The following is a 72,089-nucleotide window of genomic DNA, read 5'->3' as shown; positions in this document are numbered from 1 at the left end:
GTGTGTGTGTGTGTGTGTGTGTGTGTGTGTGTGTGTGTGTGTGTGTGTTGTTTTGTTTGGTTTGGTCTCATAATGCTTTGTATGGATTTGTTTTAACCTTGTAAGTCTTTTGCTTGTATATTATGGTTTCCTGTTTTGTGTATTTATGGAATTTTTGTGTCTGAGTCCACATGTGTTTCTGTGCTGTTTCTTAGGTTCTTTTTTCCATTTGTTTGTTTTATCCACTTCTGCTTGGTTTTTATCTTATTTTATTAATTTTTAGATGTCTGTTTTCTAATGAGAGAAAGGAAGGATGTGGATTTCAGTGAGTCAGGAGATGGGGAGGAGGTGAGAGGATTTGGAGAAGGGGAAATTAATTAATTAAGAATTTAAAAAGATAAGCCATTCATAGTTAGCCTGTACTAGGCACTTGTGGCATATTCCTTTAATCTTAACATTCAGGAGGTAGAGGCAGGGAATCTCTGAGTTCGAGACCAGCCTGGTCTACAGAGCAAGTTCCAAAGCAGCCAGGGCAATGCAGAGAAACCTTGCCTCAAATAAACAAGAAAGTTAGCCAATCACTAGGAACAGTGGTCTACACCTGTCATCCCAGGTACCAGTGAGGCTGAGGCAGGAGGACCAAATTCCAAAGCCTGCCTAGCTTATGAAGTAAGTCCAAACCTAGCCTGGGCAACTCAGAGAAACTCTGCCCCAAACTGAAAATTGCTATAAAGAACTGGAAATGTAGATCAACAAGAAGAGTGACTGTCTATCCTCGGGAAGGTGCTGGGTTCAATTGTCAAATCATAAATAAAATTTGTCAAAAAATATAAATAAATAAATAGATAGATAGATAGATAGATAGATAGATACATACATACATACATACATACATACATACATACAGGGCTGGAGAGATGGCTCAGTTGTTAGGAGCACTGCCTGCTCTTCCGAGGTCCTAAGTTCAATTCCCAGCAACCACATGGTGGCTCACAACCATCTGGAAAGGGATCTGATGCCCTCTTCTGGTGTGTCTGAAGAGAGTGACAGTGTCCTCACATACATAAAATAGTGACTACATCTTTAAAAATAAATCAAAAGAAAGAAACAAGAATTTTGAAAGTTATAAAGGTCTAAGGGACCTCATCAAAGGGGAACATGTTCATTCTGGAAATATCCAAGGACGGATAGGAAAGGGAGAAAACTCCAATTTAAAAACTAATGGCTAAGAAGATGCTATCTAGCATTTAAAGCAGTTCTGGTTAGTTTTATATTTAAAATCATATTTTATTTGTTTGTATATGGGGGGCATGTGCAGAAGTCAAAGAACAACCTGTAGGAGTTAGTTATCTCCTCCCAGGATGTGATTGCTGGGTATTAAACCAGGTGGTCAGGCTTCTTAGGAAGCCCCTTTACCTGCTGAGACATTGCTGGACCATGATTGTTAGTTTTTCATGATTGACTAAATACAATGTAGAATTAACTGGGAATCAAGTCATAGTGAAAGATCATCTAGATTTAAGCTGGTATAAGGGAATGTTGATGGGAGATTATCGTAACTATTTGCCTACTGTGGGAGGCACCATTCCCTAGGCAGGCCATCTTGAAACTGTGTAAGAGTGGGAAATGTGAACTGAGCACTCACATGGGTGTACACACTACACTTTGTTACTGATTATAGATGTAATAGGATCAACCTTCTCAGTATCTTGCTGCTGCGACTTTCCTGCTTCAAGGTACTGGAATCTGGAACTGTGTACTAAAATAAGCCTTTGCTCCCTGAATTACTATCAGGGTATTTTATTACAGTAACTTGAAAAGAAAATAAGAAAAAAATTTGAGAGAAATTCTGACATGCAGGAACTTGGGTGAATCAGGAGAATGTCTGCTGAATGAGACAATGACAGAGGCCAAGTTCTAGCAGTCCTGTATGATTCATTAATATGGAATATATAATATAAACAATCACCCAAGTACAGAGCTGGAGGGTACAAGGTAAGAGGTTGCTGTTGAAACAGAATAACTCTTCGGTTTCGTAAGATGGCTGATTCACAGTGCGTTATGCTTGCAATAGTCTTACAGAGGGCAGGATTAAGCTTAATTTCCCTATCGTCACAAAATAATGAAAAGAAATGAGAGCAAACACATGAACTTTGAGTTCTCATCAACAATCATACTTAAACTACCCTTGACTCTTCACAGAAAGGCTCTTTCCTCCAACATGGGAAAGCCCAGAACATAATCAAGAGTGGAATTAGACTATAATTTGGTAACCCTTTTCAGAATCCTGGGAATTTTTAAAGCATTGAATAGATTTATTACACAGAACTTAAAAATGATTTCTGTCATAGTCGCCGTAGCATGTCCATTGAGCTGGTTCACAAGGTCATCGACGAGAGGTCGTCTGCTCCTCTCTGAAACACATACTGCTGGAGGCTGGGGATACCCACAACCTGCTTCCTGCCTCTGCAAGCCACTGTGAACCCTGACTGGCTGTCCCCGATCCCGGGCTCCATGCTGTACTTACACAATAGCTGCAGAATCGCGTTTAAGAAGCAAGCACGGGCTAATGCCGTTACGAGAGAGGAGCGGTGTGGATATGAATATCTATCCTGTAAATGTGCACAGCTGGAACTCAACCTGAAGAGATCCTTTATTTCCAAAATAAAGGAGGACTTTTCTTTATCGCGAAGTGTCTATTAAAGTTATGGCCAAGTATAAGAATGAGCAAGCTAGAGTATGTCATTTCCCTCTTACATGTATATGGTTACAATAACACAGAATAAATATCCTATGGACCAAATATATATATATATATATGTATATGTATATATATGTATATATATATATACACACACACATACACACACATACACACACACATACACACATACACACACAGACACACACACACAGACACACACATACACACACACACATACACACACACATACACACACACATACACACACATACACACACATACACACACACATACACACACATACACACATATACACACACACATACACACACACATACACACACACATACACACACATACACACACACATACACACACATACACACACACATACACACACATACACACACACATACACACACATACACACACACATACACACACACACATACACACACACACACACACATTCAATGTGATGTGATAGGGCAAAATTTTCAATGTGTTATCATTTAAATAGGATAACAAACGTTTTCTTCTCCAAAGGCAAACTAGTAAGACCTTATAACTTAAATGTCCACAGCTTGCAGCTAATACCATATCTCGTTTTTTATTAATGGTTCTAGCTAATCTTTAAGGGCTGATTTTTCTGCCTGAACCATAGTAAAGAACTTAAAACATATACCAAGTTTTTCCAACCCAGTGGTAAACATGTGGTGATTTATTAAGTAGAGTGTTCTTAAAATGTTTACTTTTGAACGATTACAGATACACAGGATTTGCAGGGGTGGCTCAGATAGGGCCCTTATGTCTCTCAGCTTAGCTCCCTCCTTCAGTGATTATAGTTCAATATCAAAAGAAGGAAACTGGCATGGGTATCCCACAGATTCACAAAAGTCACCCACATATGAAACTAATATGTTACCACAAAGATTTTCCTGTAGCTGCTGTGTTGTGACCCACGTCTGCTTCCTTGCCCTAGCAGTCTTAGTTCTGGCAAACTCCAGCATCGATATAGCCTTGTCATCTTGAGAACCTCATGTAAACGCAGTCTTGCCCTCAGAGATGCACTTTCAATATGCTCGATGTCGAATAAGACGTGTGTATTAGTAACCTGCTCCCTTCCATTGGGAAGCACATGCCATGGGTCTATTAGTCAGGTTTCTAATAAACACCAGACATAACCTGGAGAGAAATGGTTCATTTTTCCAGGTAGTTTCAAACACTTTAGTCTGTGAGTAACTGGTCCTGCCACCTTGGGCCTGTGGCTAAACAATACAACACACCAAGAAGCACATGATAAAACTATTCCTAAAACTCTCCTTCACTTCCCAAGAGAGCCAACCTAGTGAGGGTTAAGCCCTTTAACACATGAGCCTTTGGGGGAACATTTAAATGTTAAACTATGGCAATATACTGAACACAAGTTGTTTATATAGTCACCTATTTTTTAAGACAGTTTATTTGGGGTCTACAAACAGTCCTGAAAAGCTCTAGAGGAGGCCTATTATTTCCGTTCTCTGAAACAAATGCTGGGAAGAAGATTTCTTGATCATCTAGTGTATTTGTTATCTTAAGAACCAGCCATGCCTCCGTCCACCGTGTCCCCTATGTTCCTACAAGTAATGTACAAGAGACCTGGTTTCAGGGCACCCCCCCCCGTCAGTATTTGTTATTTCAGTATCTATTATTTGCTTCTTTTTCTGTTACATATTGAGGTTGCGATTGTTGTGATTAATTTGTTTTTCAAGGGGAAGGAAGGAAGATGCCAAACTCCACGGTGAGCTGAGGTGAAGTAGCTTACATTGAAATCACACAGATCAACCTACCAATCAATCAATCAATCAATCATCAAGGATAAGTCTGGCTCTCTTGAAGCCTGGCCAGAGCACTGGCCTAAGCTAAACTTGGCCAAGATCACCCACCACGAAGCCACTTTTATAAACTCATGTGATTTACTAGATATAGTATGCACAGTACAGAGTGTCCACTGTTTTATGCTCGTTAGGCTAGCAGAGTTGCAGCTCACTGCTGGTGCTCACTGTGGGGCAAGCATAGCACACCGTGTACAAGTAGCCCCAGAGGAATTAAAAGTAAGCTTTCAAATGAAGGTAACTAGTTTGGGCATGGCCCGTAAAACAAAAAAACAAATCTTTACCTCAGAAGTTTAACACAGCGGGAAAGCATTTGTCTCCACACGTGAGGTTGATCAATTCATGCATCTCGAGTGGGGACCCCCTGGAGTGGTGCAGCTTTTCTGTTATTTTGTTTGCCTGGCACATGGTAGACAGTCTGCATGGTAGCTGAAAGGCTCCTTTCAGCTAAACTGCTAATCTATCTGTAAGGGTCGTGTACAGGCAACTGAGGAAAGCCGGAAGTAGAAGAGATGCTCTCCCCCAGGGAAGTGATAAACAGTGAGCCCTGAAAACATACAAGTACCAGTATATAGACTGAAGTGGTTATATTTAGGAAAATGTATTATACATATATACATAAGATTAACAGTAAAAAGAAGGCCATGGATTTGAAGGAGGGTGAGAAGGGGTGTAAGGGAGGTTTGGAGGGAGGAAAGGAAAGGGAGAAATGGTATAACTATATTATAATCTCAAAAAAGGTTAAAAATGATAAGAGAGTCATTCGTACTGTTTCTTTATTGTCCTTTACAGCAGGGTTACTTATTTAGTTTTTGAGTCATATTTGTCTTCCTTTTCAGCCTTACTGGTACCTTGCCAATTTTTATTTATCTTTATTTTAAAAATGGATTTTTATGGCATTGATTTTCTGTGGCCTGTGTTTTCAGCCTCATTGATTTCTCCCCTTGTCTTCATTATCTGTTTTCTTCTGCCGGTGGAGACCGCCATGCATTCTGCGGTCATGCCCGTAACTAGCTGGGAAAGGAAAACCAATTGTGTTGGACTATCTCAGTCTTTTCTGCTTTCTTTAAACTACGGCTGACCTGAGGCTCTGTTGTTTGCCTTTGCCAACTCAAGAATTTACAGCCACACGTGTCTCTCGTGATGTGACTCTTGAACAATACCACTTGTTCTTATATAATTTCATTTAGTTTCTTTCTGTCAAATGTATTTTGAAATTTCCCTCTAAAGTTTCTCCTTAGGTTACACTTTATTGCGTGCACCCGTGCATACGTGCACAGGCGAACACACATACATCAGCTTCTGTGTGCACATGTGTGCATGCTCGCCTGTGTGTGTGTGTGTGTGTGTGTGTGTGTGTGTGTGTGTTATCCACATGTAGGGGTTTCCTATAATCTCCCCCTTGTTTCTTTTTTGTTATTGGGGCTGTTGTTTGTTTGTTTGTTTGTTTTAGTCTTGCTCAGTAGCTCAGGATAACCTCAAACTTGCAGCGATACCCCTCTCCTCTGGAGCTGCCGGGGTTACAGGCTGAGACCCCAAAGCCTCCCACTGATGTTCAACTTGTTCTCTCAGTGATAGAGAGATGGGTGCTGCAGTTTTTTTTTTTTTTTTTTTTTTATGGAAACTGTAGCTCTGCCTTTCAGGTCTATCAGTGACTGCTGTGGGTCTCCTGGTATGCCTTACGACGTGTTCATTTGGCATGAATCTTCTTGGTGTGTCGATTTCTTTTTACCCTTGCCTAATGTTTCCCGTCTCCGGTAATTTTCTTCCCCTGACATCCAGTCCATGTAACATCAATGCAGCCTTTCCGGCTTCCTTTCAGGTTAAGTCTTTTGTGTGACTTGTAACTCCAGGCCTTTGCTCTCAGCTTCTCATAAGCAGATAGTCGGGTACTTGTGTATCTCCAATGTCTGTTATCGATGTGGAAGTTACTGAGATTTGTAGTACTATTAATATTAGTAAAGCCCCAAACTGCTAGCTTGTCTCGCGTCTTCCATTTCTTCTCGCCGTTACTGCTTTCCCCTGTATCCCAGGGGTAACTAGAGCATCGTCTAGAGTTTTCATTGATAATTTTGTTTGGCATTCTTATTACTGTCTCCCCCACACCCTCTTTTATCTCACCCCATACCCCAATCCCAAACACTAATCGTTTCATTGAATCAGTAATGATTTGCCACAGGCCTTTAAACAGCTGTCTTAATGGGCACTCTAAGGGTTTTGTAGATCATTACACAATGTCACATGGTTCAGATTTACTACTGTTGACATTTTACCAGCTGAATGAATTATGGGAATTCTGCCTTCTTTATGTCCTTTTTTATTCCACTGGTATAAACACTGTCTCCTTTACACTTATATTACATTGACAAGCAGTGCAGTTCTGTAGTTTGGGCTTTTCCAGTCCAGCACAACAGAAACATCAAAATGCTGGTTTTATCTGCCCTCATGCACTGTTGTTCCAAAATTCCTCATTACTCCTTTTCTATTCACAGGACTTTCTTTGATATTTTTCCAGGTTAGCCTACCAATGTCAAAGGTGCTCAGTTGTCCCTCGTTAAATTTCAGTTGTTTTTCCTGTGAAGCTGGAGACTTTAGACGGTAGGCAAGTGGCCCACCACTGAGCTTCATCCCTGCTGTTCTCCACTTAAAAGGTCCTGATGGTCATTACATTGCTTAAGGATCATTTTGGACATACAGAATTCTGATAGGTAGCATCAGCCTGATTGTAACATTGTGTTACTTCTGCGAGTATGTCATGATTTCTTAACACAAATCTGCCGTTGTTCAACTTGTCCTTTCCGGTGTAGATACCAGAGAACATCTGTCAGTCATTGTCTTTGTGCTAAAGACATGGCTCAGTGGTGGACAGTGCCTGCTGCTCTTCTGCAAGACGGGAGTTCCGGTCTCACATGCCTGAGACAGCTCACACGCATGTGCAACTCTGGCTCTAGGGAATTCAATGTCCTCTTCTAGCCTCTGCAGAACATGCGTGCACATGCATATACAGGCTACATACATAAAATATTTGAAAGATTATGTTGTTTGATTGACTTTGATAACCATGTATGCTGCTGTAAATTTCACTTATTGTTTGAGGTTTCCTCAGTTTTGTGACTATGTCAGTATACACCATTGCCAAATCTGTTCAATTTACAGTGTTAAAAGTTTGCCTTAGTTCTGATTTGGGGAACAGGGTCTCCCTGGTAGTCGAGACTGGCTTCAAACTCAGTCTTCTACTCCACCCTCCTGACAGCTGGATTGGTCATATGCCTCAACAACCAGTTCGAGACTCTATCTTAGTAGTAACATTTGATTAAAGCGAGAATCATTTACTTTTTGTTTTCTGAGGCCTAACACTATCAGCTGCAATTACCAAGAATACAGTAAAAACATGGCTGTTCTGTCTACAAGTTGACCACAAGCCATTAGTCTTAAAAGCAATCACAAAATACAATTGCTCTCTTCTGTAAATTGGCCTCACATTGTAGGGAAGACAAACACTTACTTTGTTAGCTATTAGCCATGGTACTTTCATGAAGATGGGAATCAAATATAACATGTAATCTACTAATCTAGTGCCTTGCTTAAATAACGTATCTTTTCCTGGGATTATTAAATTCATCAATCTGCCCTATTTGAGATCTCTTTTTATAACATTAGACATTTTCATAGAGGTTTTTTCCAAATATTTAGTTTTTTAAAACCCAAATCATTTTGCAACCATTTTTTGCTGAATCAGTCTAAATTGGTAACAAGAAGCTGAAAGGAAATTACCCAGGAAAACAAGCAAACTAATCTGCATACCAGTTTCATTTTAAATGCTCTATAAAAAACACAAATCATGGTCATAGCTGTAATTTAAACTTTCAAAACATATTTTAGTGTTTTGAAAATTGCTTTCTGGCTGACTTTCAATTTAATGTTAAAACAGACTCAGCTAAGACTTTTTCGTGTGTTGGGCTTGAGGACAATACTTTATTTAACAAAACCTAAGTTTTGGTTAACGCACACACAGGAATAAAAACCAGTGGTTTCTCTGGCCTGGACACCACCTTTAAACTTAAAAAAAAAAAAAAAAAAAAAAAAAAAAAAAAAAAAAAAACTGGGTAGCAGTGTCACAGGCCTTTAATTCCAGCACTCAGAATGCAGAGGCAGATGGCTCTCTATGGGTTTGAGGATAGCCTGGTATACTAAGGAGTTCCAGGACAGCCAGAGAAATCCTGTCTCAAAAAAGAAAGAATGCAGAAAGAGAAAGACGAAAAAGAGAAAGGGAAGACTTGCGCCCAAGCGGTGGCTTAGTGGCCAGGACTGCTCACTGTTCCCGGGGAGATTAGAACTCAGTCTTCAGCACCCACACAGACAGCTCACCACTCCCTGACCTCCAGCTCCAAGAAATCCTATGGCCTCTTCTGGCCCCCACAGGCCCCACACGAACACACAACATACAAAAGGAAAGAACTCTTTTCAAAATGAAAAACTTGAAAATACATTTCCTAATACTTAAAGCTTTAACCCACAGGGTACATTTTATTTAGCTTAATTGTACATTAAATCTTTACGCAACATGGATATTTCTCCGGTGTTCCTATATTAATGCTTTTGTGCTATTTACATAATACAGAAAGTCAGGGGTAAGAATCTAAACACACATGTAAAAGAAACACAACCTTAAAAAATATAATCAATGGTCCTTGACTTACATAGAACTAAACGTTTGTGCTTAAATATCTCTTTTAAAAGGTAGAAAGGATAAGCAGCTATTCTTTTTGCAGCATTAAATAGCATTATCATTAATTGTATATGCAAGAAATGTAGTATCTTCATGATTATCAAATAAACTTTAGAAAAATAATTTGCGATAATGTTCTGAAATAAAATTATATAAGTAATTCTTCTTGAAAATCCCTTAAACACGACAGACAAAATATATATTTTATATATATGCAATTATATATGTGAATATATGCAATATATATGCAATTTAATCATCACACACACACAAACACACACACACACACCTACTACACAATGAATCAGAAGATACACAACTCCAAGGAGCTGGCCAGTTCATCCACGCAGCTGCAAAAGCAGAATGTTCTTCGACGGCTTCTCTTATGTCCTGTGCATTGAAATCCCGAATGCCAGCAAAACCTGTCATCCAAAGACACTTAAAAGTCATAAAACTTTAAGCTGAGCAAATGATGTCATTATAGGTACTTCGCCGTGGTGGCTCGCACCTGATGTTTACTGAAAACACTGATTTCTCTGCATTACCTGCAGTCAGCTATTTCCATGAGAGTTCATTTTTGTCAGTCGCTCCAGCTCGCTGCCGCATTGGGATAGCACCCACAGAGCAGCCAGCTCCTCCCCCCGGGCTAAATGTGAGACCAGAGACCCCGCTTTCCACGTGTCAGTGAAGTTAAATACAGCGTCTCCTTTCATTTTCAGTGTGTGGATCATAAATGTTATAGTCATTCTCACTACTGACAAATCAAGCCAGAAAAAAAAAAAAAACCTTCCTAAATTATGTGTTGATTCCCCAGCACTGGCGTGAGGACACAGGAACGGTGAGGCGTGGGTCTCCCCAACTACAGTAAGATTATGGATCTTGTGCTATGACTGACCACCTAAAAGAATCAAACTAAAAGGAAAAGGATAATGGGTAATATTCTCATTTCCTAGGAAGTATCCGTTTAGCAGTTCAGAGCAGCTGAACAAGGTAGGTCACGTCAGCTGGGGCTGAATGTGGATTTCAGTTCTGACCATGTGCATCAGGGCAGCATGGACAGTTTTAATGTCTTTAAGCCAGTTTGTACATTGATAAAAAAGAGAGAACTGTCTTTATGACCTGAGATAAACTGAGAATTAAACAAAACATGTCAAAGCATGTTTTACAATGAGTGCCTAGCAAGTGCCACATTCAATGAGTAAATTCCTCATCGTTAATGGGGAACTTGATTGATTAGCAGAACGTGTCACTGACCATCTAGATTCAGAACAAATAAAAAAGGGGCACATGATTTCAGTTTTCTATGACAGACTAAGTACCTAAATATGTACAACTTAAAATTCCAAAGAAATCAAGTCTTATTTTCACCCACTCAGTAAAAATTTTTCTCAGAGATTACCACAAGCAGGCACTGTGCCATTCGATTAATAGTGAAACACATACTTGAACTCACTCAAGAGCTGAACCACTGAAAAGGAATTCCCTAATTTTTTGTGTAAATTTACTCAATTAGAAAGATTCATTTTGAGGAGGAGGAGGAGGGGATAGGGTGCTTATGGACAGGAAACCAGGAAAGGGAACGACATTTGAAATGTAAATAAATATCCAATAAAAAGAAAAAAAAAGCAAGATTCATTTTCGGGGCTGGAGAGATGGCTCAGTGGTTGAGAGCATTGGCTGCTCCTCTGGGGGGCGGGGGTCCTGGGTTCAATTCTCAGTGACCACATGGTGGCTCACGGCCATCTGTGACGGGATCCGATGCCTTCTTCTAGTGTGTCTGAAGACAGCAACAATGTACTCACATACATAAAATAAATAAGTAATCTTTAAAAAAAAGATGCACTTTCATATGGGGGGAAGTTTAGTAGCAAATAATTTGGGGGGAAAATTAAGTGCCTTAAAGATGAGGGCCAGAAGCACATAGGTAGAAATGACAGGGTATCTTCTTCTTTTGATCAATTTGATAAGAAGTATGTTCAGGATGATCAAAATTTAGTAAAACTTTTTGTAACATGCTGCTTTTAATGTTAAATTCTGAAGTAAATTCTGAGGTACTATACAAGACTTGGGGAGATAGAAAGATATGTTACTGACACAAATGCCAGATCTCAACTGTCCCATACAAAGAAATATAATCTCTAAAATCCTGTAGAATTAGAGCCTATTTGTTACCTTATTAAATAAAGGTAAAAATTAGGTTTATGCGTGACTGACTTTAAAGGTAATAGGAACGAAAACCCACCAGAATACGTGTGATGTACCCGGTACAACACCTGAAGGACTTACACAACCTGTTTTTCTATATTTTATTTGCAACTTTAATCGTCATCATTAAAATTAGTTTTCTAAAAATAAGTATAAGTGATTGTTAGAAATTTAAACTCCACACCACTCCAAATACACATTACACGACACTTATAACACAGAACCAAAAGTCAGAATCCAGGAAGGAGACGAACCACAAAGAAACATGGAGTTATGTGAGCACATGAGCTGCTACCTGCCCCACTGAGAAAGATAATTTCCTCTAAGCCCTAACATGCTGAAGGTACCCTTGAGTGAGCAGGATGGGGAAAGCCTCGGAGACAGATTCTAGGCTACTTCAAGACACTGGAAGGCGACCAGTGACGAGGTGAAGTGCAGTTCTAAGAAATGGCAAAAAGAAGCTGGGCTTGGCCTGCCCTGACCATCAATGTGAATCCTTGTGTTTAAGGAAAAATGACCGAGAAGCACCATGAAAAATGGAGAAATGCACGAGGCCAAGGCAGGGAAACCTACACCACACTCTTACAGCTGGAGAAGGCGAGGTGAGACAGGCTCTGAGGATTAATGAAAGATTAAGAGTCAGAGAAACAGGTATCCCTGGCCAACAAAACAAGGAAGAAAAAGGCTTAAACAATTTTAGGTTTGAGCCGGAAGGACTAGCTAGCTAGGGATAAGCAGATGGCCAAAGGGAACATATTTTCATGTAAACCAAATTGAAGATTATTGTAGCATCATTAAGTCTAAACATTATGCTGAAATCCCATCTATTGGAAAGATTAACAGAATCTCCCAGATGTCTACTTTATTAACTCAGGAGTTTTCCTGCTTCAGCCTTTAATTTACATTTGGTCCTTAGATAATTCTCTCTTCATTTCCATGAAGCTAGTTAATAGATGTTCCCAGAAGTGCTCCAGAGAGACTCTGAAGGGTTAAAAATGATCTTCAATATTTGAGAATGTTTTCTACTTCAAGTTACTGAGATAACTTATCTTCTTTAGAGTAATAAACAGCACACATGCCCATTAACACTTCAGTGTCTTACAGAAGTGTTACAGATGATTCTACCTCTGGGTAACAGATTTTTTTCTGAGGAAAATGATTTCAACTTAAATAGTGGTGGCAAAGGGAAAAGATGAATCCTTCAAGAAAAGTTACTTCTTTGGGTTCTGCTCATGTATCCAACCACAGTTACGCTGTCTTGAGTGGACTACTCCTTGGATTCAAAATGTTTACGCTATTTATACTGGTGGCCATGAGATCATCAAGATGGGCATGTCAAATTAGCCTTGAATGAAGGCAAAGCAAATGTGTGGCTGATGCAACTAAAGGGGGAAACGGTGCTAACTACCACCAGCAGGTATGTTGTTCAATAAAAATCCACACATGCAGTTATCATAATCTTATGAGAAAATACTGAATTTTGTTTCAACAGAACTGTAAGCAGCTGTCCTAACTATTTCCTATGTATTATTCTTGCTAATAAATATTGGTAAACATTAGGTGAGCAAGGTGTCAACATAATTTTCCCCACCAGAAATCTTACACTTTTCATAGCTAATGCAAAAGGTATACATACATTTCTATAGTTTCCATTTTTAAACCAGTGGACTCTTTTTACATCTAATCAATGAATCACCAAGAACCATGGATTTTTTTTTTTACTATCACCCCAAGTTGGTCTCCCTTTGCAGCCCTGTTTCTCCCTGAGGCAGTGTGTCACAAAACCCAGCAGCACACGGGACACCTTATCCAACCATCCAAGGCACTCACTACATTTTCTTTCATTTATAGCCACTGACAGTTTTCCATGTCTATTACAAGCTGAACTGACTTTGTTCTCCTGAGTTCATAAAATATCTCAGATACGTTTTTGAAGTTAAGTCTAAGGCATTTCCAGCAACCTAAAAACAGTACAATGGTACTCATGCATATTAGCCAAGGGAATTATTACCAGAAAACACCAATAATGCATTTTTACACACTTAGCCAGTTAAGGTACCAGAAAACGATGGCAAATGAAGGTAGCCAGAAACCATGAATCACAGAGACATGCAGGGAGCGGTACTGTGCTGTGACCACATGGATCTGAAGACTAATGACGTCCAAACAAGGACAATGTCCTACTTAAGGCTGAGAAGCACTTTGGCTTGGGGTAGAGAGAGTACTAAGGACAGCAATAAAGATGAGAAGCTCTGGTGTTGTATGACCACAGCACAAGCATTTGATTTAACTCCCTTACTTTGCAGCATTATTTATGGACCAAAAGCACATCTTAGTGTCAAGACTGCAGTGTGACCCCCGATATTGAAAGCACAGTTTCCACTTCCCAGGGATAACACACTCAACACAGGATATACTTCACATGAGAACTGTTACAAATACTTCTATAGGTAATGGGTACGGTTGAGGCAAACACTTTTAACACAACTGGCAAACACTTTCTCTTTAATAAATTCTTTGGTAATAAACAGATCTTTAGCAATATTTACTTTGTGGGTTATTAACTGATTTTGCTGGTGTCTGCCCTGTCCCCCTGATCTCCCAGAGAGGGTAAACTTTATTATCTAGGTTACAGCTCACAGAACACAGCTGAAACAATGTACCTTGCTTTAATGAAAAGCAATTACACAATGAAAATACATCTTTAGGTAGGAGATGGTCTATATTGTTTACGAAACTACTCCTGGGCACAGTGAGGGCATCTTTGTCTTCGGAAAAATCTAAAACTCGGATGTTCTCCAATGAATGCTGAAATTCAAACTCCAGTGCTGTACGTCTTCCCAAGGCAAAATGTTCTTTTTGGATTCACTGATCCCCAGAGTCCTGAGTTAAAGAAAGCAAAATGAAAGAGTTAATGCCATGGTAATCTACTATAACTCACTATCACTGCAGCAAAGCAGAGGAGGCCTGCCAACTATGGGCAAAGCAAGTTCAAACAATGACGAACTAAGACAATTACAAATCAATTAAGGACATTAAGCTCTGGTGGGTGACGTCATCGCATCAACTATAGGGACATGTGTGGAAATAAAATAGAAAAATACACTTTGAGATGGGAATTTAAAAATTACATGAAACTTTTGAAGAAAACTAGCCCAAGGGAGAAAATGTATATTTATATAAAGATCCTGAAGCAACACTGGGTATGATGGTTCAAGCACGTCATCTCTGTATTCAGGAGGCTGGGACAGGGGCTGGAGAGATGGCTCAGTGGTTAAGGGCACTGACTGCTCTTCCAGAGGTCCGGAGTTCAATTCTCAGCAACCAGATGGTGGCTCACAACCATCTATAATGTTGAGACAGGATTATTAACATCTATTTTCTGGTAGAAAAGGATACTATTATTTTTTTAAAGATTTATTTATTTATTTTATGTCTATGAATACACTGTAGCTGCCTTCATGAATACCAAAAGAGGGCATTGGATCCCATTACAGATGGTTGTGAGCCATCACGTGTATGCTGGGAATTGAACTTGGGACCCCTAGAAGAACAGTTAGAGCTCTTAACTGCTGAGCCATCTCTCTAGCCCCAGATATCACTATTTTTGTATTAGTCTATATTTTCTCCTAAAACTGTGCAAATAAATTTATTCAAGCACACAATGAACTGGGCCTTTTATGAATCTGAAAAAAGTAAGGTTTAATCTATTAAAAATCACCTTTTACTATCCTGTAGAAGTAATTTACTTACCGTTTTTCTGTACCGGGGGACATTGTTTTCTATTCCATTGCTATCATCTGATTTCCTGTGTCAAAAAAAAAAAAAAAAAAAAGAAAGAAAAGGAAACACCAGATGTTCACAATGCATAAAATTAAGGCAGGGTAGTAAGCACATCACAGCTGAACTTTAAGTCTTAAATCTTCCTAATTTCTTAAAGTAATAAAAAGTGTGACAGCCATCCATGTAGGTAAGGATAATTATACTATGCCCTGTAATGTCAGTTCTTCTGCCTCACCCCCACCATGCCCAGCGTCTCTGACCACTCCTGCGTAGTCACTAGGGCCAGGGGGCTGCATCCGAACTGCTATGACAGTGGACTACCAGTCCCATGCAATTTAATTTTTACTTCCACAGCTTGCCCTACTTACTGCTTCTCTCCAGCATCTTGAGAAGCAATATCAACAGGACTCAAACTATAACAGAAAGAGTGAGGTTGCCTTTTATTTTAAATTTGGAATCCGATACATCATGTGGTCCATCCCTAATTTCATTACAGCCATCACTGAAAATGTCTTTTAGGTATAAATTAGCAAGGGTATTTTAAGCTCAATTAGATCAATCCTTGCTGTGATTCATTTTAGATACTCTAGAATTTAGTTAGGAACTAATTTTTTATCACAGGAAACATTTTCATGTTATATATCTGTATATTTGTCAGTCACTATGTGTTTTGGTATGCATTGTCCTTTTTAATTTCTTGTTAAAAAGGACTTAAAAATAAAAATACAATATCAAAACCAATAGAATGTTGTAGGTTGCTATGTAGGTGTTAGGAATTAAACACATGCAATCTGGAAGAGCATCAAATGTTCTTAACCACTGAGCCATCCCTCTACCCTCAAGAATATTATCATCTTATGCCAAGAAGTGGTTGCTGACAGGAGCCTGATACAGCTATCTTCTTGGAGGCTCTGTCAGAGCCTGACAATTACAGAAGCAAATGCTCACAGTCAACCATTGGACCAAGCACAGGGTCCCTAATGAAGGAGTTAGAGAAAGGACTGAAGGAGCTGCAGGGGTTTGCAACCCATAGGAAAAACAATATCAACCACCCAGACCCCCCCAGAGCTCCCAGGGACTAAACCACCAACCAATGAGTACACATGGAGGGACCCATGGCTCCAGCTGCATATGTAGCAGAGGATGGCCTTGTTGGTCATCAGTGGGAAGAGAATCCCTTGGTTCTGTGAAATCTGGATGCCCCAGTGTAGGAGAATGTCAGGGTGTGGAGGAGTGGGAGGAGTCATTGGGGAGCACCCTCATAGAAGCAGGGGTGAGGAGGATGGGATAGGGGGTTTCCAGAGGGGAAACAAGGAAAGGGGATAAGATTTGAAATGTAAATAAATAAAATACCCAATAAAAAAAAGAAATCTTTACAAAAAAAAATACACTGCAATAGATAATTGCTACATCTAGTAAAAATTAGAATTAGATTAACTAGACCATACAAAAAGGTTTTCATCAGTGATCAAAAACACAACCAAGGTAAAGAACCACTTAAGAATTAATACTCATTTCTGATTATTGTGCACAAAAGTCTGTCCTAACCACTTATACACAGAACTTAACAAGTGTATATAGTAGTAGCACTATGAAAACATTTGCACAAACAAAACCAGAAGTACAAAACCAGAAGTGATGAGGGTGGATTCTGATTACCAATTTCATCGCACGGATGTATACAGAAAACAGCATGCATATCAGCATCCTCTTTTGTTTTGTTTCCAACTGTGAACATTTTACTTAATTTCATATTTATCTGCATTTTACAAAAGTGAAAAAAATAAAAAAACAATACTTACAACTGTTCGATTTGTTCAAATTCTTTCCCATCATCTGTACGACAACAAACAGAAAAGATATGGCCATTAAGGACTCCGTGCTACTTTTCCAGGTTCAGTTCAACCTCCTCCTAACAACACTTTCCCAGGGAAAGACCAGACGCTCCTTCAGTAGCTATGGCTTCCTCTGCTCCCTCTTAACAGGATGCCAGACCTTACCTCAATCTCTGGTCAAGAGCTGTTCGGCACCCTAGGATTTTTTTTTCTCAAAACTGTGATGTCATTGAAGTTTTCTTTTAAAGAATTATTTATTTTATGTATATGTGTATACTGTCACTGTCTTCAGACAAATCAGAAAAAGACATCAGACCCCATTACAGAGGGTTGAGAGCCACCATGTGGTTGCTGGGAATTGAACTCAGGACCTCTGGAAGAGCAGTCAGTGCTCTAAATGTATGAGACATCTCTCCACCCTGCCACTGAAATTTTTTTTTTAAAAAAAAACTGTATAAAAATCAAAAAATAAATATAGAATAAGGGACAATTTTTCTCAAGGTTCCTCATCCAATAGCCCAGCACATAAGGGTTTCAAACAACAGGAAAGAACCCTGACTTCTGTAGGAATCTAGAAGGTTGATGAAGTCGTTTTTAAATAGAGATGGAGACACAGCTTAGTCATAAAGCACTTGTTGTAGAAGAACGAGGCTCGATGATCACTACCCAGACCCCTCATGAAAAGCCAGATGTGCTAATGCACATTTGTAATGTCAATGCGGGGACAGGGAAACAAGAGGGCACATGGAACTCAGAGGCCTGCCACTCCGGCCTAATGGGTTAGGAAAGGCCGTCTGCCAAAATAAAGTAGACAGCGTTCCTAAAAATGACACTCAAGTTTGCGCTCTGACCTCCAATACACACGCATACACAAGCACTGACACACACACACGCAATCACCCTGACACAAATGGTCAAAATAAATTATTTAAGTTAAAAAAAAAAACCCAACCATTTGACACCATTGATATTAAGCAACCAGGGCTGTTTGTTTGTTTTATTTTGTTTTTTTTTTTTTTATCTAAATCCCCATGTCAACACACATTCCCTCACTTGTGTTTAGTGGCAGCAAGAGAAGAAAGATGATTTTAACTATGACACTCTTCGAGAAGAACATCACCACGACTGTTACAACCACAAATACTGGTCCAAGTAGGAAACACGTTACAAACCATTTTTAGTTACTTTGAGTGTATACGTGCATGTGTCTGTGTCTGTGCACGTCAACCTGTGTCAATGCAGGTATTGCAGGATCAATGCTTAGGCACGGAGGTCACAGCCTGACTTCAGGTGTCTGTCCGTCCTTGACTTCCACCTTGACAGGATCTTCCTGCTCTTTTCTGCTACTGTGTATGTGAGGCTGGCTAGCCTAAAATTCCAGAGATCTGCCTTCACCTCTGTCCTTTACCTAGGAGCGCTGAGACTATAGAGGCTCGCACTATAAACTCTGGAGACTTCAGTGCAGGTTCTTAGACTTCTTAAACCAATGCTTCTACCCAGCCATCTTTCCAGCTTCTCCCCAGAACTTGTAGTGTGCAGAGCATAATATGCATCATAATTAAGTGATTATCGTACCTGGGTCATTCTTTTTCTTCTGCGTGTACACTTCACAAAGCAGGATGATGGCCACTAAGAGGATGACTTCAGCAATTATGGCAAGGAATGGCTTGAGAGGCACCATGAAACTCAGCACAACCAGCTTAATGTGTTCCTCACTCTCCCCTAACGGGAAGGCTGCCCGGCACCAGTAGGATCCTCCATCTTCCTCCAAAAGGTGCTTTACCTTGAGCTTTGTTTCGTTAGCATAGGAACCATTTATATCAAACTTATCATTCACGTGAACATCGATGGGAACCTAAGGCAAAGAGACATTAAACCCCTTACATAATGCAAAAAGAGATACGTGTCCCATGTGATCTTATTCTGAGCAAGGCTGAAAAGATGGAGACAAGGAAACCACTTACCAGAAAGGGGCATATGAAAATGTATGAGACATTCTATAAAACAGAGCTTTAACGTCACCGGGGCGTTGGTATTCCAGCAGCAAGCAAAGGGGGGAAAAGTCTATTCAGCTAGACAAGTGTATGTCTAGGTCACCATTAGTAACTATTAGGTGAGAATTCAAGGCAGAAAATCAGGTCCAGTCATCTTGGGTTTTCATTCTCATGTATGACTAGCTCTCCACAAAGACAGACAGGTACAAAAGGAACAATGCTCCTCTAAAGACAGTGTTCTGGCCATTCCTCTGAAGATTAATCTAGCCTGACAGCACTAGTTCCCTACACTGACGGCCAGGAGCAGCTCCAGTGGCCAGCTCTCTGTGATGTCTTAGACCCCAGTTCCCCCCTTTCATGCCCCAGTTTCTTCCTCTCCCAGGTAGACTAGCTTCTGAGATCTACTGGGTTTTCCTCAGGCTCACACACTCACACTTAGAAGCCGTTATACTTAGTCTATTTAAATTAAATTTTATTCTCAGGACACTTGATGCCTTTACTCCTCAATCACTGGCCTGAGATGTTCAATTAAGTGCTAATCTGCACATAAATGTTCTCAGAGGTTATCCAAGGAAGAATTCTCTGCACATGTATTTGGGAAGAGGAATAAAGATCGTTGCCCATCTCTATGTAGACAGGCAGCATGGACTGATAATAGGACAAAAACCACCATGTGAATCAGAGACAATAAATCAGCAGACTGAAGTTTAAGAAAAAGTTCAGAGCTAATTCTGACACCGATGATGACTTTCATTTTGAAATGGTACTTGAATTAAAATGTTGACCTGCGACCCCTTCCCTGGCCCTGTCTCATCCAGGCTCAATGCCAAAGTAAGAGGATAATGATTCCTACAGAAAAGCACAAGGATGCCCAGAAGGACATTCTATGACGTTAATATAAGTTGACTCAGGCTCCAGTTTGTCTGCTATCACGTCTGCATGAATTTATTAGGCTATGTATTCCAAAGACCACAGCTGATGCTTGGTTTTACATTTATATGTCATTTCCAGCTACCTGCCCTAATCAGCCATAAGACAAAAGGCAGAGGACTCCTTGTTTAAACTGCCTCCAGCCATTTTCCTGGAGCTTTAAAGTATTATCATTATCACAGAAGCAGACATGCTCCTTCCCCGGCCTTTCTTCCAAAGCATCCAGTTTCTTTCAGACGAAATTAACACCTCATTACAAGATCTGTTGCTTCATGTGCTCCATATAGAATTACAGATTTTCTTCAATGGGATTTTAATTTGAATACTCATTAGCACCAAGGAATGATAAGAGTACCCCTAGAATACCATGTCCCAAGTTTCAAGCTCTTTGAGGCAATCTGAGTGAGGAAGTGGATAATTTATTCACTGGACACTCTTGTTTTCTTCCCAACAGCTCTATAAGGTCAATTGTCTTAGATGTATAAAGCTTTGAAATGCACCATCCCACTCCTTCCCCCAATGCCTAAAGCACCCCATAGGGCCAATGACCCAAAAAAACCCAAGACCTAAGTTTAAGTGACCAAATTTACCTTTGTTTTTTTTGTTTTGTTTTTGTTTTTGTTTGTTTTTTTGTTTGTTCGTTTGTTTTGTTTTTTTTTGCTCAAATGGTTGTCAAATGGTGAAACGTGTCGGATATTTCAGGAGACAAGCTGGAAAGGGAGTCTGGCATTTTGTTTTTTGTGTCCCTAGTTACTGGCAAAAAGTGAGGCTTTTTTATTAAACTTATTTCTAGCCTTGTCAACTACAAATACTTTGGCTGTGCCTTGTTACAGAGTCTGAGGTATCATCAAACTCTCTATACATGGTTTGAAAACACAACGATCATCCCGCTTCACCTTCCCACAGGTCTTGGATTACAGGCATTTGTCCCTACACCAGGCAACGAGTCTCTCCTTTGTTTATTTCTAATTTTGTTTTGTAGCAGAGCCTTGCTATTCAGCCTTGGTTAGTCTGGTTTTAAATGGTCCCGTTTCTTTGGTCCAGGTTAAACACAAAGCAATCTTCCTGTCTCAGTTTCCTCAGTACTGGGATTACATGCACAAGCCATCATGCCTATCCTGAAAATAAATTTTAATTATATTTCGACGAATTTTCTTTTAAAGAATAAATTGCAAAATCTAAAAAAAAAAAAAAAAGAGTTGAATATGGCCCAATAAAGCATTAAAAGTGTCTTCACACATATAATATAGTACCCTGAGAACACCCAATGACAATTCCATTTATTACCTTGGTCACTTGGTAATTACCAGTTATAATAGAAATATTAGTTTTCCTAGGAATTTTAAGCCAGTTATAATCTTATTTATGAACTAAAAGTTTTCTTGTTTTGTTTTCTTCAAATCAGAGAAAGATCTTTTGTGTTTACATGTGTGTATACCTGTGTGAGTGGGTGTGTGAGCATGCTTTTATGTGTGGTGTATGTGGAAGCCACAGATAAGCATCCAGTGCCTTCCACAATTGCACTGCACTTGGTTTTTGGGAGAGTCTCTCATTAAATCTTGATTTCACTAGCAATACTCGACTGTGAGGCCAGCAAGCCTCTGGGATCATCCTGATCATCCTGTCTCCCACCTCTCTAACACTTGGATTACTAGTGTGCCTCACTTTCTATATGGGTACAGGGGATCCAAACTCTGGTCCTCCAGCTTGAAGGGCAAGCACTTTCACCAACTGAATCGTCTTCCTAGCCCCAGGAAATACCATCTTACCTGTGCAGTTCCATTACTCATGTACCAAGTCCAATTTAAAGGAAGACAATTTTGACATTCACACTTCAGCACAGTAGAATCCCCCACGTAAGTGATCAAAGGCTTGTTTTTCCCATGAACTTTGGGTACTAAGAAAAAAATTAGGAAAAAAATGTGTATTATTGAAATGGTTTAAGCAAAAGAAATGTACTAGACTTGCAGACATTTCCCCACTTCTTTTCTCCCTAATGTATTGTTCTCTTTGCGCAATTCTGACTATACATAAAATAAAACCAACTTGTAGTCTTTAGGAGACATCAGCAGTAGTGGTTAATAGTCCTGGATGGATGACTGCAATAGACAACTGGAAGGGAAGCCTCCAGTGATTAAAACTCTAACCATTCCACGTTTGCAACAAACTATTAACTATTAAATTGTTGAGCAAAAAAAAAAAAAAGTGTCCTCCTCTTAAGGCTGTTCTTTCTTCCCACTGACTGAGATACTGGAAGTTTCTTCAGAGCTTTACCCTTACGAGGCATGAATAAAAAGGCAACATTTTCAGGCGAGAAAACAGTCTTAATTGGTGCAGATTTGTAAAGAGCCAGCAGAGTCAAAAAAGGTGGTGACACAAAGGGACAAAGGAAAGTCGAGGGGGAACAGGGATGTGGCTCCATGGAGAGTGCAGGCCCAGGGTGCAGAGCCCTGCACTGTCAAGGGAAAATTAGAGCACAGAAAACGAGAGAGCTAAAAAGAGTTACAGCATGATTTCAAAAGAACATACACTGACGCTAACTATGGTAAGTCTCTTAGTCAGGAAAGTTTGAAGTATACACAATTAGTAACAATGATGAGGAACCCAAAGTCGGAAAAATGAAAATTTAAATACCTGAACAGTCTGCTTAGAGAAACTCTAACACATCAACAGAAGCACTCACTGGAAAGCCACAAGGCAAAATTTGCCCTGTCTGGAGATGGATCAATAATGATACCTTTGTTTTCTTTCTTTTTTCTAATTTTACTAATTTAAAGATTTTTTAAAAATTTGTATGTTCTGCTTACTAAGTTAACAAGCAAAGGAAAATAGATAAAAACTACTGTAGTATCTAAAGGTTATATTATGGGGTCAAAATTTACTTTCAAGTGCAGAGATTAAGAAGATTTTCTACTTCTACAGCAAGGACGGACTCTAGATAAAATATGTGCTGTCCAGGGGTTCTTGAATTTTCTACTGAGCCTATTCATGATGCATGAATTGTAAAGATGGGAATCAGAAAAAATAAAACAGTAACTATTGGAAAAGAAATTATACTGTTAATAACCAAAAAAGGACCAAAACTAGGGTTTCTTTGGTGGCTTCTGTCCTTAGGTGAGCATGGCCCCAGTGTCAGAGATAGAAAAAGGTTCTATCTGTAACTGTTTAAAGTGAAGCCAAGTCACTGGGCTTGATCTACTTATACAGATCATCCTTGTTCTCTTCAGGATGATCAATGGCGTGTGGTGGGGCCCTGTCATCAGGAAAGAGAGGCACAGGAGACGAGGACACCACTAACTCAGACATAAATACTTCACTAATTAAATGATGACAGATGGGGCAATCTCTACATCAGTGGCTGTGATACGTTGAAAGTGTCTTCCACAGTCTCTGACCTTTGAATACGTGGTCCCTGTTGGTGACTGTTTAGGGAGGTTTAGGGTGTGGCCTTGCTCAACACAGTGTTCAGCGGATTTTGACAGCATAAAAACGTGTGGCCCTTGAGTTTGATTTTCCTGCCTCCGGCTTGAGTTTTAAGATGTGAGCGCACAGCTTCTGCTCGGGCCACCATACTTCCCTTCTATGATGGACTCTTAAACCTCTGGAGCCGTCAGCCCAAATAAACTCTTTGCTCTCTAAGTTGCCTTGGGGATAGTGCTTTAACTCCAGTGGCAGGAAGTAACCTGAGATGCTGGTTCTCATACTCTGTAACCACAGATGCATGGTTTGATTAAACTAGCCATTACAGACAGTTTTACAGAAACCAAGGATATGAACCACCAATCAGGCAGCACAGTCGAGACAGGCACTTTGTGACATCACTAGGGGACATGATTAGAGGTGAGCATATATGAATAGATTAAGGTGCTTGGATTCCGATCATCCCACCCAGAAGAAACTGGTAGGCCGACCCTACAGGAAGAGCTTAGCATTCCTTTTCCTAACTCACACGCCAAACTGACTGACACCTGCTAAGCAGAAGTTCCTAAGGATTATCTCTAAGATCAGGTCTAAGTGTTGGAAGGAGTCAGCACCGTTCTAACAATGCCGTGCACATAAGAGTTCCAGCCGGGGTTTTACCGGAAGTCCCACACCCGCGGATCCCGGCCCGCAGCAGCTCTCTGCTCCCAGACCCCATGAGAGAGAGACCCAACCGCCTGGTCAGGTGGACACTCCTGAGGCGGCAGAGCGGAAGAGACCACCAACACTGCTCACCCCTGCTGACATCCCTGGCCCAAGAGGAAACTGTATAACGCCTCTGGGCTCACGTGGGGGAGGGCCCAGGAGCGGCAGGACCCCTGCCTGAGACACCGCCGGAACCTGAAGGAAACAGACCGGATAAACAGTTCTCTGCACCCAAATCCCGTGGGAGGGAGAGCTAAACCTTCAGAGAGGCAGACAAGCCTGGGAAACCAGAAGAGACTGCTCTCTGCACACACATCTCGGACGCCAGAGGAAAAAGCCAAAGACCATCTGGAACCCTGGTGCACTGAAGCTCCCGGAAGGGGCGGACAGGTCTTCCTGGTTGCTGCCGCTGCAGAGAGTCCGTGGGCAGCACCCCACGAGCGAACCTGAGCCTCGGGACCACAGGTAAGACCACCTTTTCTGCTGCAAGAAAGCTGCCTGGTGAACTCAAGACACAGGCCCACAGGAACAGCTGAAGACCTGTAGAGAGGAAAAACTACACGCCCGAAAGCAGAACACTCTGTCCCCATAACTGGCTGAAAGGAAACAGGAAAACAGGTCTACAGCACTCCTGACACACAGGCTTATAGGACAGTCTAGCCACTGTCAGAAATAGCAGAACAAAGTAACACTAGAGATAATCTGATGGCGAGAGGCAAGCGCAGGAACCCAAGCAACAGAAACCAAGACTGCATGCCATCATCGGAGCCCAATTCTCCCGCCAAAACAAACATGGAATATCCAAACACACCAGAAAAGCAAGATCTAGTTTCAAAATCATATTTGATCATGATGCGGGAGGACTTCAAGAAAGACGTGAAGAACTCCCTTAGAGAACAAGTAGAAGCCTACAGAGAGGAATCGCAAAAATGCCTGAAAGAATTCCAGGAAAACATAAATAAACAAGTAGAAGCCCATAGAGAGGAGACACAAAAATCCCTGAAAGAATTCCAGGAAAACACAATCAAACAGTTGAAGGAATTAAAAATGGAAATAGAAGCAATCAAGAAAGAACACATGGAAACAACCCTGGATATAGAAAACCAAAAGAAGAGACAAGGAGCTGTAGATAGAAGCTTCACCAACAGAATACAAGAGATGGAAGAGAGAATCTCAGGAGCAGAAGATTCCATAGAAATCATTGACTCAACTGTCAAAGATAATGTAAAGCGGAAAAAGCTACTGGTCCAAAACATACAGGAAATCCAGGACTCAATGAGAAGATCAAAACTAAGGATAATAGGTATAGAAGAGAGTGAAGACTCCCAGCTCAAAGGACCAGTAAATATCTTCAAAAAAATCATAGAAGAAAACTTCCCTAACCTAAAAAAAGAGATACCCATAGACATACAAGAAGCCTACAGAACTCCAAATAGATTGGACCAGAAAAGAAACACCTCCCGTCACATAATAGTCAAAACAACAAACGCACAAAATAAAGAAGGAATATTAAAAGCAGTAAGGGAAAAAGGTCAAGTAACATATGAAGGCAGACGTATCAGAATCACACCAGACTTCTCGCCAGAAACTATGAAGGCCAGAAGATCCTGGACTGATGTCATACAGACCCTAAGAGAACACAAATGCCAGCCCAGGTTACTGTATCCAGCAAAACTCTCAATTAACATTGATGGAGAAACCAAGATATTCCATGACAAAACCAAATTTACACAATATCTTTCTACAAATCCAGCACTACAAAGGATAATAAATGGTAAAGCCCAACATAAGGAGACAAGCTATACCCTAGAAGAATCAAGAAACTAATCGTCTTGGCAACAAAACAAAGAGAATGAAAGCACACAAACATAACCTCACATCCAAATATGAATATAACGGGAAGCAATAATCACTATTCCTTAATATCTCTCAATATCAATGGCCTCAACTCCCCAATAAAAAGACATAGATTAACAAACTGGATACGCAACGAGGACCCTGCATTCTGCTGCCTACAGGAAACACACCTCAGAGACAAAGACAGACACTACCTCAGAGTGAAAGGCTGGAAAACAACTTTCCAAGCAAATGGTCAGAAGAAGCAAGCTGGAGTAGCCATTCTAATATCAAATAAAATCAATTTTCAACTAAAAGTCATCAAAAAAGATAAGGAAGGACACTTCATATTCATCAAAGGAAAAATCCACCAAGATGAACTCTCAATCCTAAATATCTATGCCCCAAATACAAGGGCACCTACATATGTAAAAGAAACCTTACTAAAGCTCAAAACACACATTGCACCTTACACAATAATAGTGGGAGATTTCAACACCCCACTCTCATCAATGGACAGATCATGGAAACAGAAATTAAACAGAGATGTAGACAGACTAAGAGAAGTCATGAGCCAAATGGACTTAACGGATATTTATAGAACATTCTATCCTAAAGCAAAAGGATATACCTTCTTCTCAGCTCCTCATGGTACTTTCTCCAAAATTGACCATATAATTGGTCAAAAAACGGGCCTCAACAGGTACAGAAAGATAGAAATAATCCCATGCGTGCTATCGGACCACCACGGCCTAAAACTGGTCTTCAATAAAAATAAGGGAAGAATGCCCACATATACGTGGAAATTGAACAATGCTCTACTCAATGATAACCTGGTCAAGGAAGAAATAAAGAAAGAAATTAAAAACTTTTTAGAATTTAATGAAAATGAAGATACAACATACTCAAACTTATGGGACACAATGAAAGCTGTGCTAAGAGGAAAACTCATAGCGCTGAGTGCCTGCAGACAGAAACAGGAAAGAGCATATGTCAGCAGCTTGACAGCACACCTAAAAGCTCTAGAACAAAAAGAAGCAAATACACCCAGGAGGAGTAGAAGGCAGGAAATAATCAAACTCAGAGCTGAAATCAACCAAGTAGAAACAAAAAGGACCATAGAAAGAATCAACAGAACCAAAAGTTGGTTCTTTGAGAAAATCAACAAGATAGATAAACCCTTAGCCAGACTAACGAGAGGACACAGAGAGTGCGTCCAAATTAACAAAATCAGAAATGAAAAGGGAGACATAACTACAGATTCAGAGGAAATTCAAAAAATCATCAGATCTTACTATAAAAACCTATATTCAACAAAACTTGAAAATCTTCAGGAAATGGACAATTTCCTAGACAGATACCAGGTATCGAAGTTAAATCAGGAACAGATAAACCAGTTAAACAACCCCATAACTCCTAAGGAAATAGAAGCAGTCATTAAAGGTCTCCCAACCAAAAAGAGCCCAGGTCCAGACGGGTTTAGTGCAGAATTCTATCAAACCTTCATAGAAGACCTCATACCAATATTATCCAAACTATTCCACAAAATTGAAACAAATGGAGCCCTACCGAATTCCTTCTACGAAGCCACAATTACTCTTATACCTAAACCACACAAAGACCCAACAAAGAAAGAGAACTTCAGACCAATTTCCCTTATGAATATCGACGCAAAAATACTCAATAAAATTCTGGCAAACCGAATTCAAGAGCACATCAAAACAATCATCCACCATGATCAAGTAGGCTTCATCCCAGGCATGCAGGGATGGTTTAATATACGGAAAACCATCAACGTGATCCATCATATAAACAAACTGAAAGAACAGAACCACATGATCATTTCATTAGATGCTGAGAAAGCATTTGACAAAATTCAACACCCCTTCATGATAAAAGTCCTGGAAAGAATAGGAATTCAAGGCCCATACCTAAACATAGTAAAAGCCATATACAGCAAACCAGTTGCTAACATTAAACTAAATGGAGAGAAACTTGAAGCAATCCCACTAAAATCAGGGACTAGACAAGGCTGCCCACTCTCTCCCTACTTATTCAATATAGTTCTTGAAGTTCTAGCCAGAGCAATCAGACAACAAAAGGAGATCAAGGGGATACAGATCAGAAAAGAAGAGGTCAAAATATCACTATTTGCAGACGACATGATAGTATATTTAAGTGATCCCAAAAGTTCCACCAGAGAACTACTAAAGCTGATAAACAACTTCAGCAAAGTGGCTGGGTATAAAATTAACTCAAATAAATCAGTAGCCTTCCTCTACACAAAAGAGAAACAAGCCGAGAAAGAAATTAGGGAAACAACACCCTTCATAATAGACCCAAATAATATAAAGTAACTCGGGGTGACTTTAACCAAGCAAGTAAAAGATCTGTACAATAAGAACTTCAAGACACTGAGGAAAGAAATTGAAGAAGACCTCAGACGATGGAAAGATCTCCCATGCTCATGGATTGGCAAGATTAATATAGTAAAAATGGCCATTTTACCAAAAGCAATCTACAGATTCAATGCAATCCCCATCAAAATACCAATCCAATTCTTCAAAGAGTTAGACAGAACAATTTGCAAATTCATCTGGAATAACAAAAAACCCAGGATAGCTAAAGCTATCCTCAACAATAAAAGGACTTCAGGGGGAATCACTATCCCTGAACTCAAGCAGTATTACAGAACAATAGTGATAAAAACTGCATGGTATTGGTACAGAGACAGACAGATAGACCAATGGAATAGAATTGAAGACCCAGAAATGAACCCACACACCTATGGTCACATGATTTTTGACAAAGGAGCCAAAACCATCCAATGGAAAAAAGATAGCATTTTCAGCAAATGGTGCTGGTTCAACTGGAGGGCAACATGTAGAAGAATGCAGATCGATCCATGCTTATCACCCTGTACAAAGCTTAAGTCCAAGTGGATCAAGGACCTACACATCAAACCAGACACACTCAAACTAATAGAAGAAAAACTAGGGAAGCATCTGGAACATATGGGCACTGGAAAAAATTTCCTGAACAAAACACCAATGGCTTATGCTCTAAGATCAAGAATCGACAAATGGGATCTCATAAAACTGCAAAGCTTCTGTAAGGCAAAGGACACTGTGGTTAGGACAAAACGGCAACCAACAGATTGGGAAAAGATCTTTACCAATCCTACAACAGATAGAGGCCTTATATCCAAAATATACAAAGAACTCAAGAAGTTAGACCGCAGGGAAACAAATAACCCTATTAAAAAATGGGGTTCAGAGCTAAACAAAGAATTCACAGCTGAGGAATGCCGAATGGCTGAGAAACACCTAAAGAAATGTTCAACATCTTTAGTCATAAGGGAAATGCAAATCAAAACAACCCTGAGATTTCACCTCACACCAGTGAGAATGGCTAAGATCAAAAACTCAGGTGACAGCAGATGCTGGCGAGGATGCGGAGAAAGAGGAACACTCCTCCATTGTTGGTGGGATTGCAGACTGGTACAACCATTCTGGAAATCAGTCTGGAGGTTCCTCAGAAAATTGGACATTGAACTGCCTGAGGATCCAGCTATACCTCTCTTGGGCATATACCCAAAAGATGCCTCAACATATAAAAGAGACACGTGCTCCACTATGTTCATTGCAGCCTTATTTATAATAGCCAGAAACTGGAAAGAACCCAGATGCCCTTCAACAGAGGAATGGATACAGAAAATGTGGTACAGCTACACAATGGAATATTACTCAGCTATCAAAAACAACGAGTTTATGAAATTCGTAGGCAAATGGTTGGAACTGGAAAATATCATCCTGAGTGAGCTAACCCAATCACAGAAAGACATACATGGTATGCACTCATTGATAAGTGGCTATTAGCCCAAATGCTTGAATTACCCTAGATCCCTAGAACAAACGAAACTCAAGACGGATGATCAAAATGTGAATGCTTCACTCCTTCTTTAAATGAGGAAAAAGAATACCCTTGGCAGGGAAGGGAGAGGCAAAGATTAAAACAGAGACTGAAGGAACACCCATTCAGAGCCTGCCCCACATGTGGCCCATACATATACAGCCACCCAATTAGACAAGATGGATGAAGCAAAGAAGTGCAGACCGACAGGAGCTGGATGTAGATCGCTCCTGAGAGACACAGCCAGAATACAGCAAATACAGAGGCGAATGCCAGCAGCAAACCACTGAACTGAGAATAGGTCCCCCGTTGAAGGAATCAGAGAAAGAACTGGAAGAGCTTGAAGGTGCTCGAGACCCCAAAAGTACAACAATGTCAAGCAACCAGAGCTTCCAGGGACTAAGCCACTACCTAAAGACTATACATGGACTGACCCTGGACTCTGACCCCATAGGTAGCAATGAATATCCTAGTAAGAGCACCAGTGGAAGGGGAAGCCCTGGGTCCTGCTAAGACTGAACCCCCAGTGAGCTAGACTATGGGGGGAGGGCGGCAAGGGGGGAGGGTTGGGAGGGGAACACCCATAAGGAAGGGGAGGTGGGAGGGGGATGTTTGTCCGGAAATGGGAAAGGGAATAACACTTGAAATGTATATAAGAAATACTCAAGTTAATAAAAAAAAAAAAAAAAAGAGTTCCAGCCGGGGAACAAATATTTGGCACATATGACAGCCATGCAGCCATGCTACCTATAAGTATCTTATGGGTAGGGCATTATACTTCTGCTATGTTCTCGTAAAGGGTTACACGAGAGTTCAACAAATGGAAAGTGCTTGGTACATGATAACTGTCACAAGGGTTCCAACTTTTATTGGGATGATGCCCCGATATAGCTCCCTTAATCATGATTCCCCGTAATTAATGGCTGTGCCCTTTATACGTCGTGCCATTAGCCACCTTCATGAGAAAATTATTGTCCACTGTGGTTTTTAGGTCAGCTAGCTAGCCTTTGGGAGCAGAGGAGAAATGAGTTCTACAGAGGGAAGTGAGGGAGGACTGTACTTCACGTATGTACATCTTAGGACTGTGTAGACGTCTGAAATCACTCACGAACCGTCAACCGAGTTCCTGTATGATTCACCCAGACCATCTGGAAAGGGAGACGCTGAGGAGAGATGAATAAAGTGTCGAGACAGAAGGGAAAGAAGAAGCATGAAGAAACATTAGCTGCAGACTCTAGAGACCCTAGTCCATCCAAATGCCATACTGTAGACAACTCTTCCTAGAAGCCGTGAGGCTTCTACCGTGCAGACCACACAGCCGAGCACTGGCTAACATTAGGTATGTGTGCTGTCGTTCAGAAGTTTTAACAATCTAAACCGGGCTGCCCGGCTAGGTCCTTACGAATGATTAGAAACAGCTGTCTTAAAAGATCAGAACAACCTTCCTTCTAGACCTCCTATGTGGAAGAGAAAGGATACTCACTCGAAGGCTAAGAATAAAAAGGAAACACCTCGCTTACAGCATATAGTTTACAATGAGAAAATACAGAAGAAAAGCAGACAATAATTTGATTTAAAAAAAAAACAAGAGCTAAAACTTTAGGAAAACAATTTTAATCTAAATGGATTTCGGTGGAAAGGGCATGTGGGAGAGACATCTCCCACATAGGTCGCGACTTCTATATGCTTAGTCCCACATCCTCTGAATACTGAAATCACCTCGGGACTCACTTATAATCCAGATGGCTCTGATATGGAGGAAACTAACTGTTCTGAGAAAATGGGAAGCAATTCCCAGATCCAAGGGAAAGAGCAGACCATCTGTCTTGCTACTAATATAACGAGTATATTTTAAGTTATTGAGGAAAAGAAAATGATTAAACGTCAAAATGGTAAAGGCTCATCTAGGCAGGATCCCAGAACATTTTATTCTGATTTGTTTTTGCTTAGGGCAGGGTCAATTTCCTCACTAAAAATTGGTGGTGGGAGCTGCCTCAGGCTGGACAACGGTCCGTGGACGGAGGTCTCTGCTAGACTCTATGTAAATCCCTTTCATTCACTCAGCACTCCTGTTGGAGCCCTAGAGAGCAGAACTGACACTGACAGTACTCGCTAGTATTGTAGTACACTGGCTGGCTGGTCTGTTTTCTAGAAGTGGAAATTTAGAGAAATAAACAATGCCATCTCTATTGATCCTGTTTCCCCACTACTCAGATGACTGGTCATCTTCTTCTCAGAGTCATCAGCACTGCTGAGTTCAGGTGGTAGAGAATAGATTAGTCCACTTTGATCAATCAGTAAGCCGTAAGTGCCCACGCTGTCACACTTCCTGAGATTCGATAGATAGGCTTATATTCCTAGCTAGCCAACAGTCACGTTATCTGGTTCCTCTTTATGCATGTTTCCCTATCTGTGGTTTTGTTGTGAGGAGGGGAGACTGGAGAGCGGGGGACTGAGCTACTCTCGGATATCCTGACAAAGCACCCTCATGCTGCACCACGCCACCATCTCACCAGACTTCTTCACAAAGCACGAAGCAGTAGGTGAGGCTCTATTATGGTAGCACCATGTTTGACGGCTGATGGTTCACTCTAGGGCATAGAGGGCTCCCCTTATTTTGGAAGAGGTGCCAAATAGAGACCTACAAATCAAGCACAGATGAGAACTTGCCTCACCTTTTTCTGAAGCCACAAGGTGCCCTCCAAACCTGAAATGGAGCTGAGCCACACTTCTCAAGGACCATTTGGAAAAGCAGAAAGAGAAGGTTCTTTTAGACCCCTGGTTCATGAACTTCTTGAGGCAGCCTCAGCTCACCATTAGGTTAACAGTGTCTGAAGGGCAAATTCTGAAGCCCAGCATTGGTCAGGGTCAGGTTTTGTTATCCTGAGATCTTTATCTTTTAGATACTCTATTTTTCAAAGCTGGCACATACTTCTGTTAAGGTTTCTATTGAGGTGATGAAACACCATGACTTAAAATAACTTGGGGAAGGAAGGGTTTATTTCAGCTTACAACTCTCAGGTCACACCTCATCACTAAGAGAAATCAGGACAAGAACTCAGGGCAGGAAAAGAGCTAGAGGAAGGATCTGTTGCCAAGGCCATGGAGGGGTGCTGCTTACTGACTAGTTTCCTCTGCCTGCTTTCTAAACAGCACCCAGGACCAACAACCCAGAGTTAACACCACCTACAGTGAAGTAGGCCCTTCCACGCCAACCAACATCAAGAAATTGCATCACTACAGACCAATCTGGTGGGGGCACTTTCTCATGTGAGGTTCTTTCTTTCAAAGTAACTCTACCTTCTGTCAAACTGACACAAAACTAGCCAGCAGAGTATGCTTCCTTCTCAAAGTAGGTCACGCTTTGGCCGGAAATCATGTGTTGAAATTCGACCAAAAGATTGACACGTATCCACAAACTGAGAAGCAGAAGCAGAAAAAGTCAAGTTTGGACAGAGAGTGGAGAAACAGGATGTTGAGGTTTAGTCATTTGCTATCTATTGTTAATAGTGAGTGTGCCCCCCTCACCCGAGACCTGGTTGTTCTGGGGAACTCGAGTCTGCCAGAGTCATCCATTGGAAAGTAGATTTTAACAGCATAGAGGGTAGGCAGCTGCCCAGCTTTTGTACTATTTAAGGATTATTGTAAATATAAAGGTTGTATGCGTTTCCTTTTTTTTAATCTGGGAACTAAATTGTCCAACATGGGTAGAAACCCTAGGCTGTGGTTAATTTCTACAACAACAGGAGAAACTATTTCTCAGTAAAGCTTTGTGAAGGAGATGCCCAGGACACAGAACAGGCAGCGAGAAGGGCTAATCAATCAAGTATTCTTTAAGAGCTGGATAAGAAGCCATGGCTGTGACCTTAAACTGGTTCATCTGAATGCTGGGATCAGGCTACAGTCCACATAAGTAACATCGGGTGACAACCCGGAAACGGAGAAGCTCATAGATTGAAAACAAAACCTCTTTCCTATTATTCTCTTATGCGTCTCAACGGTTAGTCAAGCAGAAATTGAGAACTTGGTTAAACAAGATGCTTTCTCTAAAAGTGCCCAGCTTCCCATCACCTCTACTTGGCTCAGTGTAATGACCAATAGCCTTATGGACTTGAATTATACATATATTGAGTTAGGGACTCACTGGGTAGTTCTGGCTGGCCTAGGTTTCAATATATAAACTGGAATGGCTTAAAGAGATCTACATGCCTCTGCCTCCAGAGTGATGAGATTTCCAACAAAGGGGAGAGAAAACCTGTCAAGACCATATCCAGAGGTTGTCAGGCACAGCCCCTGAATGGGGGGTGGGGCCACCCACCCATCTACAAAGTTTTAAACCAGACTGGCTCCTATCTAAAGGAAAGGCCATTCAGAGACGATCCCACTTGGGGATCCATTCCACAAGCAGGCACCAAACCCAGACACTATTGTGGATGCCAAGTAGTGCTTGATGACAGGGGCCTGATAAAGTTGTCTCCTGAGAGGCTCTGCCAGAGCCTGACCAGTACAGAGGCAGAAGCTCACAGCCAACCATTGAACTGAGAAGAGGGTGCAGAATGGAGGAGTCAGAGAAAGGGCTGAAAGAGCTGATAGGGTTAGCAACCCCACCGGAAGAACAACAATATCAACCAACCAGAACCCCCCCCCCCCAGCTCCCAGGGACTAAACCACCAACTAAAGAATATACTGGACAGACCCATGGCTCCAGCTGCATATGTAGCAGAGGATGGCCTTGTCTGGCATCAATGGGAGGAAAGGCTCTTGGTCCTATGAAGGCTTGATGCCCCAGTGTAGGGGAATGCCAGGGAGGTGAGGTAAGAGTGGGTGAGTGGGTAGGTGAGTACCTTCACAGAGGCAGAGGTAGGGGGTTGGAATAGGGGGTTTGCAGAGGGGAAACTGGAAAAGGGGATAACATTTAGAATGTAAATAAATAAAATATCCAATAAAAATAAATAAAGACATGAATCTACCACTTCTGACCTAGTAATTCTTTTTAACTATATGAGAATCATAGTTTGTTTTGGGCCACTACTCACATCTAGAAACATGTATGGATACAAGGGCAGGGCAATAGTATTCTAATGCACCAACTTAGTGTTTTAAAACTTTGAATAAAGTGGGGCACATGGGAAGGGGCCTCAGGGCTGGAGGGTGGAATTTCTAACCCACGGTAGCATCTGGAAATCCTGGATTGAGTCTACTTAGTGAAAGCAACAGTTTCCCAAAAGTTCCAAAAATAAAGCTCTGTGCTTGTACCTTCACAGGCTCAAACTGGCCCAAAGTCATGCTCACTTCAAGGGTAACTAGTGGAAGCAAAGGCAGCTAAGGCAAGTGTGGGTGACGATTAGGTCACTTCCGTCTCATTAGGAAAACTCTCAGGGAAGACAGATGACTGACCCAGGGCCAGGCTCAATACATGCTCTATTACCAAAATCTCAGCATTAAATTTTTGCATTTTCTATGATGAGATTTGTTTTTCGAAACAGGGTATCTCTGTGTAGTCCTGACTGTCCTAGAACTTGTACTGTAGACCAGGTTGGCCTCGAGCTCAGAGATCCACCTGCCTCTGCCTCCTGAGTGCTGGGATTAAAGGTGTATACTACCACTACTTAGCATATCATGAGATTTTTGATATTAATAAATTTTACAGTTCTTTCTTTCTTTCCTTTTTCTTTCCTTCCTTCTTTCTATCTTCCTTCTTTCCTTCTCTCTCTCTCTTTCTTTCTCCCTTTCTTTCTTCCTTCCTTCCTTCTCTCTCTCTCTATCTATCTCTATCTCTATCTCTCTCTCTCTCTTTCTTTCTTTCTTCCTTTGTTCATACTATCTGACAGACCACTAAGAAACACTCGTGCCAGCGTTTGCGGGTGGCACATGATTCTCAACATATTAGCGTCTGTCCCGCTCTCCTGCTCTGGCTGGCATCACTGGCACACAGGGTCAGCAGAAGATATGTTGTTCCATACTCATCAGCACCATGTGACAGTAACACATCACCTCCCCTAAGGACAGAAGCAGTGTAAATTGTCCCGAGGTCTTACGCTCATGAGCTGGGCTTGCCTCATGCAGTTTACAGAAAAGTAAAACACAGTGGAGAAGACGGAGAATAGTCTCAAGAAAGAGCATGAAACTTAGCTTTTTAATCCATATTAATTTGTAGTACTGATAAAGATCATTCTCCCTAAGCAAAACCATGAGCAAGCCATGTAGATATTTGCAAAAATATACAGTTACATAAGCCTAACAGACTTAATGAAGTAACAACTATGAAATAAACGGTTGTACAGATGCCTTTAAAGTCTACTCAAATAAAATTATTTCTCCAAGCAATAATCAATTATAAATTGATTTAAATTGCTGAAGTATTATTTTTAGCACAGACTCTCCAGAAGAAACCCAGGTTATTAATTTTATAAGTATCTTCAGGATATAGCGCATACTTAAAAGTTACATTAACGTTAAGTGGGCATTAAAAACGAATGAGTTGAATGAAACCGCTTCAAGCAAATTTTAAAAGTAACGGATTTTCGCAGCCCTGAGAGACAGGATTAAACGAATGACGGAGGTAAAGACGGCGGCACGTGCTCATCATCACTTGGGAAGCTAATGCAGGAGGGCAAACATTAGTCCTGGTTTCGTTAAGATCGAGAACAGTCTGGGCTAAATGGGACCTTGTCTCAGAAGTCGATAGATAGATAGATAGATAGATAGATAGATAGATAGATAGATAGATAGATAGATAGATAGATAGACAGACAGACAGACGGACATTTCCTGGCTGGGAGGTAAGAGGTCCTGGGAGGAACCTCTAATTGCCATGCTAAACACACCTATTTTTAAACTGCTCTCTTCTAGATTTCTACATTTATACCCACTGTTGCTCTCACCCTTGGTAGAGAGGCTTCTTCTTCTTCTTCTTCTTTTTTTTTAATGCAAAGTGGTTAATGCAGACATCATCACTGAGCAAAGACTGAAAATAAGTGACTTGTGTTTTCCACTCTCTGTGTTTCTACATCAACTTCTCCAGGGCTCTTGGAATATCCCCATAGGAGGGTGGGAAGAATGTAAAAGGCAGAGAGTGGGAGGGAATGCTGTAACATGCTGCTTTCTACCATGGCAATATGTATGTACTCACAAAATCACAGAAGTACAAGACTGGGCCCACCGACCTTCCACCAGGGATGGGATACACAGAGGATTACACTGTACACATAGAACATTATACTCTAGGGTTGCTGTTACTGTTGCTTGTTTGTTTTGTCTTTTTATTGCTGTTTTTGTTTGGGTTTTGTTGTTCTCTCCCATCTCCCATGTACTCTCATGCTAGGCCCCTTCTATCAACGCTCACACCATTTCTTCTACTCCGATACTATAAATATTCCACTCCCCTCTTGTTTTGTCCCACCTCTTCAGTTAGACTCCAGTCAGAGAGAAATTCAACACTGTTTATCATAAGAACCACAGAATACAGAGCAAATACCTCACCGTGATCAAAACAATATATAGGGGAAGCCTTTATTATTCTTAAGCTTCTCACTATTCTAAATGGGATAACTCAAAAGCATCCCACTAATGAGACAAAGATGTCCATTCCCACTCCATATAGAACTGAAAGCCTTATCTAGAGAGAAAAAAAAAACAAGAGAAAGAAATGAAGGAGATACAAGTTGGGGAGAGTTGGGGGAGGACCCTGTAGAGTCCATTAGAAAACTCTTAGTTCTGAACAAAAGAGCAGACACACACACACACACACACACACACACACACACACACACACACACACAATCAATACAGAAAATTAGTAGCTTTTCATATGCCAATAAGAAATCAACAAAACAATCTCACTGACAATAGCCTTAAACAATGAAAGCAACCGAACAAAAACTAGAAATAAGCCAAGGTGGTAGAGGCCTTTACACTGAAGAAAAAAAATAGGAAGACACTAAAGGAGGAAACGGAAGAATATCCTAGGTGATGGGAGACATCCTCGTGTTCATGGACCAGCAGTGTGGCTTCCTGAGCAAAATAGTGTACAGATCCAACACAATTCTTATCTTATTTCCAATGCCACTCTTTACAAAGCCGGAAAAGACAACCCTAAAATACATAGTGAAGGTATCTATGGTTTCGGTCATTGTTCATTAGAAGGAAAAGAGAGAAGTGGGAGGGGGAGGAAGGTGGAGGGAACAGGAAGGGAAAGGAAGAATGGAGGAAAGAAATGAAGGAAGAAGGAAGGGGAGGAGGAAAATATTCCATGACTATTGTTGCACAAGTTAAATCGGATAAAAAGAAACTAAACAAAGAGCACACACAACGTCAGCAAGTATGACCCCAGTTCCTGCAACTGTAAAGACCAAAGTGAATAGCTACACGGATATATTATAATTTCCATGTTGAAATGATTGGAAAAAAAAAAGTCAGAAGTCTTGAGTGTGAGTGTACAGGGGACCTGGTGAGGGACAAGGGTGTAGAACCCCACGGTGAGGAAGCAGACCATTCTGCTGTGGATGAGTCCTCAGCACAGCATCTGTGTGTCGTCAGAAGCTTCTCAGGCTTCGGAACGGTCAGATCACTGACTGGTAAATCAGTATGAAGCAAAGCCCAAGCAATCACTATGCCAACAGACTCCATTTACCAGACCCCTGCAAGCTGTGGTTCACTAATCTACCACAAAATGTTGGAATTTTCATGAAAGCGGTTATCTAACTCAAATAATTCGTCTTTATTAGGACACTGAGACCTTGTAATGTTTTGCTTAATGATGAGGAACATACTCTAATTGTTTGTTCCCATGAAGAAGAGTGCGATGTCATAACTGGGTTTCTATAAAAATTGTAAAAAAAAAAGAAGAAGAAGAAGAAGAAAAGGCTACTGAATGGCATTTCCATCACCAATGAACTGACATAACACGGAGGAGAAGCATCCCCACGGCCAGTGGAAGGGTAAGTGGAGAAGACGTGAGAGAAAACGAATCAAGAACTTCCATGAAAACTTTTTCTTAACAAGACTTCAATTCATTCCCAAAACCATGGGCCCTGACACAGAATGGATTCTATTCAAGAGATTGGAACATGCAACTCGAATTATCTGCTCATCAGAAATAACAAAACCAAAACCAAAGTGAGCAAAACCACCATGGGCATGCTTCCAAACAAAGACCTTCTCAACAGCACCATGTTTTGTGGCTCTGAAGACCAGACGGCGGTCAAGTTGTATAAACAGAAGGCATCAACGGGGATGTACTCAATGGAAGTGTCTTCTTTATAAACAAAGCAATTCATGAAGGTCCAAAAAGGTTTATTAAATGTGATAAAATGTTTGGATTGCTATAGAGTATGGTTTAAGCCATGGTTATAAGAGGTCAACTGTTTAAAAATAAAAAGCTACAAGTTAAATATAATAAACTGTGAAATTAAAAAGGTTTTGTTTGGTTGATTGGTTGGTTTGACTTTTCAAGACAGGGCTTCTCTGTGTAGCCCTGGCTGTCCTGTCAGTAGCTCTGTGGACCAGGCTGTCCCCAAAGTGGAGATCTGCCTGCCTCAGTCTCCCAAGTGCTGGGATTAAAGGCATGTACCACCACCACATGGTTATTAGAAACACTTTTAAATTAAATCTAGCAGTGCCTAAGTGTGCTGTGTTTAAAACTCTACACTAGTACACAGTAATCAGGCTTCAGAGTCATTCACCTCGCCACTGCCAGTCCAGCAAATTTATCCATGAGAAGTGTGTCTTTTGTGTTCCACGTGCCCATTACTCCAGTGCAGACCTCCTGGGTATGGTTCTTGCCTCAGAGCAGCAGTGTCTGACATACACCACAGTCTGTGGGGGGCTAGGGTATGAAGGCTTATAAAGAATACTGAAGGTGAAATTCCCCAACGATGTAGTTCACAAGTTGCGTCTCTGTCACTGAAAGACGCATAACTGTGTTTCGAAATGCTCATACTTAATGACACAAAGTGCAGGTAGCACTGTGCATCACAGAGGTATGAGACTTTTATGGTCCTCTGACTAGTCTGGGAAGGGAGGAACTCACAATCTACAAGACTGTTCTCAAAACTAGAAGTTTAGAGGGCTAAATTAATAAAGAATTTAAGGCATGTATAGGCTTTATGAAAACCTTGGCAGCTGGCCTTTGAACTAAATTTTGTATTTTAAACTAAGAGATAAAAGAAAAATGGAAGAAAGAAAAGGGGAGGGAAAAGGCAAGAGTATGTTCAAGGGACTTGGAAGTCAAGGAAAAGCAAATGATTTTCTGTCATCTGATCTACATTTATTTTTTTACAATAATTACTTACAACCCTAAGGACATGAGAAATCTCAGAACATAATGAAGTTATAAATACTCACCTCTGATATTAAAGGTTCCTCTGAGCTCTTCTCCAAGGAAACAAGAGTATTTTCCCATTTGTTTGCTATTAAAAACGGTGAACCTAGAGATAGAGTTATAAATTCAAGCTTATTTCCCAAAATACTTAATAAAAATGAAGACAGCCATTGATCAAAATTTTAAAACAGAAATAATTTCGTAAACATGAAAATTAGAATATTATAAGAACATTTAAATGATTGCAAAAGAAAAAATGCTATGAGTGGAAAGATGTGCAGTTAAACTGGCTGTGGCTGGCGGTCTGTGCCCTTATATACAAACCTGTATTGACTGTATAAGGTGTCCCCCATTTTAGTTGTATTGAAACCATCAGTAGTCTCAAGGAGCGCGTCATCTTTCTTCCAAGTCACATTCATTGACATCACATCCTCAGTTGCCGTGAACGTGCATTCGAGTTCCAGGTGAGAAGGTCTTTCCAAAGTTATGTTTTGTTCTGATACTCTGGTCTGTTCTGCTCAACACAAAAGAACAAGGAATTATGTTATGAACATTATGTTTGTAGGCAAATTCACTACATAAATATACACACACATATACACACGCATATATTTACACACATATATTTATGTACATATTATGTATACACATATTTATATGCATACACACATACACATATATACACACACATTACTTTTATAAACAACATGTATCCAAACCATTTCAATGTTTAACAGTGCTCTACTTAGATTCTTATTGTTAAAGATTTTTTATATATTTTATGTATACAAGTACACTATACCTGTCTTCAGACACACCACAAGAGGACCTCTGGAAGAGCATTCAGTGCTCTTAACCTCTGAGCCATCTCTCCAGCTCAGATGATGTGACTCTTATACAAAAATAAGGACCATAAAAAGACTGCCAGGAAATGACACTGATAAACACCTTCATCAATGTAGCAGGATGCAAAATTAAAACAAACAAACAAATCAGTAGTCTTTCTATATAATGACAATAAACGCACTTGGAAAAACCTTTGGTGAAACAATATCATTAACATTAACCTACAAGTGAACAAAGAGAAACACTCCTCCATTGTTGGTGATATTGCAGACTGGTACAACCATTCTGGAAATCAGTCTGGAGGTTCCTCAGAAAATTGGACATTGAACTACCTGAGGACCCAGCTATACCTCTGTGGGGCATATACCCAAAAGATGCCCCAACATATAACAAAGACACGTGCTCCACTATGTTCATAGCAGCCTTATTTATAATAGCCAGAAGCTGGAAAGAACACAGATGCCCTTCGACAGAGGAATGGATACAGAAAATGTGGTACATTTACACAATGGAGTACTACTCAGCTATCAAAAACAATGACTTTTTGAAATTCATAGGCAAATGGATGGAACTGGAAAATATCATGCTGAGTGAGGTAACCCAATCACAGAAAAACACACATGGTATGCACTCATTGGTAAGTGGCTATTAGCCAAATTACCCAAGATGCACAGAACACATGAAACTCAAGAAGGATGATCAAAATGTGAATGCTTCACTCCTTCTTTAAAAGGGGAACAAGAATACCCTTGGGAGGGAATAGGGAGGCAAAGTTTAGAACAGAAGCAGAAGGAACACCCATTCAAAGCCTGCCCCACATGTGGCTCATACATATACAGCCACCAAACTAGATAAGATGGATGAAGCAAAGAAGTGCAGGCTGACAGGAACTGGATATAGATCTCTCCTGAGAGACACAGCAGGAATACGGCAAATACAGTGGCGAATGCCATCATTAAACCACTGAACTGAGAACGGGACCCCCGTTGAAGGAATCAGAGAAAGGACTGAAGGAGCTTGAAGGGGCTCGAGACCCCATATGTACAACAATGCTAAGCAACCAGAGCTTCCAGGGACTAAGCCACTACCTAAAGACTATACATGGACTGACCCTGGACTCTGACCTCATAGGTAGCAATGAATATCCTAGTAAGAGCACCAGTGGAAGGGGAAGCCCTGGGTCCTGCTAAGACTGAACCCCCAGTGAATGTGATTGTTGGGGGGAGGGCGGTAATGGGGGGAGGTTTGGGAGGGGAACACCCATATAGAAGGGGAAGGAGAGGGGTTAGAAGGATGTTGGCCTGGAAACCAGGAAAGGGAATAACAATTGAAATGTAAATAAGAAATACCCAAGTTAATAAAGATGAAAAAAAAAAACATTAACCTACAAAAACTTTAAAATATCTTGGAATAAATCCAACCTAGGAAGCAAACAACTTTAATACAATGAAAATTTGAAGTCACTGAAGAAAGAAATTAAAGAACATGCCAGAAAATAGAAAGACTTCTCACACTTGTGGTTTAGTAGGATGAATACTGTGGAAATGGCTGCCCTACCAAAAACAGTCTACAGATTCAATGCCATCCCCATCAAAAGTCAAATGCCATTATTCACAGAAACTGGAAAAAAAGCTTAAATTTTATAGGGAAATTCAAAAGACCCAGGATATTCAACAGTTCTGTGGTTTTATGAAGAGTGAGAGTGATGGTTCAATCCTCACGTCTTGCTATAACTGCCAAATCTATGCTTACTGAGCAGAGTTAAATCCGAGCTTCAGTCTGGCCCTGCCAGTGTGCAGTGCAGCATTTGGAGTGTACACCTCAGTAGCTCTTCCTCTGTCTCATTCAGCTATTAAGAATTAGAGGAGACAGATATGACAGCCTTAGGCCTTTGTGACTTGCAAGAAAACTTTCCTTCAGCTTTGCTTATAAAGGAAAGTAAGGAAGGGGGAACCACAGTGAAGAACACTAAGTATCTGAGGTAAGGGCTGGAGAGATGGCTCAGCGGTTAAGAGCAATGACTGCTCTTCCAGAAGTTCGGAGTTCAATTCCCAGCAAATGCATGGTCGCTCACAACCATCTGTAATGGGCATCTGATGCCCTTTCTGGTGTGTCTGAAGACAGCTAGAATATACTCTTATACATTAAATAATAAATAAATAAATAAATAAATAAATAAATAAATAATAAATAAACAGAATCACATCATCTGCAAAAAAGACACTTTTAACTTCTTCGTTCCTTTTTATATCTCTTATCTCTTTCACTTGACATCCATATGTACACACACACATAGACAACACACACAGCAAAGACTATTTTGATACAGGGGGAGTGGATATCCTTGTTTTATTCCTGATTTTGGTAGAAATGATTTTTTTCCTTGTTTCCTCCACTTAGGAGGATGCTGGTCAATGTCAGGAGTAAGTTACCTCTATTGGGTTGCTGGCCAGGAAGATCACATAGACCTTAAAGTGGCATACTATTGCCATTGTCCTTGGTTATGCTCCAGAACTTGACAGTAAAAGCCTATTGCTAAAGGCATCATAAATTTGAATAATGTGGGGGGGGGCGATCAAGCTGGGATTGACCTGGAATTTTTACCCTAATGGCTAACTTCCATGGTGCTAAAGATGCTATGCAAGTTATTGGAGGAGGGAAGAAATCAATCTGGTCTAGCTGTGGTGGCTGCTAGCTAAAATTACAAGCAGCCTGGCAAGATATATCAAGCAGTACAACAGTGCACAAATGCTACGGGAGTAACCATGACAAGATTTAAGGGCCATTCTTCCAAATGAAACTATTACTTGGGGCCATTATCAGGTCCAAGAACCTGTCCTGTGTCCAAACAAGTTATGGGCTTTAGGTGAGACCTTACCTACTACTATTGCTCTGCCAAGGAGACACGGCATTAAGTGGCTTCCTATGAATTCTCATTATACTCACGGTGGCATGAATGATAACTGTTCCACATAGTCTCAGGGATTTAAACATTTGGTCTCCACTTGGTAGTGCTGTTTGGACAGGTGCAGCTTTGCTGGAGTAAATATGTTAGGAAAGGTGGGCTTTGTGACTACGTCACTGTGCCCTAGGAGTATAAACTTTATCCTTGATCCCATTCCAAACGTCCCTGTTTCCTGACTACAAAGAGGTGGCCAAAATATTCTACTATGATGTTCTGCCCGGCTGATCCATCAACAATGGAGCTGGAGAACCATGCACTGAAACCTCCCAGGCCTAAGGCAAAGTAACTCCTGCCTCCTTCACATTGTTGCCCCAAGATATTTATCAGAGAAACAAAACTCTAATATACTAATAAGAATATGGATATATAAATAGAAATATATACTCTGGAAGTAGTCCAGAATAGTAACAAAATACAAAACATTTTGATTGAAAAGTATTTAAGTTTTGATTTAGCTGTACAAAAGGTCATTTCCCCCTTCCCATAAATGGCCTTTCTCTCCCTCTCCTGCAATTAAAATGCTAAACATATAAATGTAGAGAAAACTGTGTTAAGCAAAATGTCAAGCACAAGAATTTAAACCCAAACAGCTTATTTGTGTGAGATGAAAGAGGAAAGCTGATTCATACCAGAACAGAGTATAATAGTATTCTAGTTTGCTTTGATAAAGCTTCCTGACCAAAAGCAACTCAGAAGAGGAGGCTTCATTTGGCTTGTACTACATTCAACATCAAAGGAAGCCAAGGAAAGACCCAGACAGTAACTGAGGCAAAACCATGGAGAATGCTGCTTACCGGCTCACATTCTCTGGCTTGCTCAGCTGTTTTTTCCCATTTACATCACCCATTATCAATGATCAATGAAGAAAATGCCCCACAGATACATCCCCAGGCCAATCCAAAGGAGATCATTTCTCCACTGAGTTTTCCTCCTCCCTGGTGACTCTAGTTTATGTCAAGTTGACAAAAATTCAGTAGTGTTATCAGGCTAGGAGGAGAGGGCAAAGGACAATTAATGGGTATGGGGTGTGGTTAGATATTTTAATGCTCCAAAGACCAGGATAATAAGCACAAGATACAATGAACTGTGCACCTCAAAACAGCTAGTGGAGTTTGATGACACCAAAACATGACACTTTGGAAGTGATGGATTTGTAGATGACTTGACTTCCCTGTACTGTAAAAAGGTCTCTTAAAGGGCCATATTGTATTGAACATCTAGAGCAGTTGACTTTGGATGATTAGAACCTCATGTATCCATCTGCACAGACAGAGTTATTCAAAGTCAAAGCTATTCAGGACTATCTTTAGTTCCTCCAGTAACCATTTACTGTCCACCATTGCATTTGGCCTAACATCTCTGTCACTTCTAAATAAAAATCTGCCATGTACAGCGACTTGACCCATTGCCAACCTCTACCACCTTGGTGGCTAAGAATACAATAATATTTGCCCACCTTGCTCTGATAGTAGTTCCCAGGTAATGACTATGCTGATGTACATGGCTTTCTTTTGTGATTATAGAAATTTACATAACTTCTTCCACTAAGGAACACTTCATTTAGGGTAACTCGAATCTGTGTTCTGAGCCACCACGGTCCCTCATAAGTGCCTCAAAAGCAAAGTATTCCCTTTAAAGCAGAGTTGTGTGTGTGTGTGTTTTTTTTAATTGACAATATATACACACAAAAATATTTCACTGGATCGTCTTGAGGTTGTATTATTATTTCAACTTATGTTTCTACTTTTACAAAAGATTATATATAATTCCTAACTGTTCCTCTGTCACTTTTTTCCAATGGCTACTATAATAATAATTAAACCAACCTTTCTTTATCCATCTGTCCTTTGTTGGTTTAATTCCAGGGGCCTCAGAAAGCAAAGATCTCCCTACCCATAAATCTGGCTACAAAGAAGAGATAAATCAGACTCTTGACTAGTCCAGTTCATCCGGAGTCTAACTGATAAGTCAAGACCTCTGATGAAGACAAGTTGGATTTATTGGTAGGAAAGTGCCCCAGTAGTGTAGCCAGGCAGCATGTGGAACTCAGACATCTATCTGCCAGCAGGATGCTCTAGTGAAAATATCAAATAAACAAATAAAAGTGTGTCTTATTTCCAACTATGCCACTGACTAGCCAAATCAAAGGTGGGAAGGGTACTTTCTCCTTATTGATCCTTAGCAAATCAATAAGAAGGAAATTAAACACCTACTAAAGACCAGTCCAGGCATTCTGCATCAACCACTACTGCCCTGTCAGACACAGATCAGGACTACTCATGGAACAAGGGCACCCACCTGTCCATCACCCAATTCAACACCTAAGAGGAAGCTGGAGGGGGAGTGGAAAGGTCCTGAAATAGATTATGTCTGATTTCCTGTTGCTGAAAATACAGACAGAAAGAGCTTGTTAAAACTGCATCCCAAGAAAGCAATCAACAAACTCAAGACTGCTGAGAAATTCGACAAGATAAAGAATCTGCTACATTCCTTCAGATAAGTTAAAAATGGGAGAAGCAGTATGTTTCAGAAATGTTGATATGAAAAATACTTTAAAACATGAATAAATGTCTTTAAAAAAAAGTAAAAAGCTAAATATTGTGTGAGTTCCAGAACAGCTAGCCAATGCTACACAGAGAAACTAGGTCTCAAAAACAAACAAGCAAAAGCAACCAAAAAAAAAAAAAAGCAAGATATCATATTTGGGATATAATAATTTACTGTACTTGGGAACTAAAACAATATAGAAAAAGTAGGTCGCTTCTATACAAATATCAGAACAACGGTTGTTACTCTGAAGAGGTACGGGAGGTGCTACATTTAGGAGACGGTACTCTAATCTATAAACTCATTTCCCAAGACTTCTAGTTCATTCTTAAGGACTGCAGAGGCAAAATATAAGAAAAATGGACAGAATTTAGGTGAGCACATACATTATGACATTGTGACATGATACATCTGAACTTTACAAAGGGCTTTCTTAAGCAGTACAGGCCCAGAGCTTGCAAAGGAAGAAATGTAGCTAGCTAGTGAACTGCTCTGTGAGAAGACACAAGAAGTAACTGCTATTTAACTGTGAATTTGCACAACTGAACTTACATCCCTCCCTGGCACTGAGATACCTTAACAGAAGTCAAATTATATGAGAGGAAACTGAGTAAAACTGAAGGACTTCTTACATCTGCATATCTGCTGAGAAGCCACCTACATACCAGAACCACAGTAATGGCAGTGAGAGGCTATTTCAAGGTCAACTATATTTAGTCTTGAGATTATTTTTTTCTACACACTTTTCTCGCATTTAGCCCTGGGTAGTCTTAAAATTGAGTTCTCTTGGTAAAAATTTACCTTAGTCAACTTTTTCAAAACTTAAGCTATTCTGGTTGTCTTTTTCCCCCATATTCCCAATTTCAATAGCCAACATACCACACAAAATGTCCTTTCATACATTAGAAAGTAACCTAGTGTCAGCAAGATAGCTCAGCAAATCAAGGGGCTTAGCACCAACTGTGACATCCAAGTTCTACCTCCAGAACGCACATGAAGAGATGTGAAGAGAAGGAGATGGAGAAAACTGTCCTCTGACCTCCACACGTGCACATACATATACTCTGGAATTAATTAATTTTTAAAGAGGTTTGATAGCCAAATTGAATAAATTCACGATGCTATTTTCAAAGGTCATCTTTTTTATTTTTAGTATTTATGTGCCATTGTTTCGCCCGCATGTCTATATGTGTAGCGTGCGTGTGCCTGGTACCCTCTGAAGCCAGAAGAGTGTGTTGGGTTTCCTGGAACTGGAGTTACAGAAGGCTGTAAGCTGCCATCTGGGTGCTGGGGACCGAACCAATCAGAAGCCTCACAAAGACCAGCAACTGCTCTTAAGTGCTGAGCCATCTCTCAGTCCCCCAAAGCTCACATTTAATCTATCTGTTGGCTACAAGACATCAGATATTGCCAAGGTCTTTCATTCTTTGAAATCCCCTTTGCTTCTCTCTTTCATTCTCAGTAAACCCCACCATGCCAGGCACACCAATCCTTCTACTGCCCCTTCCGTATTCCTGCTTTGGGGGATTTGCTTTCTGGTGTCTTCCCTTTACCTCTCAGTTTGACCCTCCTGCGCTGAATCCAATGATTAGCCTCTAATGCCCTTAAAACACTGTTTGAAAAGCAAGAGTACTACTCAAAACCTCATTCTTGGCCACTGACCCACATGTTCTCTGAGCATCTAAACCTGGATATCCGAAGGAACTTCAGACACAGTCTGTCCTAGGCTGGTCCAATGGCTTCTGCCTTTCCTTGGGCATTAACTAACTCAAATCAGTAGCAGTCCATTAATTCTCCCTCTGAAATGGCTACCAAATTCGCCCCATTTTCTCCAACCTTCTTCCTCACAGCCTTTAGTTATCTTTCACCTGGACTGGAAGGACATGATTTCCTCACTTCTCTTGAAAGTTACTCTTCTTCCACTTAAAAGAAACCACTGTAATTATAGCGAGGCTGTGTCTTTAACAGCAGACCTCAGGTTGTCCAGCTGCCCTGCTGTCTGAATGCTCAATCAGGATCATGAACCTGATGGAATCAGTGATCGCTGGGAGACGGACCTCCACACGAGTTTGTAGGGGAGCTTCTGACATGTTTCACTGATGTGACAAGAGCCACCCCGAATGTGCATGATTCTCTGGGCTCAGGGGCAAGGCTGAATAAGGAGAAAGCAAACTGTGCCCAGTTGTGGTGTCTACTTCTGACTACAGGCACAACATGATCAGCTGCATCAGCATCCCAGTGCCTCACCCTCTCCACCATTAGTGTAACCTCAAATTGTGAGCCAAAATAAGGTCTTCCTCAAGTTGCTTTTGTTGGAGACTTTGTTACAGCAGATGAACAAAAACAAAAACAATACCAAAAACAACAACAAAAACAATTAATTTAACAGCTTTTATTTCTGAAGCAAAGGATCTCTGTAATGGACAGTCGTCGTTGTTGTTTTGATTTTTGTTTGGGTTAGCGCATGAGTGCGTGGGTGGGTGTGCGCATGTTGTGGCAGAGATCCAATCCAGGTCCTGGTGTATGTTAGGCTGCTAGGCAAAGCTTCCACCATCAACTATATCCTGAGCACCCCAGTCTCCTTGCCTCATACCGTTATACATCAAAATGGGCTGATACACAGGAAGTCTGTATAGGAAGCACTAATGCCCTGCAGAGCAGTGCTCGATAAGCATGTTCTTGCTGAGTGTGGAAGGTGATAAAAGCCCACGGGCAGCGTTAGGACTTGGATGTTGACTGCACGGTCTGCAGCATTTCACCTTCACAGCAGTGTTTATGAGGGAGGCAGTCACCCTACTTCACAGATAAGGTACAGGGGAGACTCTCAACCAAGGTGACTGAGATACAGGCTCAGCCCTGTGATACAGGCTCAGCCCTGAGATACAGGCTCAGCCCTGAGATACAGGCTCAGCCCTGAGATACAGGCTCAGCCCTGAGCTTCAAATGGAAGTGTCCCCTCGCCAACAACACATACAAACTCTGAAAGATCTAAAGTTCTTGCCTGGGTCCTGCCAAGACTGAACGCCCAGTGAACGTGATTGTTGGGGGGAGGGCGGCAATGGGGGGAGGATGGGGAGGGGAACACCCATAAAGGAGGGGAGAGGGGAGGGGGATGTTTGCCCGGAAACAGGGAAAGGGAATAATACTCGAAATGTATATAAGAAATACTCAAGTTAATTAAAAAAAAAAAAAAAAAAAGCATCGACATCTTCACCTCCCAACTGTTCAAAGTCAGGACTTGATGTGAAATAACAGAAGTCAGAGGAAACCTAAAAGTATAGCTGCTTACTAAAGGGAGCAAAAAACAATAGCTAACTGTCAGATGAACACATTTATTTAAAGCATTCATATGCTCAACTAAATGCTCTCCCATGGTGCAAACCATAGCATAGCCTTTCTCCGCCACAGTCTTTCACAGGCCACCAATTATTTCATGTTATATCATGTTTTCCATAACATTTTTGCAGCACTCTTTACTTCTTGTCAAGGAATCACAGCATTAAAACTACGTAGAAAACTCTATCCCTCCCCTGAAAATCTTTTGTGGTTAACCAAGAAACGGACTGCAAGCTCAAGAAACATTTCAAGCTTCCCTCATATTGCACAAGGACAAAACATCTCTGTTGTCTTGTTACTCAACACCCATGACATCTACGGCTCTAAGTGTGTAGAAATGTACTTGGCTTCTGAAACACATTAAAAATTCTGTGATTCCAGAACTTTGGAGGCTGAGACAGGAGGATCCCAATTTTAAAACCAGCCTGGACTACATCCCAATGTAGTAATTTATAGCTGTCTAAATACATCAGTTCTTGGTAGAATCTTTTGGCAACTTGCCATCTTAAGAGGAATGGGAGGTACACCTACTCTGACCTGTGTTATCTTCAACAATATAACTGGAAATTTCTAGATACTGTTTTCAAATGTGCTTTGAAAAGTCCAATGAATTGAAGCATTCTCTTCTGGAGGAAGTAAGGCAGCTCATAAAACTTCAGAAGCCACCAAAAGGTAGAAAGTTCTAGAAACTCAGAACTTGAGAAGATTCATAATCCTGTCCCTGAAGTTATAAATGTGATAAGTCCTACTAGGTATGTGTGACTACCTTCATGGACATTTTTTTGTAAGTATGGGAGACAGCTCCAGGAGTGGTCGCCTGCACTAAGCTGGGCTTTATGAGTCATACAGCTGCCTTTGAGACAGTCACACATAAGTAAATCTCACCCATGCTCCTGTACCTATCCCCAAAACACAGTGATTTGCCAAGCCAGACTTAGGCATAAATAGAAAATACAGAGCCTCAATACTAAGACATTTTCACTCCATAAATCAGTGAGGTCTGTGTTACCTCCTCTATTTTGAATAAAATACCCGGAAATCTTACAGAAAGTCCAAAGATCACACTAGCATATAGCCGATACCTCACTCAGTAAAGGAAAGCTATGCGTCCTACTCTTAGCATGCTCCTGGCTCATGATGGGGCACATCAGGAGACAGAGGTAGACAGATCTCTGTATGTTCAAGGCCAGCCTGGTCTACACAGTAAGTTCCAGGACAGCCAAGGCTACATAGAGAAACTCTGTCTTGAAAAAAATAAATAAATAAAACAAAAGCAAAAAACAAAAACACAAAACAAAACAAAAAAAACCACACATTGCACTGAGTCATAATTTAATCTTTCCGAAATTAAGCCATGCATTGATATGAAGACTGATGACTATTATTTCATGGAGTTCAATTATTTATTGGACTCAGTAATATAAAAAAAAAATCCACATGTTATTCAATCTTCTACTGCTGTGACATAAATTACCTGAGATCATGAACTTCAGGGAAAAAAGTTCACTCTGATTCACACATTCAGGTTACAGTCCAAGAGTTGAGGCCACAGAGACACAGAGACAGAGAGGCAAGGGTCTAGTGTCTCTTTCAAGGACATGTCCCTGGTTACATAACCTCCCCAGCTAAAAGCTCCTTCTTTCAATGCTTCTACCCTTCTTAGCTAGAAAACATGCCTGTAGCTTAGGGGCCTTCAAGGTTTATTCCAGATGAATCTCACTACAGCAAAACCTTCCCTCTGGAAACCCTTATGACCCATAAACCTTGTGATCAAATCCATTGGTTTGTTTTTCACATGGGCATCTTTAAAAAAAAAGGAAAACACAGGTCAGTAAGGATAGCGTCTACACAGTGAAGGCAAAGTCAGCTTTACCAAAATAGCACACATAGGCTAGGCCATGCTAGGTGGTGAGGTATGCCGGAAGTCACAAGGCACTCGCAAGAGAAATCGGAAATCAAGGTTGTCTTGAGCTTGCTTGCAAAGAGGAGGGAGAAGCAGTATCACAGTGATTATTCTTTGTCCAGGGAGAAAGACTGCAGAGAGGAGAGGAGCTGTGGCAAGCTTTCTGGGAGAGAAAGTATGGCAGGGACAAAGTCTGTAACCTAACAACAGGTGACCATCCAAGGCTCAGAACAGCACACCCAGTCCCTACACTCAGGGCACTTGGGCCAGTCCCATTATTTCTCTTGTAACTAAAAGTATGATTTTATAACTCTCCTTCTCTTCATTTACAAAGCAAGAACCTCCATACCACGAACTTATCTCCAAATTCAGATCAACTTCAACCTTCTCTACCGTGAAGGGACATTTCAAGTGTGCACACTGTCTTAGATTGCCTTCTAGTGCTGCGATAAACACCAAGACCAAGTACAACGTGAGAAGGGGAGAGTCCTGCTCAGTCTGTCCTGAAGGTAAGTCAGAGCAGGCACTGGAGGCAGGAACTGAAGCAGAGACCATGGAGGAGTGCTGCTTACTGGCTTGCTCCCCTGGGCTGCCTCAGCCTGCTTTTTTACAGTACCCAGAAACTCCCAGTTGTCCTCTGACCTCTGCATGGACTCTGTGGTACTCTCTGTGCACATTTATGCATGCACACACATATTAATAAATGTAAAATATTTTTTAATTTAAGTGTACTTTTACAGACACTCTGCTGTGCTTGCAGACAGGAGCCTAGCGTCACTGTCTTCTTAGAGGTTTCACCCAGCAGCTGATGGAGACAGATGCAGAGACTTACAGCTAAGTGTTAGGCAGAACTCAGGGATTCTTGTGGAAAAGTAGGCGGAAGAATTGAGGGAGCCAGAGGGGTCAAAGACACAAGATTTACAAAGTCGTCAACTAACCCCGGCCCTGGGAGACTCACAGAGACTGAACCACCAACCAAAGAGCATGCATGGGCTGGACCTAGGCCCTCTACACATATATAGCACAATGTCAATTTGTCTTCATGTGTGTCCCCTAACAGTTGGAGTGGTGGCTGACTCTGACCCTGTTGCCTGCCATCTTTCCCCTAGATGGGCTATCTTGTCTGGCCTAAGTGGGAGAGTATGTGCCTGGTTGTGCTGTGACTTTATGTGCTAGGCTAGGCTGGTACCCATGGGGGGCTTCCTCTTCTCTGGGAAAGAAAGGGGGATCGGGGCATATGAAGTTGGGACTGGGAAGGCAGGAGGGAGGGCAGCTGGGATCAGGATGTAAAGTGACTCCACAAACAAACAAATATTTTTAAGTGAAGGGTAATGGGTGACTCACACAACAAAATCTGACGACAGAAATTACTAGGTAGGGATAGAGCCTAAGTCTGAAAAATATCTGCTGTACAAGTATGTAGACCTGACCTCAAATTCCTACCATCCACCTAAAATACATGCTTATAAATCCCAAGGCTCTTCCAGTGGACCAGGTTCAATTCCCATATGGTACCCGAACTGTCTGCAAACCTGGTTCCAGGGAATGTAGTGCCCTCTCCTGGCCTCCACAGACATTAGACATGCAGGCAAACCATAAAATATATATATTTTTGGTCATATCTCATTGGCACCGATTTTTAAAAAAATAGAGAAATCAGTAAAAGATATTAATAAACAAATATACTTGGACATGAAGAAAAGTATGTTTAAATTCAAAATGCTAATTAAAACGGCACTTCACAAAAACTAACACTCACAAAAAACAAAGTTCAAAGAGTCTGATCATATCTCAGATTAGAGAAGACAGAGAGAAACTAGCTCAAACGTAGGTGTGGGAATGGACAAGCTATGTGAGTACTCCTGCAGGAAAACTTCACGGTATCTACCAAAAGTGCCCATAATTTCTGAGTAATTGTGCTTCATGGTATTCTTCAGGGAAAGCGCCCAGAGCTACGCCCATGGAGTTATATTCAGGGTGTTTATTGTTTATTGTTCATAATTTATAACCGAAAAGGGTGTGCAGGCAAGCTCATTAAGAGAAAATACCCTAGATGACTGGCCCATTTCTGCTGCTCATACAAGTGAAGACACAAGCTAGCAGCATGTATGTATTAAGCTGAGAGCACCGAGAACTGATGCTGAAAGACAGAAAGCATGTTCCTCTCAGCCCCTCTCTCACGTCTACAAAATGTTTGTGTAGCGTGAGTCCCTGATGGCTTGGCCTACTGCTCCTAAGAGGGGTGTATCAGAGGTGCTTTGAAGCTCATTGATATATTATGGTAATATCTTCGGCAGTCTCTGCACAGCCAGGGGAGGGGGTTCAGCCTTCCCGCTGTGTTCTTCATTGCTTTTCTGTGGGAGAGGCACTGCAAGGGTTGCTTTCTGTGTTACTTCACAGCTTGGTAGTGCCCCAAGACTCTCCAAGGTCTATAAATAATCTAGGGACTTTGTGGGGAACTTTGGAGGACCTCTTTATATTTTATTCTTTTTAATTGACAGAGATAGGAGCCCTGAGATTTTAACACTGTATGGAGCTAACGTGAAGAAGTCAACTTCTCCTCCCGTTGGTTTGTCAGCTTGATGTTCTTTCCCTTAGGTCAAACCTTCCACTGTGTGTCCACCCAGGAAGGATCAGCTTTCTGGGACTCCTAGTTACTACTCCTGCCTTGCGTGTGGTCACAGCTGTGTCCCGTAGGACTCTAAAACCTAAAACATCATGCCCTGAACACAAGGACACATCCCCTACTGGGAAGGCAAAGGCAGGCAGATCTGAATTCGAGGCTTATCCTGGCTTACAGAGCAAGTTCTAGAGGTAGCCAGGGCTATACAGAGAAACCCTGACTCAAAAAAAACCCATCAAAATAAACAAACACCAAAAAAAAAAATGGGACTTAATCTGTGGTCCTCAGATCACTAGAAGCCCCACAATGGGATTAAGTAGCTCTTGACAAAAGAAGTCAAGCCGTCAGCCTGCTCGAACACAGCTCTCCCTACCTCCAGATTCAAGACAGAATGATGCTTCCTCCCACATGGCTTCTCCATCTCTCACAGACACTGACTAGAGACCGGAAGTTATTTGGGCTTTGAACTTCTAAAAACTTTGAGTAAATCAACCTCCTCTTCAAGAGTAGATGGCTTCAGGTACTCTACCTTAGTGACAAGACACTAAGACACAGAGCTCCTCTGTTCTATGCAACACAAAGAAGACAAATTTATCCCCCAAGAACACATGACCTCGCATCTTCAGCATAAAGGTCTAAGATGCCATTACACAGCCGACAGTGCCATACACAGACTTTCACAGAGCTCTCTAGTCAACAATGCTAATATTTCTGCTACTGAGACCCTGGTTGGAAGGCAAGGGCTGCCTGCTGCTTCTGTCTTGTCTGGTGCTCTAGTGGACTGTGTCCTGTTTCCTCTTTCACTCCTTGTGAATGTCGATGCTCACTGACAGTTTTCTTCTTTGTACATGACCAGTTTTTATATAATGCTTGACAACTAGATCCTAAAAATATCACTAACTGCTTCAGGCCACTAAAGCATTCTAGGATCTTTCTTCCCTGTGGCAAGCAATCCAGGAGACTGGCAAGAAGGCTAGGAGAACAGTTTCACAGGAACACACACACACACACACACACACACACACACACACACCAGTCCATTTGCTCAACCTCCTGACCCTACAACCTGAGAGGTCTGGCCTGCCTGTGGCTAGGCAACAAGGTTGCATTTCATCATCTCCAGTGACATTACCAAACCTTAGGGCAGCTAAATTAGCATAGTGCTCCTCCAGCTTCTGTTTCCTCCTTCCCTTCTGGGGACCTTGCCAGGTCAGCTGCTCACACCTCGGCTGGTAAACACAGTATGGGTTGGGCCAGCAATGCAAACCCTCATCTGTGCGTCACCAGGCTGATGAAGAAAGTGGCCCGCTGATCTCGTTGTTTAAACCACAACATTGACACACTAACAACAGTACAATTTGCAGAAGAGAAAACACTGGACGTAACAATATAGAAACATTCTAATTACAGTAATAGAAGCAAGGACTACCAAATAGTCCAGTATCAAAAGATCCGTTTAAAAAACCCCATGATAGCAGAGAGAGGGAAAGATGTTTTTCTCTCTTTAGGACCATCAATGACACAGCCACGAACTCACTATTCAGGAAATACAGTCTCTAAACTTAACCTAGTTAGGGTTAAAGCATTTAATCTGACCTTATTTCCATAGACTTTGAATGTCACTTCAAAGCCACTCTATCATTCACCTTAGTAACAAGCAGAGTTGTTCTAGTGACACTGCTAAAAGAAATGAATAATTTGGCCTTAAGAAGTTTTTTTGGCCTAGCACAGACCCTGGCGCCAGAATGCCTGGGTTCAAAAAGCCAGTTCCCACTTGGGATTGGTCAGTTCCCTCATTATCTGTATGTGTCTCTGTTTTCAACTACAAACTGAAATAATAACAGTGTTCACCTCAAAGAATGGAGGCTAAATCCTATTAAGAAAAAAAAAAGAAAAGATGTAAGGCACACAGTCAACACCACGACTTTCTCAAGCAAATGAAAAAAAAAATTATGTTTTTAAAAAAGTAATCCTGTTGTTCTTGTTCTATCTTTAAACCAAATGCCACATCTGTCCATTCTCCCAGGCACAAGGCCACGTTTCCCTTTCTCATTAAGTACATTTATAGAGTGCAGCCAAAGTTGGCATTGTGACCCAGGATTTGTAGCTAATGTATTATGCTTGACTCTCTCTACAAAAAAAAAAAAAAAAAAAAAAAATACATTAAGCCAATAGAAATATCAATTTCTAAAGTGGCCAGAGGGGAAAAAAGAAAGCAAAAGAAGCTACGAGAGGGAGATGCCGTGAGTATTATTGACAAGGGTGATGTTGAAATAATTATTGGCAAAATGTATCCTTCATGGAAAAACGCAAACTCCAGCCATTAGGCCCATAACCTCTAATGCCATCGCTACGGAGATGTGGCAAGTGAGATTGAAGATCATTTTCATGAGATAGTTCTTTAAAAAGCGTGCTGGAAGTGAGATGCCTGTGGTTCAAATTTAAATTCTATGTACCAATACATGTAGCTCCCAGCATGAGAGCAGTAAGGCCGCAGGAGATGCACCCACAGCTCAGAGACTGAGCTTGCCAAAATTAGTGTCAGATCTCTGTTTCTCTTAAGTAAACATCGATTTAGACCTTTATAAAAGCTTTACTTCATAAGGACTGCAGCAACTGAAGAAAAGCTCCCAACCCCAACTCTTCAAGTGTCTCCGTGCAAACAAGGCTTTCTTTTATGGGGAAGACAGGCAGTCTAGCAGGATCTTTAAGAGGGAAGATGGACAAACAGCTAAGTACACAGAATGATATGCACAAATCGAGGCAGTAAATAACGGGCAGCCATGAACAACGGTTCTTTCAGTGAGAGCAGGAATCTGGTTTCAGTTGAGCCATGAGAATAAAGAGTAGCTAAGAGTTAAGCCTCCTGTAGGTTATGTAAATACCCAGCATGGTTTTAGTTAATAAGGTATTTCTTGTTGTACCCTTGAGCATTAATCCTTAATTTCCAGGCACCAGACTCTGCTGAGTGAGACTTATGTCCTGAAATCCACTCTGTGAGACTGGCCAAAGAATTCTCCCCTGGATCCTTCTCAAACAAGAGGTTCATCTCACAGAGGCAATCAACAGCTAGAATATGTGTGCATGTGTGCACACACAGAGCAAATAACAACACAAGAATACAGATTTGATTTTTACAAGAATAAATCCCAAATGCTGTAATATGAACATCTCGGGATAACAAAGAGCTGCACAAAGTTTTCAACAATGTCTATCCAAACACACAAACAAACAAAGAACAAAACAAAAACCTCTTCACACACTGTCATTGGCTTGGAAAATCTGCCCCGTACACTGTTTGTCTAGCCACATGAAACAAAGAGTAGAGAAACAGTTCAAAAGACTGGGGAAATAGTCAAAAACTGCATATGACATTTTAAAAAGAGTAAAATACTAGTTCCTAATGTAATAAACAGGTTGAAAGAGCTTAGACTCTAACTGTGCTGTTGTAATGTTTTTTGTTTTGTATTGTTTTTTACCAGAACAGTCTGCTTTTATTAATTTAAAAATTCTACAATCATTTCGCCTATTGAAAACCCAAGCTGGGAAAAGACCAAAGCCATGACTTATTTTCACACCTTTTAAAACTTATTTTGGCATTTAGAGACATGACCCACTTACCTGTCAGTGAGATATTATAGGTCTCCAAGGACAGATTTGCGTACTTAGCCATCATTTCCTCTCGAACAGGTAGACTTGTAAACGCTGAGTCTGTAAGACAAATTGTGTGTGGTTACATTTTAGATACCCTCACCAAGACTAGGTGACTACTTGAAAAATGGCTTAGGGCTGGCCAGGTAGCTGGCATAGTGGATACAGGTGCGTGCTACGTAGCCTAATGGCCAGAGTTTGAATGGGTGTTGTGTGTTGTATTAGCGTGTTATGTGTGTGCTTGTGTATGTGTGTATATCTATCTTTTAGCATAGATATATAGCATATATATGCATATATATACATATATAGCATACATAACACACATATGATAAAGGGGTCTAGTCAACATTCTTTTCCCAATAAAAATTATTCATTCCCATTCTTGGGTACAGCACATGAGGGGTAAGTTCAAGCAACTCACCACTCAGTGCTCCTTAGGAAGGAAAAAATGAGTAGGAAAGCAAATCATGTGACAGCCATGTGACTGTGAATGTTGCCAAGCATGTATCCCCTTATTCGGAAGTCCTCCTTTCCTAGCTTGCTGGCCACTGTCTGATTTCTCGTCACGTAGCCTATCACTGAAACAGGGAGCCCTTTTCGGAGGGGCAACCTCACTCAGTCTGATGATCATTATTATGATTCACACGGCCCGTCAGAAAAGAGTGACAACAACTGAAAAGGGGGGGAGGGACTTTGTGACATTCTTAATCTGACCCCACTTAACCAAGTAAGGATAAAAGCACCTGCTATACAGTGTGTGCTGACAAGGAGTAGGAGGTGGGGTAAGTGGATCCCTAAGAGCTAACAATTGGACAAGCAGCTGTTTGGGTCACAGTTGATTGAGAGTCACTAAAACATCAGAGAGGTGCTTATGCCTGGTATTAATGGTCCCAAGCCTGTGTCTTTCACACGTTACCACGGGCTCTACCGACTGTAAAACCAACTCTGGAAAGGGAATGAGATCAGAGTCAGGAGATCGGGGCTGGCGTGATTTCCCTTTTTATTTCCAGGGTCCAACTATGAAAGAACCTATCCGGGATCTACATTAGAAAAAGGGAGGCAAAGGGGAATCTAATGCTGAAGCTGGATAAAAACCTTAGCTCACGAAAGCTGAAAAAAAAAATAAGAGATTGAAAAAGAGCAGGCCACCTGACACAAGAGAATCTGGAGAGTTCCAGAACATACTAGCTGTTTCAGCCACTTCTACCAGTTCATATATTTAAAAACAAACAAACAAACAAACAAACAAAAAAAAAAACCCTGATAATACCTGAGTGCTAATGCCACATCTTCATTAAACCATCAATCTTTTGATTTTTCAAGAAAGGGTTTCTCTGTGTAGCTTTGGCTGTCCTAGAACTTGATCTGTAGACCAGGCTGGCCTTAAACTCAAGAACTCAGCCTGCATCTACCTCCTGAGTGCTGGGCTTACAAAAGAGTGCACCGCCTTTGCCAGCTCAAGCATGGATCTTTATCAGGTGCTACCTACGGCTGAGCATGCAAAAGAATTCCTTTAAGAAGCAGGATGAACAGACGCTGCTGTATAAAAGCAGAGGAGGAGACGCCTGATGAGTAAAAGTGAGTTCTGTTTGAGCGTTTTCTGTAATCAGAGAAGTGAGCCTGGAGACCTCTCTGCTTCTATGAGGATAGCTGGCAGCCAGGGGGTGATTTAGCAAGCATGTGTGTGCAGCAGAAATTGGCAGAGGGGGACTCCAATAGATGTGGTCTGGATGTGTCCCTGAGAGGATCAGGCTGAGTCACGAAAAAGAAAAATAAAATGGAGAGGTAAGACGTGCATGTCCCAAGCCAAGCTGGGCCAGTGGCTTGTGACCTGAACTATCAGAATGGGGTCGATACAGCTCAGTGCTTTGATGGCAATGTCTTTACCGTAAATATCAATTCTTGGGGGGAGGGGGGAGGGGATTGGAAGAAGTCACATAAATATTTGGAGATGGTACCAAGTTTAAAACACGCATTCTTCCACGTATTACAATCACCCTCTTCTTAATCATTTCTGGACATTTTCCACCTGGCTTTCTCTTACAGGCAGTGGCAAGACACCAACATAAAAGAATAACAACTACTGGCTGTTCCAGAGATTAGAGGGTTTTTTCTTCTTCCCTCAGCAGGAGAGATGGTGCATGAAGATACTGCCTCAGAGAACTAGTGATGGCCTGTTTTTTACCTATGGTTACATGAAGTGAAAAATGTTTCCCATGTGGGTGTTTTTCACATATTACCTATTAAAATAGATCTTGCTAGGATAGAAGGGCTTACAACCTTCTATTATGCTGGTAACACTATCAAATGAACTAAGGGCTGTAGTCCTTCTAAAAATATTGAGTTTTCATCCACTGGACTTTGTGTTTTGTTTAAAAGAAGCAAACTATGAAGGGTGGTAGGCAGAAGAAATGCTAGAAAACAGTGAAATGTCTTAAGATTTGTTTTTATTTAAGGAGGAAATAAATTCATTCAAGTTCATCTTATGGGCTGGAGAGACGGCTCAGTGGTTAAGAGCACTGACTGCTCTTCCAGAGGTCCTGAGTTCAAATCCCGGCAACCACACGGTGGCTTACAACCATCTGTAATGAAATCTGATGCCCTCTTCGGGTGTGTCATATATGATGAATAAATAAATCTTTAAAATCTTTAAAAATAAGTTTCATCCCCTACAAAAATAACAATTTTCTCTAAATATGATGATTACAGGCCTGGTGATTCAGGACTGTGATCAGTGCAGTTATTGATGAAGCTGAGGCAGGAGAATTGCAAATTCAAGTCCTGCCTGGGCAAATACTTGGTTGGAGGCAGTGAAGAATAGGATATATGTCAGTAGTAGGACACTTCTGAGCATGTGTAAAATAGGCTGTTTAGCCCCCATACTTAGAAAAAAGGAGAATATTTTCCCAATATCTCTTCATTGTGTCTTCTCTAGATTTTTTTTTTGATTTTTTTTTTTTTATTAACTTGAGTATTTCTTATATACATTTCGAGTGTTATTCCCTTTCCCGGTTTCCGGGCAAACATCCCCCTCCCCCTCCCCTTCCTTATGGGTGTTCCCCTCCCAACCCTCCCCCCATTGCCGCCCTCCCCCCCATAGTCTAGTTCACTGGGGGTTCAGTCTTAGCAGGACCCAGGGCTTTAGATTTTTTTTAAATGTATTTCTATGTATGTGTGCCTTTTTGAATATGTGTGTATCACATGCACTCAGGAGTCTCTGGAGACCGGTATAGCATGAGCTCCCACTGAGATTATAGGTGGTCATGAGCAGCCAGATGGATGATGGGAAGAAAGCTGATTCCTCTGCAAGAACCGTGCATTTCTCTTAACTGCAGAGCTAGCTCTCTGGGTCCTCTTCATTACATTTTCACGTTTTAGATTTAATACTTTTTGTATAAAATGAAATAGCTCAGTGGCAGAGCATTTGTCTAGCATTTCTGTATTCAAGCCACAGTACCACAAAAAGGAAGTGGTGATTTTTTTTTCTTTTCTTTTTTTTTTTTTTTTCAGAGCTGGGGACTGAACCCATGGCCTTGCGCTTGCTAGGCAAGCACTCTACCACTGAGCTAAATCCCCAACCCCTGGAAGTGGCGATTTAGTATTATGTCCCACCTATATACTTGATTACTATTATCAAGTATACACTCTTTAGATTATTTTTAATAGATCCTCATTTTAACATCCTAGCATACAGTACTATTAATAGGCAATTATAAAACAAAAAGCACTACTACTTAGAAACACACTAGTGATAAATCTTAAGTATGACGGTATATTTCTTCATGGAAGCAATATTATAATGTAACCTTAGGACTGCATGTTGTAACTTACTACATCTTTAGAACAGAGTATTACCAGGTAAAACCCCTATTCATGAACAATGTGTTTGGAATTACATTTCCGGGTTCTAGGTATCAAGCCTTCCTATCCCCTATTATGCATTGTGGACATTATATTCCAGAGTTTGTTGAGAAAATAAAAACAAGAAAGAGCTGTAATGAACTGTTCCGATGGTATCATTTAAAAGTCAAGATGAATAGGCTTCCGGACAGGTAACAAGTATATTTCAGATAATATGAGAATTACCAGACAAGAAGGCCATTAAGAGATGATAAAAAGGGATGGAGAGATGGCTCAGTGGTTAAGAGCACTGACTGCTCTTCCAGAGGTCCTGAGTTCAATTCCCAGCAGCCACATGGTGGCTCATGACCATCTGTAATGAGATCTGATGCCCTCTTCTGGTGTGTCTGAAGACAGCTACAGTATACTTACATATAAAAAAATAAATCTTTAAAAACAAAAAAAAAGAGATGATAAAAAAAGAAAGTTTAATGACAAGCAAAATGTGAACTTTTATATAATCTCCTAACACATTCCCCAATAACGGCCCTACAGCCAAGCATTATCCAGACCAAAATTTAAATATGGAAGACAGAGAACTCTTGGCTTTGAGGAGACAGAGCTTCCACCCCTTCTTAATTCAGTGTGCTGCTTTTCCTAACCTGCACACAAGCCTGTGACCCCCTGGCCCGCTCTACACAGTTTACACACAAATAACTGAAAGCACAGATACTCAGATACTAAGTCAGTCTTCACGGGTGACTAGCAGCCTCCCTGCCTGTACAGGAAAGCAGCTATGGCTTGCTCCTTGCCCCTAGATAATATGGCAAAGGCTCTCTGAGCACTGAGATCCATCAAAATCCCATTTCAGGTTCTTGACTTGTGTAACTGAAAGACTAAAAAAGGGTTTGTGCCTGAACGTGATGGCGTATGCTTGTAATCTCGGCACTTGGCTACCGGGAATTCAATTTCATCCTTGGCTGCCAGTGAGTCTGAGGCTAACCACAGATATGTTTCCCCCACTCCCAAAAAAAAACAAAAGCAGAGGAGACTCTGTCTTGGGTTGAGATGGATACATTAGTTATGCGAACGTAACTCCGTAACTTAGAAAACAGGGGGAAAATATCCCTTAAAATGAAGAGTACCATCTGTGAAGAAGTCCATCCTTCTTGTAACATCACAGAAATATTGTCACGCCTGAATGATCATGGCACCTCAAGGGGTTTACTTTTAATAAACTGTTGTAAAGGACTTTTCTCTTTTCCTTCTATGTTAGTGTATGTGTGCAGAGTTGTTGAATCACAAGTTTGTCCTTGTTATTGTGAAATATAAGAAGCCAAAAGGAATTAAGACAGACAGACAGACAGACAGACAGACACACACACACACACAGAGAGAGAGAGAGAGAGAGAGAGAGAGAGAGAGAGAGAGAGAGAGAGATCAGCCAGTCTCATTATACATCTATTTCTGTTTAAGGATACAAGGATACATTCTTTATAAAATAGTACCAGGAGTTGAAGGGACACCCAACAGCTAAGATCACTTACTGCTCCTGCAGAGGGCCTGGGCTCAGGTCCTCGCACCCATACCAAGGCTTAAAGCCACCTGTAAGTTGAGTTCCAAGGAATACCATGTACTCTTCATCTCTACCAGCACCTAATGGTCTATATATTCACACACAGGTGCATGCACACATACACATAAATTTTTTTACTTTTAAAAAAAGGTACCAAACACACATGTGATCAATGCTCAACTATTGTTTTAATGGACTCCCTGTGGTAAAACAAGCTTTCTCCGAAAAAGCAGAGTTAATGTTTTTCTTCAAACAATCTCAGGTTTATAGGAAATGTCAAGAACTGACATTTCCCGCCGATCTATGTGAGAGGTACGTTGCTGACAAGATAAATCAGCCCTCTCTATGGCATTACTGAGTCTTTCCTGCAAAGGAAACATCCCACGGCATCCCAGGCTTCACTGAACTCAGGAAGCAGGCATTTCTGCCCTGCCAGCTCATGTCACCCTCCTGCTAAGTCTCTCTCCAGTGTGCATTTCTACAGACGGGCTGGGTCAGAGTAAGGTTACTCTTCTTCAGAATTTATAAGGTTTTTCTAGGAAATTCCTTTGCAACTACAAAGTGCTTTGAGCTTCAGGAAATGGTCCCTTAGTTTAATTAATATTTATCCGTCTGGACTCAAGAATTCCAATATTGTTTAACAATGTCATCATTAAGATAGAACTCAGGAGATTAATATGAAAGGATCATAAGTGCAGGGCCAGCCCAGGCTACACAACAAGACCCTCCTGGCTCAACACCACCATCACCTGTTACTAAGATTTACTTGGATGCTGTTTCCCCAGATCTGTCCTAAAGTTGGTTCCTGACTCTTTCAGACACGACTCATCATCCTTCAAGTACTTCATTGTGCTTTCTGGCACAGGATGTCCCGGGTCTACTCACTTCTCCACCCCAGCTCTGAAAAAAGCCATTTCTCCAACATTATTAAAAATAGTGCTTGAAGCCAACATCTAGGCATTAAGTACACTTACTGTTTAGAAACCAGTGGAAAGAGCCACCGGTATGTGCATGTACACTCAAACACACACACACACACACCATACTTACCACATGAAACGCACACATGTATACTATGCATATCATACTATATATATATTATACCATACCATATATTATATACTATATACTATACTATATATTATATATTATACATGTATTTGTATGTATGTGACACAGATAAAGCGACAGAGATTTATAGTCATAATTCACACTGAAACGTCAAAGTTTTTCCTTCCCTGCTCATCCTCTGGTCTTTATTTTCCTCTTCCCTAATGGAAACCCTGCATCTTGCTTTCCTTGACAGATTTCCTTTAACTGCTTTAACTGAAGAGCCAACTTCCTCTTTTAAAGTCAGAGAAAATGACTCTAACTCATCAGGCTACCTGCTACATAGCACATGGGCTGTGCTGTGACCAACTCCTGTGTGTATAAATGACATCCCATTATGAGCTGCCACATCTGTCCCCACACAGCAGCACTCTGCACTCACTCAGGCTTGACCTTCTGTACTGGTCTGCCCTGAAGCATGGGTTAGATATTACCTGTCTTCATTCTCCTGTGTAGAAGTCCTTGTCACCTTGCTCAGCTCTGAGCCCACAGGCGAGCTGATCTTCCCCGAATCTCAATTTGTCCTTTTTGGGGGGAGTCATCCTCACTAGGATGTGTACCTCTAGCTCTACCCACCAGGTAAGAGTCCCTCCTGCTTCTGTTCTATTACTACAGGGGCCACTCAGGAAAATACGAAGAGAAGGAGCTAGGGTAGGGTGATGGAGTGCCAGGATAAAAAGTAAGTTGAACCTATTCTTAACAAAAGCTTATGTAATTTTAATTATGACCAGATTTTTAAACATCAGAAATATCCCAATTAAAGATGGGCTTATAATAAATCTCTTCATTTAACCAGTTTAAATACTTTTAGAGACAAAAACCGCTAGCGTTTTCTACAAACAGAATGCCAGGAGCTGTTGGCATGTAGGACTCATTCCAACAACTATTTACTACTAGGCAATATAGGGTCTAGTAGGGAAGAGAATTAATCAATGAAGCATAAAGGGTTTCAAAAAACAAATCATCTCGGTTTGCTCCACTTTTACGATAATACTAAAAAGGATGTCAAAATATTCCTGATTACCTGTTCCTTTTACAAAGATATTTTTAGATCTCTTATTTAATTGAAAAACTCGGGCTGCTGAAATGGCTCAGCGGGTTAAGGCACCCAATTGCAAGCTTTAGGACCTGAGTTCAATTCCCAGAACCCACAAGGTAGAAGAGAAATGAGTTTCAAATTGTCCTCTGATGATCACTTGTGCCTTGCTGGATCCATGCATGAGCACACATGTATGTATATACACAAAATAAAGAAAACAACAAAAATATTAAGAAAGAACATTGAAGAAACCAGTCACTCACTCCCCTGGGCCTTACCCTTGACCTCATTCCAGGACTCCAAAAAATGCATGTTTGCGTCACAGATACAGATTCACAGAAGTAGGTGTGTTCTAAATTCTAGAGTTATCCCAGAGAGAACTGTGTTTGAGGGAACGGGCTGTGGAGAAAGACTAACTTTAAACTTTCTGCTCTACTACTAAACTAACTACTGGCGCAAATGCTTAACTGAATTCCCTTTTCAACTTCCTCTTTTGAAGTCAGGGAAAATAAAATCTAATTCATCAGGCTACACATTGCATAGTCCAGTGCCTGGTGCACGCCTCCTATAGCACATTAGCACAGTATCTTAAATTATTGATATGGGCCCCCAGATCTTTTAGCAGAACACCTATTTCTTAGCAGTTCAAAGTCTAAATACAAAAACATCCAGTAAACCTTGCTGTATATCTTTAGCAAAGAGTATACTGAATCTCATTTAAATACTGAATCTAGAAAGAGTTGTAGCGGCCTCACTTTATTTATTTACCCATTCATCTATCCATCTATTTATTTATTTTTATGTCTGTGAGTGTTTTGCCTACATCTATTTCAATTCCTCAAAGCGGCCAGAAGGGGGCATCAAAAAAGGATCCCCTGGTACTGCAGTTACAGATGGTTGTGAGCTGCCAAATCGGTGCTGGGAATTCAGATGCCTTTCACATTTTGTAACTTTCACCTGAGCTGATCTCCTGAGGAAGTCCCACCACGTTCCCCGACACTCATTTATTTACAGCTTCGTCTGTTTCCTCGTTTCTTCCCTTTAGAAGCAACGGGTGTACATTAACTCCAACCTGACGTCAGCAGAGTATCTAACAATACATCCTGTGGGTCCTCTCATGTGATTTTAGCCTGCTTTGACTCACACAGAGAATTTTCAAAAGTACTAAGGCCCAGGCTGACTTCGATGCTAAATGAATCACTTGTTTCTAGGGCAAGACCTGGATATCAGTCTTTTTAAACCTCTCCAAGAATTTCCTACCACCACCAAGTGGAGAGGCAAAACTTCTAGGACTAACCCAAAATACACTGAATCTCAAAACAATGGTGTAGGCTAAAGTTGTAGCTCCATGGTGGAGTTGCTTTTGTGCACGTAGGCCCAGGCTCACAGAACTGAGGAAGACAAAAGGGGAGGGAAGTGCAGAGGGAAGACAGAAGGAGGGAGAAAGGGAGAGGGGGGAGGGGAGGAGCAAGGAGAGGAAAGGGAAGGGGAAAGGAAAAAGCAGGTTAGAAAAAGAGGCTATACTTTTCAGAAGCAAGTGGTAAACACAAGAGGACAGAAGAATGAGGTACGCCTAGGAAGGGCACAGGGGGAGGGAGTCCTGTCCTAAATTCTTATGATGGAAAACAAATGTGTAACAAGAAAATCCAGAGACTAGAAGAATCCACGTTAACAGTGTGTGTGTGTGTGTGTGTGTGTGTGTGTGTTTGTGTGTGTCTGATTATTTTCGTTTATACTATGTTCAACCAATCTACATGCTATAAACTCATGGAAATAATTTATAGTAGCTCAAAACCTTGTGTGGAATATATCTGGATTTAGTTCCCAATGGGCCAGTCTTTCAACTGTTTTGAGAAGTTAGCGGTGAGTTAGATGGGAGCGAACCCTCGGTAGCCACAGGGACTTGCACTGAAAAGCATTGGATCGCTTGCAACAGAGAAAGGATAAACAGGTGAGCTGGGATGGCAAAATAGAGCCTGACCCGGTCATGTTTTTCACGGAAATCCTTCTGTCCACATACCTTAAAGACGCATGCAACCCAACACCCTCAAAAAATGTTTTTATAAAGATCGTGGTGTAAAGACGACACACACGTATCACTTTCTTATCTGGATTTCCTTGAGTTGGCCGGCTGTCGCGATTTTTACCCTCTGCTCTAAAAAACATCCTCAAAGTCAACACCTGCCAGGAGGAAAGGTGATACGAGAGCCTCCCTGTGGCCTCTAGTGAAGGGAGCTGGCCTCAGGGAATGTGGACTCAACCGTGCCACACTAGCAGAGTCCCCCACCCCACCCCACCCCCAGTATCCCTTGCACGAACCCACGCACTCTATTAGCTCACTTCGTAGGAAAAATCCGACACTGCCCCAGTACCAGCTCCCTGGATCAAACTGGGCTTTACTGGGATGGAATCACCCCTAGAACCGGCGGATGCGGAGCCACCCGGGCTCCCACGTTTCCTCCTAGGGTAACCTGCGCCCAGCCAATGAAAGGCCACCTCGGCTCCGCTCCGTAGCCGCCTGCGCCTGCATCCCCGCGGCCCCTAGGCGAGCCGTAAGGGATGTCGTCCGGCTGGAGGATCGCCGCCACTGCGCCTCTTCCGGTGTACCCCCAGCACCCTTCCCGGGCCAGCCCCTGAACCCCAGGCACCTGCGGGATCGCCCACAGCCCGATCCGGGCGCGTCGCCGCCAGAAGATATAGAAGGAGGAGCGAGCAACCAGGCGCCACAAGCGCCCTCAAGCCAGTGTGCGAGCGCATGGCGCGGGCGGGTCGGTCCAGGAGGTCGTTACTGCACCCTCAGCCTGCTGCGATCGGTCTCCGTTTGTCCCTATGTACACTTGCTGGTAACCGGGCGCCCACTGCCAGTACCCGGGACAGGACGCGCGAGAAAAAGCAGAGTGGGAGGGGCCCGGCGGCCCTGGCCTCCACCCCCGAGACGCTCCCAGCGCACCCAAGGCCGGCCCAGCGTTGCGCCAACCCTCCATCAATTATGCAGCCCGCAGCCCGCTGCCCGGGCGCCCGGATGTGCTGTGCAACCCCGGCGCCGAATCCTCTCCGCCCCCACCCTCTCCACTTGCCCAGATTGGGGAGGGAGGGAGGGAGCTAGCTCAGCAAGCCAGCCAGGTGTGTCGAGCCCATCACCTCCTGCGCGGGATGCAACTCCCTACAGAGTGTTCTTTCCATCCGTTGGATGGGTTCGCGTATTTACTTTGGTGAGACAGGCGAAAAGGACCGGATAGTTCTGCCCCTGTACATCTTTGGATGGACAAAGGTTTCATTTTACCAGACCGAAGGTGCTATCCAGTGGCCCTGAGCCCGGTACTTAACGTTTCTTGGAGCTTTCTATCAGCCATGCATACCCTCCCCCCAATCTCTGAAGGTTTGACCAGCTCCCTCCGGATTTAGGTTTTCGAGTCCCAAGGCCCTGCAATGTGTCTCCCTTTGTTTCCTTGCCTCAACAGCTTTCCTGGCGCCAAAGAGCTCAAGAAACAAAAACTAAGTTAAGGGGATACTGTGTAAGCTGAAGGAGGCCAATCATCTTGGTCAAACATTGTGGAATACAATGTTATCTCTTATCCACGAGGGCCCGGAGGTTGGAATTTCTTACCGTCCTAGCAAATAAATTGAGATAGTTAAAAAACAATTGTTTTCCTATTCAGCCGCAAAGAATTCTATGTTAAAACTCCTGAGCCTTAAGGCGCCGGCAGTCAGCCCCCTATTTAGTAGCCCTTTGTCCTTTAGGGACCTCCACCCAGGTAAAACTGCCGGAAGGAATTAAAGAATGAGACAGTGTGAAGGAGCACTGATGGAGTTTACTATATAAAAAAAAAAAAAGGTGTTTTTTTTTTTCTTCTCAAAGTAGATTTAAATCTGAGGACTAAAACAATAAGACACAACCAAGACCAGGTGTGTGGGTTTCTCCTGGTGTGTTTTAACAGTAACCAAAGAGACCATTTTGGTAGCTCTCAAGTTACAACTGAAAGGACTGCTAAGAACCGCCCCCACACACCTTTACCCCCCCCCCTTTTTTTTTTGATAAGTGATTGGGTGGCTCCAGTGGCGCCTTGTGTGGAATTACAATCTGATTAAGATCAAAAACACCGGCTGCAAGCGTCCTACCGGACAGTGAAGACATTCCTTTTGTTGTAAATGGGGTTTCAGGTGAGATCCCTGGAAAACTGCAGGTTTATACGTGGAAAAGAAGAAAGGTTGCTTTATTTACACTGAGACCTGAAAAGCGACACATTGCGATCTTTACATTGTTGTTTGAGGGCTACGTGAAAACGATATTGTCTCTGTGTGACACAGCAAATATTAACGGTAATGGAATGCTTGTGGTCTCCTAGCAAGATGCTTCCTCAGACTCCAGGCGAAGGGCTCATTTTCCTTCCATGCGTCTCCCTAGTTTTCTCTGTCATCCTGCTTTGTGGGATATTACCACACAATAAAGATTTCCGGGCTGTAGGGAGGGCAGTCTGTTTTGGAGGTTTTTTGTTTGGTGTGTTTTAGACCTAACCTAACTGCGTTGCTGAGGCTAGCCTGGGCTCAGGCCTTTCCTCTACCTCAGCCTCCCCGAGTGCCATACCACAGCATGGCAACCACGGCAAATACGTTTTATGTATGTGGGAGAGGGGGTTGCCTGCATGTAGGCCTGTATCACATGTGTGCCTGGTGCCCATGGAAGACAGAGTAGGGCGATGGATCCCCTAGAACATGAGTTGCAGATGGTTTCAACCATCACATGGATGCAAGATCAAACTCCTACCTCTCTGGAAAAGTAGTTCTTAATGGCTGAAGTGTCACTACAATGTCATGACCTCTTCCTCTTTAAAAGTGAGGTTTGAGAATTATAAATTCAAATCAAATGAAAACAGAAATAAAAAAGATTCCCCAAAAAGGACAGATACTTCTTACAGAAAAAAAAAACTTAACTTATTGTCTAAACTACTGAAAAGAGAACAATGCTTACTCCAGGGAGCCACTGCTAACTTTTAATTGGTATGTATATATGATATATTCATGTTCCTAGGTTCATATTACATGAAAAAAATGTCAGGAAAAAATATGGCTTCTGGACTGGTGGTGATGACATATGCCTTTAATCCCAGCACTTTAGAGGCAGAGGCAGGTGGATCTCTGTGAGTTCAAGTCACCTGGTCCTATATAGCTAGTTCCAGGACAGACAGAGCTACAGGGAGAAACTCTCTCAGAAACAATCAAAAAGAATAGAGCTTCTGTAAGCTGGTCTTGAAAGAACAAAAATGAAACAAGTCGTATAAAATGTCTCCTGAGTGCCAGATGCTGTGTTCCAAAGCAACTGCACATAAAGTAAGAAACACACAGTAACTCGGTCATTTGTCTGTGGGCTGCAAACCCACAGACTCTTCCGGTTTTCAGAGTTACAGTTAAAGCATGGGCTCTGGTGACCCCAGCAAGGTAAGCCAGCGTCCTGCCCTCAATAGGTCGTTTAAACTGAAAAACAGAAAGGATCTTCAGTCAATGGTGTCACACTGGGAAGAGGAGCAAAGAGATCCACTGATCACCCATGTCCGCTCTGTCTGTCTTCAACATCCTGGCTGAGGTGTAGGGTTAACTGGAAAGCAGGAGGTGTGCATAATTAAGTAGCCCTTTTAAGGGGTGCTCACACCAATCCTGTCTCCCTCTTCTGTAAAGTGGTCTGACAAGGTGTCTAAACGGAGTAAAATCTCTTTCCAGAAGACAGATTTCTTCTAGCTTAAGGATCCCAGAAAAACTCCAATTACTCATTGACCCATCATTTCCGCAGCCCATGGGAGGGACACCCACGTATTCCTTCCTGAAAGGACAATTATATTTGCAGTCAGAAAATGTATTTTTATAATGATTAAACCCCTCTCGGTAAAGTCAAGTGAGGGCTTGAGGCTTATTCTTCACAGTGTGAACTTCCCAGGGTCCCTGGGGTGGGCTAACTAAACACAAATTTCCTGAGCAAGGGCTTGCTAATTCACACAGGTGCCGCTGCCCCGCAGTCACTTCCCTACACCTGGGGAGCCTTTAATTGCAAGCCTTTCTTAGAAGGGACCTCAACTGACCTTTCTCAATTAGTCTTAAAAGATTTGTCTCAAATTCACCCGCCTGCAAATGAGCTGACCCTCATTAAAGAAGAAGTGTCATTTCAGTGGAATCTGCCTGTTTATCAGCTGGCACCAGTGACTGGGCAAACCCAAGATTATTCCTCGGGTCCTTTTTGCCCATTTATCAACTGGCAGCAGTGACTTGCCACGCCCAAGGTTAATTCCTTCGGTCCTATTTCTTTGCGCAAAAGAAGTCGAGAAAGAAATATAATTCTTGTTTTGCTAAGAACTTGGAGACTCTCTTTCACCTCTGTTACACTTTTATATTTAGATATATTTTGTATGATCTGGCCTTATCTCTGTTACGCTT

The 72,089-nt window shown here is 41.5% G+C and overlaps 1 protein-coding gene across 1 annotated transcript; it reads right to left on the bottom strand.

Annotated features, from left to right (window-relative positions):
• Nucleotides 1-13,979: 13,979 nt before the first annotated feature.
• Emb (embigin) lies at nt 13,980-68,513 on the bottom strand. The gene is given in 9 exon segments (NM_053719.1): nt 13,980-14,374; nt 15,245-15,299; nt 17,077-17,110; nt 18,685-18,964; nt 21,803-21,930; nt 40,251-40,333; nt 40,552-40,741; nt 58,069-58,158; nt 68,315-68,513. Coding segments are annotated over 9 exon segments (987 nt in total). The 5' UTR covers nt 68,424-68,513; the 3' UTR covers nt 13,980-14,356.
• Nucleotides 68,514-72,089: the final 3,576 nt, after the last annotated feature.

Source organism: Rattus norvegicus, chromosome 2 (genome assembly GCF_036323735.1).
Source record: "Rattus norvegicus strain BN/NHsdMcwi chromosome 2, GRCr8, whole genome shotgun sequence".
NCBI lineage: Eukaryota > Metazoa > Chordata > Mammalia > Rodentia > Muridae > Rattus > Rattus norvegicus.
This window is presented reverse-complemented; position numbering and strand designations above follow the sequence as displayed.